The sequence below is a fragment of the Dermacentor andersoni genome, chromosome 9, assembly GCF_023375885.2.
Source record: "Dermacentor andersoni chromosome 9, qqDerAnde1_hic_scaffold, whole genome shotgun sequence".
Classification (NCBI taxonomy): Eukaryota; Metazoa; Arthropoda; class Arachnida; order Ixodida; family Ixodidae; genus Dermacentor; species Dermacentor andersoni.
The window spans coordinates 112,314,456-112,375,403 of NC_092822.1; the positions used below are offsets into that span (position 1 = coordinate 112,314,456).

A 60,948-nucleotide genomic window follows, 5' to 3' on the forward strand; every position below is an offset into this window, starting at 1 on the left:
TCTGTTAACGACTTTACAAACTCAGTTAATTCTTGTATGAGGTCCTCTTGCGAGCGACTGCGTTATATACAGAGAAATTTTTAACATCACCGATGCATCTTCCCTACCCTTCAGTCTGAAACTGACAACCTTTCCAGCTCGTGCAATACTTGATTCTTGAAACAAAACAAATGCAAAGCCATCCCACTTAGGACTATGACTAAACCACCTGAACCATATATCTATTCTCTTGATGGCAGCCTTTTGGACCTTGTTAGCACGTACAAGCACTTCGGTGTGCATATTACCGATACACTTTCCTGGCAGACGTGTATGGATCGCGTTACAAATTATGCTGAAAGAACATGTGGATTTCTTCGTCGTAAGTTTTATCTGACTGCTTCTTAAGACTACTACTTTAAGAGGCTTTGGTGTGCCCTAGTAAGTGTGTCAAGTGTCCGAGACCCGCACACTAACTCCCTTGCGTCCAGAACCACTCTGCTAGGTTTATCGGAGTGTATTACTTCCTGTCTTCAGTCCTCTCACAAATGAAAAAAATTGCGAAACCTTCTTGACCTGTCTCTGCACTGTCGAATTTCTCTGCCATGTGCATTTCATAATATATACTACACCAACGAAACATGTGAAATAATAATTGCAAATCACTCTTAACTCGGTGTCACCACGCGTTGACGAAATACACATAGTTGGTGTTCCAGTATAAGGAACTATCGTGTGTTCTTAATACTTTACTCCCCGTACTAAACAGGGATTGGAGTCACTTTCCCGCCTCCGTCTTCTGTATACAACATTCAACAGTGTTCATGTCCACACTTTGTCATAAGCTGTAATAAACAATTTACTGTTATTGTTTTTGCTGTTGCTTTCTTTTTTTGTTTTTATCATCCACTCTTTTCCTTAACGCCTGAACGGCCAGTGAAGTAAATTATTCAAACGAAATATCTACAGTCTATCATATCGACCCAAACTCGTTTCGCAAGCAGCACTTGCCGAAATACTTGTTGGCACCTGCAAACGAAACATCTACATCCGTTTCCCCTTCGCCTCCCGTTTCCCTGCCCGGTTGCTCGTGGCAGTCCTCACTGCACACTTCCGCCAAGCGTCGTTGTACAGCTTTTAGTTTGTGAGTCATCGAATGCTTGCGTTCTGTAACGCGCCTTTTGCAGAGTCAGGAAGATGTCCATGATTTTGACACTTCTTTCAGGTCTTCGCCACTTTCACAGTCAATACGCACTTTGGTCACAGTCCCGTCTCCCCTGCTGCCGTTTTTTTTTTGTCGCCTTGCTGTATTCGTGTTTGCTTTTTTGAACAACTTTTGAAGAAAGCTGCAGTTGCGCACATCGTTTTAGATTACGGACGATGTCTTCGTTGGCTGTAACATCCGGGTGGATGGATACCAAGATGACAGGGTGACAAGCGTCCGTCACTTTTGTCTATGGCTGCAAAGACGACAGTCGCGATGTAGAATAACAACAACATTGCTGAGGGTGCACCCATGGTCACGGCCATGACTTCTCTGCAATGGTAATGATGAGAAGCAGTAAATCTCACATGTCCTGTCGACACAAAACCATATAGAGGATTATTAAAAAGAGTTGGTTTGCGCAATTCGTAGCGACTTGCTCTGCCAGGAATAGGAACCGTGCGCCAAGCCACATGGATGACAAACAAATGGTCCTGGTTGTACGTGCTCTAACCCTGAAAAGGCTGGTGCGTTTACATTGATGTTGAGCGGGGTCGTTTCGTTTTTGTAACGTGGCTTGTGTCATTGCTCACTAATGAATATTTTATCCCCGTCTCATTTTTTTACAAGCCACATGAGGGGAGACTTTGGTTGCGTCGCATAGTGAGCTGGCAGAGCGAAAAGTCGGCCATCGTGGGTTCGACCCCAAACTCGGTGGCCGCTTTTCGATTGGGGCGAAATGCAAAGGTGCTGGTGTACTTCAAATCTTTTGGACATCAACGACACCCAGGAGGTTAAAATTATTCTGTAGTCCTTACTGCAACGTGCCTCATGTTCAAATTATTCATTTAGAAGCCTAAACTCCAGAACTCATTCACTTTATTGAATGGAACGGATCACATTCCCATAATTCGTCAAATTTAGAAGCATATTATGGGTGTGGTACGGCAAATGTTAAATTTGGGTGACGTAATTACGGCAGTTCTTTAAATTCCGCATTTACACAGTATCGTAATTGCACAAGCTGCTGTTTATTCCGGAGTTCTGGAAGAACTCAACAGTCGAACGCCTTTAAAGAGAAGTGTTCAGGGACTCCGAGATCATTCGTTATTCGGGTCACTTCGTTTTAAACGTTGCGCACTCCACCACTCACAACGGAACCCTCATACGATTCCTCATTCGTTATACAGTTCATTTCTTTGTAGAGAAATTCGACTGCATTGGACACCGAGTTCGCGATTGGTGGAGACGAGAGACATGTTAAGCGTAATGTGTGGCGTAAGTTTAACATTCTTGCCTTCATTAGGAGCTTCGCATACGAGTACTGAACGAATAATTACTGTTGTTTAATTACACCTTTTGTAAAAACATTCCTTTAACAGACTAACTAAGCGTCGACGGTGTTAGATACGAGCAAGTGTACAGACGGGTGAGTCTCACGCAGAGAGCCTGGAATGTTGTTCTTAGTACAACTGCTCGGAATTACGCGGGAAATGGCCATGTGATTTTGCAGTGTAGCCCAGGTCCGCTGTCTTTCTTCCAATAATCTTATCGGCCTCGGGGGATGCGCGCGAACTGGATTCAGCGACCCTCAAAGAGTGCAAGCGCCTGGACACGAGTGATACGAGTCAAATACAACCCGAGTTTGTGGCCATATGTGAGTTCATAAAATGTATCAGATAGGATTTTATGTTCTCCGTGCCAGGATGGACAGCGACATAGAGGATGGCTCCACCAGCATAGTTGAGTCTGTGTCTTGAAAGCCAGTGTGACCCATCGTTCTCGTGGTTACATCTGACTTCCTCCTATAGCAAGTGCCTCTTTACATCTGTGCCGGCATGAAAGATCAATAAACGCTCTAGTTTGACGCCACGCTAGGGATTTACCTCACCCATTATATAAATCAGATGAAAGTGTACTCGTCATTTTGAATTATTCCATTTACGCTCTCTGGTCCCGAAACCCTGGCTGCTTACAACAGTCGACCTCGCAATACCTCACGCATTACTTCTGCAATGCGGAGCTTTATAAAAAAAAAAGTCTGGTTCAACCAGAAAGAAATTAGCGCATTAAACATATTATAATGTTTTAGATATGGTGCAGCGAGTTTTCTGGTCTCGATTGTCCGACGAATGAAATAATTTGTATACTAATTGAATTTTGCTCACACACCCTTTTTTGTAGGAATTTACTCTTCGTAGCAAGAAATGAAAATGAGCAAGTTCCGATTTTCTTTGACGTGGAAGTCTGTCTGGGCATTACATGGTTCAATAATGCCTGCAGCTGCGAGCTGTTCAGTTATGTAACAAACTGTGAAAAATAATTTTTGAGGATAGGAATTGTCTACAAAATCGCAGGTGAATGTGTGACAAAGAATATGTGGAAGTCAGTGGAAACGTGAAGGGGCGGACGTGATTGCTCCCCTTCAATTCTTGTAAGCATGAATAGGTGATTAGTGCGTGCAGTTTGAGGTGAGGAAACCGTCGCGCATGTAAAAGCGAGCGAAAGCGGGAATACTGAGAGTGAGGGACAGAGAGTGTCAATAAGCCAAACTGTGGCCACGAAAGGCATAGACAAGAGGAATAAGCGGAACTCATCCAGATGTGTACACAGGCTATGCTCTTACCTGAAGGCTCACTCAGGCTCACTCCCTCAAATCATCCTCAGGTGAGCTCACTCAACCTCGTGACTAATCAGATATCATCCGGCCGGTTTCATGCGAACTCGTGCTCATCAAGGCCTGGCTCAGCTCAGCTAAGCTTCGGCCTCACAAGAACACATACATACCTAGCCAACCTAGTAGGATCAGAGCCAAGCTAGTTCATGCATATTTGCGTGCTCATATGAAACTACATATGAAAGAAAACTATATGAAAAGCATACACTTCATGAATATTTAGCTAAAACCTACCGTAGAAGAATACCAGACGATAAAGCGGCCTCAGGAGCAGTTTGTTGGGTGGTTGCTTTGCCTGCAAGCGTGGCTCGTGCCCACTATAGTGGAATGACCAAGAATCGGATGAGTTTGTTTGTTTGCCTCTAAGTGTGGCTCAGACCTACTGTCGTAATTGGCCATGAAACGGGTGACTTAGACGAATCTCTTTAGATTCGTTCAAAGAATCGTCTAGATTCGCGAAGCAGTATTGAAAATTTTTGAAAGCTTTTTAGAACAGATGCGTGGTACACACGCATTTCGTCGTCGAGAACGCTAATGATTATGATGATAATGATGATGATTAATATGCTGCTGCTGATGATGACTGTGATGCTAAACCAAGTGGAACCAAACTACACAGTGGGAATGGGCGTAAATCTAGCGAAGAATTGGACCTATCTGGTCGACGATGCCTTCAGTGTATGGTCATTTCATTTTTCGTATTGATTTGTTCTTCCGATGCACGTTATTGTTAAAGGTAATCAGAGAGCGACGGAACTTGCAGAGTTACAGCAGGACGATTTCAGAAAGTACAGCAGTAAGCACTGCCCTACTGCACGTCTATCAATATTGGCTCGGGGCAGGAAAGATATTCTCATGGGCCTGTTTAAGCGGCAAGCCTAAACGACGACATCGTTTGAAAATCTTATAAACCTCTCATAAAAACTGAAATCCCAGTGAAAACAGGCTATTTTTATTGTTCCAGTCATAATAAGTATTCTGTAATAAACAGATGCGATAATTATGCAGATCACAAATATTTTTCTCGTGATTGTGCTGCTGCCCACATTCGTCGCTTAAACTTTGACTCAAGTTTTACGTACGTATGAGTACGACATCATCTTTTTTCTCATTTTTCAAGCATAAACTGCAAAATTTTCAATTATAGATGCCCTTATATTTGCTTGTTGTAAGAATTTTCGAATGAACACCTTACAATTCGCATATCGACCTATACACGAAGCTTCGTGTATCTGTATATTCGCATATACAGATACACGAAGCTTGTGTATCTTGCTCCGCATACAAATCACGGGCACCACGTTACGCAAAATCTTGCAACACGCCTTATTTACGAAGTACGAAGTGAATGACTGTATAGTAGAATGAATTCGGAAGAAGTCATCTGCATTTCCCAGCGATAATTATATATGTGTCGTCGTTTTGTTTATGCACAATGCGCGCCCACGCGTAGATCCAGACTAGGTCTTCCGAGTACGCCTGCTGCGAACAGCGACACCTCGCGACGTCAACGCGAAAAGAGTGCACTCTGCGCCCTCGCACGGCCCACTTCGCGGTGTTCTAGTGCTCCGGAATTCTACAGGCCACAAATATTCCGGCGAAAAGCGGTTGGTTACTCACTGCCACCAATGCAAAAAAAAAAAAAAATTGGAATGACGTTTCATTTTGTGCACGCGAGTGACGCGCGAGCGTATGGGAGTTATAGCGCACACGAAGCTATCGACCCTCGGCGCCCCTAGACGCCTACATTGCATGCATTACATGCTCTGCATCGCAGAACGTATTCACGACGGGAATCGCGCGGACGCGCCATACGCAGCAGCTTCCGGAGTTAGTGCCATCTTTCTGCTCGTCAGGAAGATGGCACCAAGTAACATGAAATGCTCACGAACCGCCATGTTCTGAACACGTGGGCACCTATGGCAGCTTCGCTAGCACTTACCTTCTGCAGCCCACGGTGGGTGCAAAATTTCGGAGAACCAAGATACAAATACAAATACCTTTATTTCAACATCAGGGATGTTAGGGGTGCACCCAAAAAGCCTATGACTGGCTTGACAGAGGGGCGCACCCCCCTACATAAAAACCGGCAGCAACAGAACACGGACAGAACAATAAAAAAAATGACTACAGTGCATAGGTAAACATTATATTCAATAAAAATTAGTGAACATCCTCTTTCGATAACGAATAAATGAAGGCGGCAGAATTAACACGAAAAGCTCAGGAACACTAAAAAATGCAAATGGAAGAATAACAATAAGGAAAGAAAAAGGGACAAAGCAGGCGCAAGATTGCAGTAAAAACAGAAAGCAAGAAGAAAACCGTATCGTTAGGTCCTCGGTGCTCATTGCGCCGATTAAGAAGAGTTGGAATTATATATATGTCGGGGCATTTGACGACCGTAATTAGTACGAAAGGATGGCACATACCAGACGTTGTTGTTACGTGTGGGGTAGTAGTTAGCTTTGGGCCGTATGCTAGCTGTGTGATCAAACACTGCGTCATGATTTTTCCGTTTTCTTTCATATCGTTTACTTAGCAATAAATTATATAGGTCATTAATTGGTGTTACTTTTAATGATGCGAAAAGAGGTTGAGTGTGAGCAGTAAACGGGGCATTCGCAATGATACGAATGACCTTTTTCTGTATTTTCTGTAAGATAGCGGATCGTTCCCTCTGCGCTGTGTTCCCGCGCATCTAGTGCCTGGAAATTGTGTAATCCCAAGTTTGGAAATTCTGTTTCAGCAACAGGCAGCACAAAGCATTAGCTCTTCTCTGCCCCCCCGCTCTTTATTGCGCCAGCGTGGTCAGGGCGAGTGTTTTCGTCAACAGAGTGATATTTTCTTTCACGTTTATATTGTCACGTGGTGGTGACGTTGAAGAACACAGTAGCAATACTGTGAAAGACAAAACTAACTTTTATTGGGCGAACCTGTGCCCACAAAAACAGGCTACACTTAAAGCTCAACGATAGCGGCGAAGACGGTCGGCGATCGTCGAAAATCTGACCAGCGGGTGAAGCGCGTCGGCTTTTATACATCAGTCGTCGAATGTTCCAGAGTAATCACTGGGACCCGCGTGCCTTCCACACAGTTCTGCATTATTCGCGTCGCGCACACATGCGAACAGATTACACAAAGTTCGGTCAGAGACAACGGATAGAAGCATCGATAACATTCCAGAAACTTCCGATACATGCAGGTGCATCCTGCGCTGTGCGATAACATTTGTAGGCGGTAAAACGTGTCGCCCGATAAAGACAAACAAGATCACGTGTCAATATGCGCACACGTGACACAAAGATTGGTATTATAATTAGTAATCGAAGGTTTACTGCAACTTACGTGGCAGATAAAACTACGAAACTTAATTCCCGAATGATGTTGATATCGCTATGAATGCTTTGCATGTCGGGTGGAGTAGCGAGTTCTTGTTTTGCGTGCACATGACTTTTCCAAGGAGCACAATACCTGGCTTATAGCTGCCTGACGCAGAAGATATGGTCAGGGTAATCAAGAGCCTCTACGATTATTATGCCACTTCAACCGTTCAGGTAAAATGTGGCGCCGTAAATATACGGTTGAAGTTAGTCGACGCAACCGGGACTAGTTATCTCTTAGTACACTATTCGTTTTCATCTGCATTTGTGAGGAAGCTTACAATGAATCCTGCCCCTAAAACGTCACCCTACCAAAGCATATAAAAGAAATACTTAAAGCCCATTATTGCCGCCTTTGTTGTAATCATGCAGCCGCATTTCCACATTCCCCTTGCAACCACCATGCATCCTGCAGCCGCTACCCATTCTTGTTCGCTAGCTATCGTGCGTTAAAATGTTTATTTGCTGATTCAATGATTCAATTGGCAACTCGTTCACTGCAAGTCTTTGTTGGTAAAACATGTTAAGAATTTATGATTGACATTTTACGACGACTGTTCTATATACAAAACTGAACACCCTCCTTGCTTAAGCAATTCAACCTTTCTAGATTTATAATAACAAGCCAACAAACACTCCCACCAAAGACAACTTAGGGGAAATTACTTGCGCCTAATAAATGAATAAAGGAAGGATGAAATAATGGAAATGAAAGTGGATGGAAAAACAACTTGCCGCAGGTGAGAAACAATCCCACAACCTTCGCATTTCGCTAGTGATGCTCTATGTTTGTTGGCTTCTTATGACTAATAAAAAAAATCGGGCCCCTCGGTTGACCCCCTTTTCTTCACCTTTCTAGATTGTCGCCGAAGGCCCATTGATTTTACACGCCATGTCCTTCGATCGCGCTGTGGTTTCAGCGGACAGTAACTCGAGCTCACTGCAAGTCGTGGCGGAATTGAGGGATGCATATTATCAAACTTGTCTACGGGATGTTGCCAAACGCATAATTATCAAGCAACATTCTCAATTCAGCAGTTGTATCATTTGCTGCTATTTGAATAGGTATATTATGCAGTTGCTGAAATAAATATTCACTGATCTTGAGGTGCGCGAGAAGCAGCAAGTTATTGAAAAATTTCAAGTGCAGTGTCGTACTATTAGGAATTGAATATCTTCGGTGAAACAGCAGGCTCAATAAGAACATGCGAGTCTGGAAACACTACCTGGTGTCTCGTCTTGAGTGAAGTTTATTAACTTCCAAAGTTTTCAACTCTACTGCCCCGACACACTTGTTGTGGCGGTCAATTCAACAGAACCCTTTTTTTCCACCACGTCTTCGCGTTCATCCTTGATCTTTTTGAGCGCCCATAGTCCGGCGGAAGCGATCACCACCGCAGCCAAAATAAGAGCCAGAACCAAAGGCACTGCAGATGTGGATGTGCCATCATTGCTGTCTTCGGCGCTGTGTCCGCCTGTAGATTCTCCATTGCCTTTGTCAGCTTCCGTGTATCTCGGGGGCTCCTTTCTTGGCGCCTTTGACGTGTACTTTTGGTCGTCGTCAGAGTCTTGAATCGTGGATGTAAACGCCCCATCATTTTCGGCTGTGTTTCCGCCTGTCGATGTGCTCTTTTCAGCTGCTGCTGTTCTTGTAGGCACGCTGAATGTAGCCTCTGATGTGTACTTTTTCTCGTTGTAGTAGTCCAAGTCTGCTACATCTGAAAGCTCTGAAGTCACGTTAAGGGAGTTCGTCGTTCTAGCAGCAAACTTAACTTGCCACCTTGTATATTTTTCTGTAACTTCTGCCCAGTCACGAGAAAGTGATATGGTAACTTCGTTAAGCTCGAATGCTTCACCAGGTTCTAAGGTTCCCTTAACCAAATCGGTTGAATCAATCTTCCCTTGTGACTCGAAGTTTTCCTCGAGACTTGCGGACGTCTTACTCACACGGATATCGATTGATGACGCTGTTAGAAAGAACACATGAAACGAAACAAATGTTAGAGCAAAACCTGAGCGAGTTATTTCTCATGCGAGGTATATCTCGCATTGGTAACAAAACACGCCAGCATGTATTCAATACTACACTGCGCCTGTCCTTATCTTACAGATAGAAAACGTTTAAACGGCTGATATTCTGTGCCCTTGTTTCAGTATCCATTTTTTCTCGTTATGTTGTATCTGTATCACCATACAAATTACATACATTCGGGCTTAGATATCACAGCTATTTTCGATTCGTGGATACATTTTTAATTCTGCCCGCAACAAAGGTGGCGTCACGAAAAGTCACGGATAGGCTTGATTTCAATTTGCATGGATTACGCGTTTGATTTAACAGTCAGAGTATTGCACTTCCACTCAACGCGTGCCGAATTCGTTCCAGGTGACCAGTCCTCCGGGGAATAATTCCAGAACCATGCTTAACACACTCACTTCGTCCTTCGGCGTCCTTATGTGCTAAAGTACTACGCTGCGCTTTCAGAGCTAATCTAATACCAACCTTTTCCAGAATTCAGGTGTGCACCCGCCCAATTCCAGCTCATCTCAACGAGAAGAGTGCCATTGTTTCCTGGTCTCGCACAACAGACTCGAAATTTCCAAGGTTTCAATGGCGGGTACATGCTTTCGGTGATATTGTCGTCGACATAGAAAGATCCTCCGTCGACAACCCTGTACCAAGTGCCGTTGATTGTCTCTTCTCCTTGCCGCTGGCGTTTGTACTTGAAGGTGCCGTTGTAGGAAAGGAAGCACTTTTTCGGATACTTATTGGACAGTTCGCAACACTCTTTGGGGTACTCATCGGACACGTTGCAGGGCCCTGTAGGTGATTCTGCAAATAAAGATATTGTTGTGAGGGTTTCAGACATAACAAACAAACAAAACACGGTTTTGTCCTTGCTGTCAAGAAAGCTCCTTCTGAAGGCTATCATTGGGATGCGTGTTATTTACAGTAGGTGATTTTATGGGAAGAGTTAACAGTTGCATATAAGGAGATCTTAACACCGCTAAGGAAACGAGTCGGTGAAAAGACATTCTGCTGGATACCTCAGTCACTTCTCGCGCACGGACCTGAGAGCTGTTTAAGGAACGTGCCTTTCAAAAGCGGTTTATTATTTCCAGTCACTTCCACACCACTGACTAATTGGTTTGAATATTGCTTCTCAAAGAACGCTAAAATGTAAAATGCTGAAGCTCGAGCCAGTAAATTCGGTGGGGTACTTATATAAAAGATAAATAGTGACACATATGGGTAATGCTCATATGCTACCAAATTTCATGTCGAATAAGATGCCATCTTATTGCTTTGTTTGGCTTAATCTAAATGGCATCCAGTTTTCCGTCAATGATTAGTTAATGTGTTTCGTGATATGAGCGAACTTTGACTCGGCAGGAATCCGGATGTTGGAATGGCGCCAACACGAACCGAGGCCACGCAATCTCGGGCTCGGTTGTTCTCTCCGTTTTTTAACATTGGGCGTTGCGCGTGAATTGACCACTCGCGTTGCTACAACCACAGCAGTTCTAGTGGTGGTGTTCTTTTTAAATAACTCTTGGGCATCAAGACCAACCAAAGAAATATGCACCCCCGTGCACATGCACGCGACCTAACACACGACACGGACACACACAAGAAATAAATGCCATATGACAGCTATGAAAACGTTAATTCGCCTTGTTGCAAACAAAGCACATTATTTATAGGTTCCACAAAACCGGTGATTACGCAGAGTCCCTGAAAAATTTCGGAAACGGAGTGCAGCTCGCAAAGCCAAGACCATTAGTCCCATTAGAGTTGGCCGTGGTGAACGGCAAGTGCCCATCGTCTGTATGTATTCTCGCATATTGATATTCTCAGCTTGTGAGTCATAACAAATAGTCATAACGCGCCAGTTGAAATAGTTGATTCGAAGAATCGCTAACATGTTTAGTAATCGCGTCGCCCCATATGCAAAACCGATGCGCGGCTAGCCGGTAAATATTATTGTTCTATTGTGGTTCCGGTTGAGCTCGGGTGCAGACACGTTCAGAAATATCGGTTTAGGATCACGTTCAGTTCCCACCAAAATTCTGTTTAGGATATGATTTCCTGTTGTCGCCCAGATCAGCGGTGACGATAGCATGATTTTTTCATAAATGACCTGATCACTCTTTTTGTATTAGGGATACCACAAACGCATTCGAGTAATGGCTTAACTCGAAAGGTAGCACACCGAGCGTGCCAAAAACTTGGAAAAACCAACATTGACAAGCGACAAATAGTTACTACATCCTGGTGACTTCTTCAGTGATTTGGTGATTGCGAATTTCACCTACTTCAGGGCTAATTCGTATTATCTTGGTCGACGCAAGCATCCGTCTTGCTTCCTTTCACCAACAGAGGCTTGCAACGGCAGGTAGAGAGACCGACGTGCAGAAATGATTTTTCGTAAAACTATCGGCCACATTCGTAAAATCGTGAATGGTTCAAATTCTTAAACATTACGAAAATTCGGGGTTGGTAGGTATGATTACAGCTTGATTTTTGTTAACGAAAGGCGGCACTCATGTCTCGGTGCCCTCTCACTTCTTTTCTGCACCGCGTTAATGTTTGTCAGCGCGGCAGGCCCGCCCATGCTACTATGAAGGAAAACAATTATGGATTTTTGTTGTGTTGTGACAACGACGATCACGGCAGCAAGGATCACCGAAAAATGTATTTAACTATTGTATTTTAATTACTTCAGACCTACGGGCCGCTTCATTTGCCTTTGTAAGGCCGTCCATAATAAGCACATTTATGCAATTTGTGAAGCGTCGGTATGCATCGCTGAAAAGGCGGGAAAATGTAGCAAAGCTAGGTTCACCTCCAGCAAGCACTACTGCTCATCCCTTACTGAAACTGTGCAGAAAAGAAAGAAGAAAAGAAAGAAGAAGAAAAAGAAGATATCAGATGCGAATAACCTCGGAACTTCGTTGACGAGTCTCCCGATACCGCGAACGTGGAAGCAGGTGCGGCGTGCAGGTAGGCACGGGTGGTCACTGGGGCCTGTGTCGTGTGCCACCCAGAGGCGCCTCTCAGTAAAAAACGTAAGGGTGGGAATTTTTAAAGTAGGCGTCCTGAGAAGTTAGAAATAGGAAGCCCACGCTTATCCGACCCTAGCCAGGAGATTCTATGCCCGATCCCGGCTCGGGTCCCCATTAAAAATATGTCACCAAGCTTACAGTACATCGCTTCCGATCTGCATTACTCTGTTGGGGGAACCTTCATGCCTGTCAGAAATATCGTGGCGGTGTTGACGTCTAGTTCATTTAAAAGACTCATCAAGTATCGCATTACCATTGGGTTAGGATTACGTCATAGATGCCGCAGACACGTTGGTGGGAAATTAGGAAGTGTTGAAGATTGAAAGAAGTCCCTGATACTAACTTCGTCAAAACTGTGGCTTTGAAAGCCAATGAGCGATATTTCTCCTACAGTGTGCCCACAAAATAAAACTGTTGTACCATACATACCTATAGCAACAAATCATTCTATGTTTTTGTAGCACGACAAGCTGTGTGAAAAACCTGGCATGTATAATGTGCAATTGCATGTAGCTGCTCGTGCCTGGCCTAGACAATAGCCGTCTTCTTGGGCCGCCACTGATGGAGGTTATGTAATCAGCTGGTATCTTTTTACCTTAAATTACGGTCCTTCCCAAATTACACCCTATATATCTTTGCGTCTTTGCGGTAGATAACCGTGCAACAGTGCAATGTACACTCTCATAGTTATTTCGGGCTCTGGGCACGGATGACAGGGGCCTCGTGATTATGCGGGCGGAGCTTGTTTTCAATATTTGAAGTGGCCCGGCTATAGGGCAGTGTACCCTTTAAATGCACTTGAATCAAGCAGACCCAATACTCGCAGCATTTTAAGCAGTAGTACCTCTGTGAATGAACTATCAGTTGCATACAACATAAAATAATCTGACGGGACTTTACATGTGGGTTGTCGGTTTGCTTCCCGTCAGTATGTCATCTCATTCACTACGTGACACAGGGTTTGTTTTTTAGTTTTATGCCAGGCAAAAGATTTTCGTGCTCATGGAGGAGGCTGCAACAAAAAGCTGGCATCCTGTTTCTACATTCAGTACGAGTGTTTCATGAAAACGTCTGAATGATCGTACTCACCGATGGTATTCTGCTTCGTAATGAGGGGCTTATTGGAGCTTGCAGAGCATGCCGTCCTGCAGGACGCGTTAACGTTGTGACCGCTCACGTATACCTTCAAGATGTACCTTCCACTTCCAGTAAACTTAGTGTAGTAAATAGAGTACTTCCCGTCATCTGCGTACACATCTGGGTCTGCAAAATTATCATCATCATCATCATAGTCACCATCATAATCATCCTATTTTATGTCCACTGCAGGACGAAGACCTCTCACTGTGATCTCCAATTAGCTCTGTCTTACACCAACTGATTCCTACAAGCGCCAGCGGCTGCAAAATTTGCGCCAGCACCTGTTTATTACTGAAGCTTCAGCCACAACAGAACAATAACATCGTTAAACAATCTCTGCTCCACGTCGTTTTTTGTAGCGCCACGCTACGGGAGTGTGCTGAGTAATCAATTTTCACTGTATTGATAAATTTTAAAGCGTAAGCTTTCTTTCGTGAGCACGCCAGCCACATCATGCGAAATGTGTAACGCCTTGTGTCTGCACAAAAATGCGTCGTAATTTGAAAGTTCAGTCATTTATTCGTTATGAAAGCGTAAATGTAGATGATTGGTAGCTTTCTAAGGCTACAAGAAACAATTTCAAGCTTAAAAATAAAAAAAAAATATTCATAGAGGTACGTAGGGCTCACTAGAAAATGCATGAGGCAAACTATAGTAGGGATGGGCCAACTAAACTTCGAGCGTGGGTCAACTTGAAATTTGCATTTGAGTCAACTAAATATGAACCTGGCAACATTTAACGCTAGAACGTTATCTAGTGAGGCGAGTCTAGCAGTGCTATTGGAGGAATTAGAGGGCAGTAAATGGGATATAATAGGGCTCAGTGAAGTTAGGAGGCCAAAAGAAGCATATACAGTGCTAAAAAGCGGGCACGTCCTGTGCTACCGGGGCTTAGCAGAGAGACGAGAACTAGGAGTCGGATTCCTGATTAATAAGAACATAGCTGGTAACATACAGGAATTCTATAGCATTAACGAGAGGGTGGCACGTCTTGTTGTGAAACTTAATAAGAGGTACAAAATGAAGGTTGTACAGGTCTGCGCCCCTACATCTAGTCATGATGACCAGGAAGTCGAAAGCTTCTATGAAGACGTGGAATCGGCGATGGGTAAAGTCAAAACAAAATACAGTATACTGATGGGTGATTTCAATGCCAGGGTAGGCAAGAAGCAGGCCGGAGACTAGTCAGTGGGGGAATATGGCATAGGCTCTAGGAATAGCAGAGGAGAGTTATTGGTAGAGTTTGCAGAACAGAATAATATGCGGATAATGAATACCTTTTTCCGCAAGCGGGTTAGCCGAAAGTGGACGTGGAGGAGCCCGAATGGTGAGACTAGAAATGAAATCGACTTTATACTCTGCGCGAATCCTGGCATCGTACAAGATGTAGACGTGCTCGGCAAGGTGCGCTGCAGTGACCATAGGATGGTAAGAACTCGAATTAGCCTTGACTTGAGGAGGGAACGGAAGAAACTGGTACATAAGAAACCAATCAATGAGTTAGCGGTAAGAGGGAAACTAGAGGAATTCCGGATCAAGCTACAGAACAGGAATTCGGCTTTAACCCAGGAAGAGGACCATAGTGTTGAAGCAATGAACGACAATCTTATGGGCATCATTAAGGAGTGCACAATAGAAGTCGGTGGTAACGCCGTTAAACAGGAAACCAGTAAGCTATCGCAGGAGACGAAAGATCTGATCAAGAAACGCCAATGTATGAAAGCCTCTAACCCTACAGCTAGAATAGAACTGGCAGAACTTTCGAAGTTAACCAACAAGCGTAAGACAGCGGACATAAGGAACTATAATATGGATAGAATTGAACAGGCTCTCAGGAACGGAGGAAGCCTAAAAGCAGTAAAGAAGAAACTAGGAATAGGCAAGAATCAGATGTGTGCGTTAAGAGACAAAGCCGGTAATATCGCTACTAATATGGATGAGATAGTTCAAGTGGCTGAAGAGTTTTATAGAGATTTATACAGCACCAGTAACACCCACGACGATAAGGTGAGAGAGAATAGTCTAGAGGAACTTGAAATCCCACAAGTAACACCGGAGGAGGTAACGAACGCCTTGGGAGCTATGCAAAGGGGGAAGGAAGCTGGGGAGAATCAGGTAACAGCAGATTTGTTGAAGGATGGTGGGAACACTGTCCTAGAAAGGTTGGCCACCCTATATACACAATGCCTTATGACCTCGAACGTACCGGAATCTTGGAAGAACGCTAACATAATCCTAATCCATAAGAAAGGGGACGCCAAAGACTTGAAAAATTATAGACCGATCAGCTTACTGTCCGTTGCCTACAATGTATTTACTAAGGTAATCGCAAATAGAATCAGGAATACCTTAGACTTCTGTCAACCAAAGGACCAGGCAGGATTCCGTAAAGGCTACTCAACAATAGACGATATTCACACTACCAATCAGGTGATAGAGAAATGTGCGGAATATAACCAACCCTTATATATAGCCTTCATTGATTACGAAAAAGCATTTGATTCAGTCGAAACCTCAGCAGTCATGAAGGCACTACGGAATCAGGGTGTAGATGAGCCATATGTAAAGATACTGGAAGCTATTATAGCGGTTCCACAGCCACCGTAATCCTCCACAAAGAAAGCAACAAAATCCCAATAAAGAAAGGCGTCAGACAGGGAGATACGATATCTCCAATGCTATTCACAGCATGTTTACAGGAGCTATTCAGAGACCTGGATTGGGAAGAATTGGGTATAAAAGTTAATGGAGAATACCTTAGTAACTTGCGATTCGCTGATGATATTGCCTTGCTTAGTAACTCAGGAGACCAATTGCAATGCATGCTCACTGACCTGGAGAGGCAAAGCAGAAGGGTGGGTTTGAAAATTAATCTACAGAAAACTAAAGTAATGTTTAACAGCCTCGGAAGAGAACAGCAGTATACGATAGGCAGCGAGGCACTGGAAGTGGTAAGGGAATACATCTACTTAGGGCAGGTAGTGACCACGGATCCGGATCATGAGACTTAAATAACCAGAAGAATAAGAATGGGCTGGGGTGCGTTTGGCAGGCATTCTCAAATCATGAACAACAGGTTGCCACTAGCCCTCAAGAGGAAAGTGTATAACAGCTGTGTCTTACCAGTACTCACCTACGGGGCAGAAACCTGGAGGCTTACGAAAAGGGTTCTGCTGAAATTGAGGACGACGCAACGAGCCATGGAAAGAAGAATGATAGGTGTAACGTTAAGGGATAAGAAAAGAGCAGATTGGGTGAGGGAACAAACGCGGGTAAATGACATCTTAGTTGAAATCAAGAAAAAGAAATGGGCATGGGCCGGACATGTAATGAGGAGGGAAGATAACCGATGGTCATTAAGGGTTACGGACTGGATTCCAAGGGAAGGGAAGCGTAGTAGGGGGCGGCAGAAAGTTAGGTGGGCGGATGACATTAAGACGTTTGCAGGGACAACATGGCCACAATTAGTACATGACCGGGGTAGTTGGAGAAGTATGGGAGAGGCCTTTGCCCTGCAGTGGGCGTAACTAGGCTGATGACGATGATGATGAGACTTGGAGGTGTGCCCACTAAAATTTTGGAGTGACCAACTTCAAATTTGGTTGTGGAGAAACAAATTTGGGGGTGGGGCAAAATGAAATTTCAACATGGGCCAACTTAAACTTGGGGTGGACTAACTTGAAATTTTTTTCAGGGGAGGGGTTTCAACTTGCATATTTTTGGGGTAAGCCAATTTGAAATTTGGGGGCGAGCCAACTTTAAACTTGGGGATGGGCCTACTTAAGGTTTTAGTGTTGCCCAAAATGCCAAGTGAACGCTGCTGAGCGTCCTTCGATTACTGAACACCTCGCGGGCAAGTGAGCGCGTTGCTATGCTTGGCGCGTTTTCATTGGGCCTTACGAAGACGCAGTCAAAACGCCGGAGAGAGGTTGTGCGGACAAGGAACGCGAACATAACACAAGCTTACGAAAGCTGCCATCACGGCGATGCACTCTTCTCTCACGCGACGCCTCTCGCGCTGCTGCGACAGATGGTGTTCGACCCCGAGACTCTGGAGCACCTTCTCTGTGCTGTTAAGAACGGCCTGCTGAGTTGCAAGTTTTGCCAGCCAGTTGCGACCGCGGCGTGAAAGTGTTTCCTGGAACGCCACCGCAAACCTCTAGCCACGGCGTCACTACGTCGACTGTGCGGGAAGAACAATACGCGCGTCCTCGACTCCGTCCCTGGAGCCAAGATGCGTTCGACGAAGCAGGCTTTGTGCCTGAACACGGCACCGCCTACCCGGTCTGCCGCGAGCGGGGGAGTCCCTGAGGGAACGTAGTTCGAGGTCCATTCCCACGCGCCGTTCAAGACGCAAGACAATGGGCCACTGGCGGCGCGCTGCGGAGGTCAGCTCGGGGAATAAAAGGCGCCTTTCCTGAAGTAAGCCCCGATTTCTACGAAGTCCGTCTGACGTCGGTTGAGGACCGTGAACCTCGCGCAAAGAAGTGTGTGTGTGAGTGTGTGTGTGTGTAATCCCTCGCGCAGAGAGGCGACTTGTTTACAATGACTGGTCGAACGTTTCCCTCACACCTTGCGATCGAGGGAGGACCGAGTGTTTATAAACCGCTGTTGTGCGGCTGCTGAGTACATTCTCTCGCAGTCATAATAGATGAACTGCAACGTCCTTCTGTAGATATTGTAAATAAACACATATTCCTCGTTCGCGAAGAGAAGCAGTCCTTCCCTTCATCAACGTCCTCAGCGTGGATAAGTTGGACGACGGCATGGGCCAGCTACCATCTAATTCATGCCCGACTCCAATCTTAACTGGTTACGATAGGTGGAATTGATCCCCCAATCCTTACAGCTGAATGACAGCGGTGGGATGGACTTTGCGACGTGGTGATGTGTCTGCGGTGAGTGCTTGATTCTTGCTTTGACTCTCTAGGCTTCGTTTTGTGGTTGTTCTGTTTAGAACAGTAGGGAAGCTAGATTGTTGAGTGTTAGCTAGTTTGTGCTCTCCTAGCTAGATTTAGCGAGCAGGACCAAGGCAGTAAAGCAGCAATCATGGAGTTAAGGACACTGCTGAGAGACGAATTGTTGATTGTTGGTGAGGAACTTGGCCTAGACGTACGCAAGGAAATGCTAAAACCGTAATTATTGGAGCTAATTTCCGAAAAGGCCAGTGAGGAAGAAATTGAAATGGGATTGGAACTTCTAAAAAAGAGAGAGAAACGGGAAAGAGAAAGAGAAGAACGGGACAGCGAAGAACCGGACAGAGAGAGAGGAACGCGATACCGATCGCGAGTTAAGAAAAATGCAACTTGAACTTGAAAGCAAACGTTTGGAGTTGTCTCAAGGAAGTGAAGGGGCTCGGGACGATCAAGTGGGGTAGAATCATACCGCATGGACAAGCTATTAAAGCCATTTGAGGTCCGGACCGACATGGGCTTGTTCCTAAGCAATTTTGAACGGACTTGCGAGAAGATGAACTTCGGTCCGAGTACATGGCCACAGCGGTTGCTGTCTATGTTGCCGTGTGAGGCGGCGGAAGCAATCGCCAGACTCAGTGCACAAGATGCATATGATTATGCCAAAGTTAAGGCTAGTCTCGTGAAGAAATACCGCCTTTCAGCCGAAGCTTTTCGGCAAAGGTTTAGGAGTACAGCCAAGAAAGATAGCGAAGAGTCTCCGGAGATTGCATATAGCTTAAAGGCAAACCTAGTCGAGTGGCTGAAAAGCGTGGAAGCGTACGAGAGCAGAGACAGGATCATTGAATGCATGTGTCTAGAGCACTTTTACAAAAGCATGTCAGCATCTGTGAAGCTGTGGGTGCAAGACAGAGGGAATGTAAACACTGTGGGAAGGGCGGCTGAATTAGCCCAAGAGTACGCAACGCGTATAAAGTTGAACGCCAAGGAAGGAAAATGGGACGGTCGAAATGAACCGCGGAAACCAATTCCGTTCAAAAAGGGTTCGCACACTTGACGATCGGAACCTGCAGACGTGGAGGAAATGCCCGCAGAAAAGAGCCAGGAGAAACGTAACGGCGAAACTGTACAAAAAGAGCAGAAAAGAAAATTTGAATCTTTTAGACCGAACCGCTGCTGTAAGTGCCACAAACTGGTACATATCGCCGTGAACTGCGGAAGCCTAGCGTAGTTTTTTTCTACGCAGATGAAAAAGACGAGAATATGGAACTTTTAGGCTCATTATCTTCCCGACCTGCAAGGTAATGCAAACCATGCAGGGTGCTAAGAGACAGTGCCGCCACGATGGACATTGTCCATCCGTCTTATGTGACGGTAGATGACATTACTGGAGAAGTAGCATGTATCAAACAGGTTGTAGAAGAGCACAGCGTGTGTCTGCCCATGGCCAAAGTCAAAATCAGTAGACCATTCGGGGAGCTAGTGACCGAGGCTGCAGTTTTTAAATTTTTGTCACTCAGTACCCTTACATTTTTTCGAATCGTTCTAATCGGTTACTGCGTGAAAACTGGCTTAAACTGGGAGAAGGCATAGTACAGGCATTGACGCGAGGCCACGCTCGTAAAATCGCGTCGCTTAAGGATGAAAATGCACAAGCTGCTCCAGCGGAAGCAGCAAAAGAGATAATTTCAATAACCGAATCCGAGCTAAGTTCGAGGGATGAAAAAACAGTTGAGGAAAGCCTGCCAGATGACCAGCTCAACGAGAGCGTGCCAGGGTGTCAAAGTTCACCCCTGCACGAAGAGCGCGCTGATGCACTCACAAGCGAGACAAGGTCATTATTATCACGAGCCTCAAAGAACTTTGATCAGCTCTTACGTGCGGACAAAGTCACTGGCAGCAGAGCAAAATAATGATGACAGCTTAGCTAAATTCCATCACACAGCAAAAGAAGGCATTGCTAGGCGCAACGTGACGATACATGAGAGAGGAGGATTGTTGTATCGGCACTACAAAGATCGAAAGGGTAGGATTTTAGATCAGTTAGTCGTACCTACTAAGTACAGGGAGGACCTTTTGAGTCTGTCATGGAAATGGGTGGTCTGGCCACCTAGGCATAAACAAATCAAAGGAAAGATTGCTTATGGAATACTACTGGCCTGGCTGTTTCAAAGACATAGAAAACTTTGTAAGATCATGCAACGCCAGCCAGCGTTCGGGTAAACCAGGAGAGACATGGAAAGCTCCACTAAAAGTAGTGCCCTTAATAACAGAACCTTTCAGACGACTTGTGATAGACATGGTAGGGCCTCTACCAAAAACAAAATCGGGCTACAGGTACTTGTTTACTATGCTGTGTCCGGCTACAAAGTTTCCAGAAGCAATCACTCTGAAAGAGCTAAGCTCCACGGAAGTAGTAGACGTGCTTTGTACAGTATTTGCACGAGTTGGGTTTCCAGTCGAAATTCAGGCGGATCAAGGGTCAGTATTCACCAGCGTACTGACTTCCACATTCTTGGTCATTGCCTTTATGTTTCCTTTATGTTTCCTTCTTGTGCCCTATGTGACCTGTATGATTCCTTGTCCTTTGTGTGACCTCCGGGACGCCAACTTTGTGTGTACCGCATGTTTACTCATCCTAACGTATACCCCGAGGAAGTGACCTTTATTATGCCTCTAGGATGTGTCCTTTATGTTTACGGCAGGATGTTAACTGGGTGTGTACTATGTGTTACCTGGGTGTACACTTGAGTGCACATGTAGGTGACATAGAGTGCACATAACAACTGTCTGCACATATATTACAGGCAGATATATCTGTACTGTGTGACAGCCGTTGATACACTGTGTAGAGTCATTGTAAGTACTAAATCTTGACTTATCCTTTCCTTTGCCCCAAGAAAACAACCCTTATTATAACTATTGTAGTGTGTGCCCTTTGTGTTTACGGCGGTATGTTACCTAGGTGTGCACTTTAGTGCACACGTAGGTAACATAGAGCATTAATTTATATGGTGCATGCACTCTTTATATGTTACCTACATGTGAACTTGAGTGCACATGTAGGTAACAGAATGTGCGCAGTGAGCATCTTTTGCGAATAGTACAGTTAGAGCTATCTGCACTGTATGTTAGTCACTGGCAGATTCAGGGAAAAGGCACTGCTTGCCCCCCTCGCACTAGACATGGCGAGCGGCACTAATTGTGGCTATATTGTGGGGAAAATTGAGCATACCATGAAATAGGTTGGTGTATATAATGATTTATGCCATGCATTCTCTTAATATATAAAGTATTTCTTACTTTTTCAACCTGCTATTCTCCAGTAGCAAGTGAGATGCAGAAATTTGCAGTATTTAACCTAATATGCAAGAATTTCATGAAAGTTTTGTGCCAGCTAGGCTATCAAATGTAGTTGATTGAGTGTTTAAGACGGTTCTCATAGCAGGCGTCTTTCAGATGCTCCGCTTCGCCTCCAGTTTGAGAAATAATCTACTTAATTTATATACGTGGCTTATATGTATATATATATATATATATATATATATATATATATACATATAAGCACTATGTTACCTGTGTGGGCACTCTATGTTACCTGGCTGTGTACTCCCTCGAGTACACATCCAGGTAACAGAGTGCGCCCAGTGATTATCCTTATAACATGCTAAAGATAGATCGTCTACCTGAAAGTTTACCTACTGGCGTATCAAAGTAAAAAAAAAAAAGGGGGGGTGCACCTGCCTCCCCCTCCCTATCTATCTTGTTCGTATTGATCACCACGCGCCATCAACAGTACATACGTACATCAAAGCCTCATGCAGCGAATAATCCCTCACGACAAATAACAATTGCGTGACGGCTGGAGACGCGGTGGCACGACGCGCACTGTTCGATGGCTTGCGCTACATGAACCGCAAAAGAGGCGGACGCCTCGCGGCCAATCCGCCGCTTTGCTAGTGAGCGTATATGATTATACAATCATTTAAGTAGCTGTTCGCGGTGTTATATTGGTTTCATGATAGCCTCATTACACATAAATATCTAATACGTACATTACGATTGTCTCTATATTGCGCTCGTAAGATTTCTTCGCAGCCATCAGCGGGAAATGCAAGCGCGCGCTGCCACCTCCAAAGCTGAACTGGAGCTGCCGCTAACTTTCAGAACGCCTAGTTCGAAAGAATGTAGTGAAATTGAATATCTATACCGTTTCTGATGCTCTAAGCTAAAAAAAAAAAAACTCGAACATTAGGAGACGCTGCCACTGCTCCACTACAAAATCGTGGTCTTCGAAGCACATTTTGACATGTTGCTTTTTCTACGCTATCCTTTTTTCAGCCCTCGGCCTTGTCATGATATCTTTTCTCTACTACTCACACAGATTATACACAAATGTTTGGTCACTAAGCAATGCAGAACCGGCGGTTGATGCTAAAAGTGCCTTTCTTTTCAAAACTGCGTGTGATTGCTGTAGCGAGATAGCAAAGTGGGCGAGACGGTTACGATTCATCGTACCTTTAGCAACAGCGCAAAAGCAACGCGGAAACAAGGAACAAACACTCCGAAGAAACAGCGCCGTGTTGTTGTGTTTCTTCCTTTTGTCCGTGTCACTTTCGCGCTGACCACAAGTACGAGTAACTGCTGTGTCGACATTAGCACGCGTAGAAGTAGGGCAGCGCGGATCCCGTAAATGCTTGCTTGGGCGTACAACTGACTAATTTATAATTGTGAGTTGGCTGAGTATGAAAGTTGTGTGCGGAGTATGGCCGTATTTGATTAAGTGAGCATGCAAGCAGTACGCCTGTTTCACTTTGGCCGAAGTTCCGCTGCCGCTGCAAGCCAGCCATTGCCACATATTGTCGCCTTTGTTCCTTACGCTACGAAAAAATATGGTTCCACCTATTCGAGATAAGGCCTGACATTCTCAAAAACACGCCACTGGGCACCATAAGAAGCGTGTATATGTGTGGCGATTCCGAATTTCTGATCGGCGGGTGTCACAGCTATCGCGGCTGCCCGCACACCGTGCGCCATTCCAAGAAGACCGAGCTGCACATGTTGCACGCTGACTGGCTCGTGTCAGCCGGCAAAAGTTCGCGCATAGTTCGTCTAAAATCTCTGCATATACTCTAAAAAAAAAGGCAGCGCACCAAGACACTTTAAACTCAATAATCTGTGTTTAAATACCAGCCTTCCATCCAGCTACGACTTTTTTTTTTGAATCTCGAAGGCCGTGCTTTTTTAAAATGCACGCCCTAAAAGGAAATGTAGATCTCGGAGGCTAAATTCACTTGTTAACCACAGTGCGGCGCTGCCGCAGTGTGACGGTTGACAGCGAGCTGGGCCACGTTGCGTTGCTGTGAGCGGTGAGAGTGCACGTTGAAGTTACACGGTAATTTAATCATATCTTCGAAGTGCCTAAACAAACTGTCATCCGTACCGTGTGCATTAACGATCAGGAAACCTCTGGACTCGTGTAATGCCATTAGTTCGCCTTATGTATCCTGTGATACGCCAGTGTCTTATGTGTACTACAGCGCCCGTCCGACCTGCCTTTGTTCTCGCCTGTCCGCGTTCGCTCGTGGAATACCTGGTACTGTGGCTTCGAATTATGGTGCGTGGAAGAACTTGTTGAAAGTTGTGCTTTCGTGCGCTGGTGTTCATCGGCAATTCGACAGTGTTCGCGCCGGAAAGAGCGTCGTCGCGTGGTGCCTGCGAGACGAAGGAGCCGTTTGCTGACCACATTGAAGGTAAGTAGGTCTGACGCTTGCGCGCATTCTCGCAGCTTTTGGTTCATGTAGTAAGCTTTGTGGAACGACAACAGAACACCTTCTGAACGTATGTTGACCATGCTGCTGTGCACATTTAGCAAAGCGTTTCACGAGGGGAGTTTCCGTGAAATGTATTATTTCGTACCGCTTACTTGCTTTATGGAGTGATGTGCTACCACGGCTGATTGTTGGGACTTAATGGGCAAATACTTACGTAAACGCTGAAAGTTACTGTTCTCTCGGTAGTTTCCCGGCAAGAAATTCTTCCGTAGATATGAATTTCCGCAAGTTACGTGTGTAATGCATGTCGATGTGTCACGGGAATCGCGAGTTGGCACGCGACTGCGATGTTTGACACTTCAACAGATATTAGCTTGTGTGAAGATTACTTTATTGATAGTGTTCAGTTTGAAGTCCAGCTTCGCGAGAACTTGTCTGCATTGTTTGTGTTCTTCGACGTGCTTGCGTATTTGTCTCTTATATTGTAGGGCAAATATAGACCGACATTACAACAGCGCAATTTCTTTTTAATCGAGGCATGTCAATCAAACGCTCGTTTTCATTAATAATTTCATCCGAAGAACAGGATGTCAGTTCCTGCGATTGTTAAAGACAGTGGCTTGTAGCAATGCCTAATAAGGGATGCGATTTTCTAGCGGTGCTTTCCGCTCGATGTTTGCCACTATTATAACCCACCTTCCACGGCTGGCTGTTCTAGTTAATAACGGTAGCGGAATGTCGGTCAGATCAATGAGCAAAAGGAGTAGCATCGGAAAAGGGATCGCTACAATATCGCGGCCTAGGTTTTAGACCCTTCATAATCGCTTGTTCGTTTGATTTACTAGATATTTAAGTTTTGGTGATAATTTCCCAGGTAGTCTGATGTTTGCGGCTGGTTTTATTCCCGCCTGAATTTTACTATATAACAGTGTAACCACTTGAGATATAACTACGAGACATCTGTACAAGTAGGCACACAAAGATTTGTTCGCCAGTTGCCTACTCCTAAAGGTCATGTACTACTTAGCAGCTGCTGCAGAAATGTTTAAAAGAATTTGTGAGCAGTTTAATACCTGATTGGACTGGCAGCTCAGTCTGTTTCAAACAACAATTAGTTAAAAGCTTCTGTGTTGCCCTGATGTTTTTATGAGCTGTTCTTGACTGCTCCACGTTTCTTAGCTGTGTGCATACAGGCCAGGCTCTTCTTGCTTATATGAATATTTTTGAATAAGTGAAAAAGATTGGCTTTTGTTTTGTTTTTCAGGTGCCTTGTGAGCTCTCACCCAAGCACCACATTCCAGAGGTCTGCTGTGAGCAGACGTGGCAAATTGAAGTAACATCCAGATAGTCCAAACAACTGTTCGTAGTTTCAGACAAACCTTTGCAAGGTATAGTCAAAACTTTCTTTTAAAAGTGCAAGCACTGATCCAACCTGATCTTTCTATCCAAACATTACATTTTATATTAGTAACAAAGACGTAACTAGAACAGCAGCACTGCAGTGAGGAACGTAAAGTGGTGCTCCAAGTGTTATACTGAAATAATCTGTGAAGTCTAATTAGTTTGTAATTTTAGAACAAATTGGCATGAATTTCTGTGCCATAGCAGAGTTCCAATCCCAGCGCTGCACCATGTAGGGAACAGTAACCGTACAACGAAAACCAATGCAATGCTTTTTAACTCAGGGAAAGCTTATAAATATAAAATGTGCACACGTAACTCTTCATCTATGCATGTCTAGGTAAAATACAGGATTTAATCACTGCGGCCACATAAAGGATGCATAAAGGTAGGACACACGAAGGAAACATAAAAGCAGTGGCCAAATTTCAACATGGGGGAAACAAATTACGGTAACATAAGGGATACATAAAGGGAGGACACATGAAGGAAACGTAAAAGCAGTGGCCAAATTTCAACATGGAGGAAACATAAAGTACGGTAACATAAGGGATACATAAAGGGAGGACATATGTAGGAAACATAAAAGCAGTGGCCAAATTTCAACATGGATGAAACATAAAGGACATTTCCTCATGTGAACTGCGGGAAACATACAGTAAACATAAAGGGCATAACCATTTTCATAAGGGCCAAAAGTGCGGGGTAAAGTTGATGCACAGTTCCGTCTATCACCCTCAGTCAAACAGTGTAGAGCACAGTAGAGCAGTCAGTGCTTAAGCGAGTTTTGCGTGTGCTCTGTTACGAGCACAAAGAGGACTGGGAGAACTGTCTGCCGGCAACTTTGTTTGCATTGCGAACGGTTCCGCATGAGGCTACAGGGTTCTCGCCAGCAGAACTAGTGTATGGGGGTGTACACACCGTTCTCCACTGAGAATGTTAAGAGATATGTGGGAGCAAAGAGGAGAGAGTCCAATAGTGGTTGAATACGCGCTAAATCTGCTGGAACGGCTAAGCGCAACCCAAGAGCTAGTCGAAAAGGACATGTTAGTGGCACAAAAGAACGCCAAATTCTATTGCGACAAGAATGCCAGGCTTCGTACTTTTAACGCCGGAGACCAGGTAATCATCCTCAAACCTTCAAGAAAGAACAAGCATGAAGTTCACTGGGACGGGCCCGTTAAAGTGTTGCACAAACTTTCAGATACTAACTATGCTCTGAAAATGCCCCGTCGCAGGAAGCAGGTGGGAATATATCACTACAATTTGATGAAGCCGTATGTAGAACTGAGCGGAGTCGTTAACTATGCCATCAAAGAGCAGAATGGCACTAGTACAAAGTTTAAGGAGTATAAGGCGACCTCCACTCTGAAATCGGCATAGAAGAAGTAGTAAAACATTCTGTAAGCTCGCACGCTCTAAGACCCGAGCAGCTAGACGAGCTAAAAGGGGTGTTAGGGGACTATCTCGACAGGTCCAGCGATCGGCCGGGTAGAACCGAACTAATAACGCATGAAATAGAGCTGACATCAACCGAACCCGTAAGATCAAAGCCTTACAGGGTGTCTCCAAGACAGAGAGAGATTATGGAGGCAGACATACAGCGCATGCTAGAGTTGGGAGTTATTGAGTTCGTTGAGAGTGACTACACGTCACCGCTAATACTGGTAGAAACCCCTAACAAGGACCCTCGTCGGTGTGTTGACTACAGGAAGCTAAATGCCATCACTAGGGATCAGCTGTACCCGATACCCAAGATTGACGAACGATTTGAAAGAGTTAGCGCTGCTAAATACATTTGAACTATAGATCTCGTGCGGGGGTACCTGCAAGTTCCCTTTTCAGAAAGTACCAACCGCTATACCGCATTCATCTCACCTGCAGGCACTTTTCGCCCTCTTGCACTCAGCTTCGGGCTGAAGAACGCGCCGTTTAGCTTCTCTAAGTTAATGGATATTGTCCTAAAAGATTTGCAGGAGTTCGCCTTGCCATATCTAGATGATGTAGCAATTTTTTGGACAGCTGGGAACAACACGTATCGCACCTCAAACAGGTGTTCTCACGGTTGAGGGAAGCCGGCTTAACAATGAAAGTGGAAAAGTGTAGATTTGGTTGTTCACAGCTTACTTATGTGGGCCATGTTGCCGGCCAGGGCACGAGACGGCCGGCCGAGCTGAAAATAGCTAAGGTTGGACAATTTTCTCAGCCGCGCACGGAAACAGACTTTCGTTCATTTTTGGGACTTGTGGGGTACTATCAACGGTAGATTCCGAATTACTCGCAAATGGCAAGTCCATTAACGGACGCCCTCCGAAAGGAACCATCGAGTAGCATACACTGGGATAAGGACAAAGAGAACGTTTTCTAAAGTTTGAAAACGCTATTGGTTTCTCGTCCTGTGCTTCGCGTGCCAGACTACACCAAGGAATTCATAGTTCAATGCGACGCAAGCGACAGAGATATGTGCGTGGTACTTAGTCAGGTCGGCGACGATAACGAGGAACATCCTATCCTCTATGGCAGCCGTAAACTAAATGTTAAGAGAGGAAGCCTGCAGCGCTTCAGAGAAGGAATGCGCTTGTTTAGTTTTCGACGCCCAGAGGTTGTAGTGTTACTTGTACGGAGCCAAGTTCATGTTCGAGACCGACCACTGTCGTCTGACGTGGCTCAATCAAATGTCACACAAAAATGGCCGCTTGCTCCGATGAAGCCTCACTCTCCAAGAGTACAATTTCTCCGTTAGATACAAGGGAAAGTTGCATAGCAATGTGGATGGTTTGAGGAGGCTAATTTGAATTCGGCGTTTAAGGGTCCCGCCTAAATTTTAGGGTTATTATTGTTAATTTTGTTCAGCCAAGAAGATCCCCTCTCATTTAGCAGCATTCCCTCCATGATTGCTGAATTTGTCAGCACGAAATTGCTTCAAAAATTGGCATAGCAAAATGCAGCATTTTTTGTTTCTGCTCTTATGTTTTCTTTGAAGCCTAGCGGATCTAAAGTGAGATCCAAAGTACGTCATCTCGACGCAGAGCCGTGTTGTGGGGTTCGTTCTGCAGATGCCTGCCCTTGTTGGATTTTTCGGGTGGTGACATCACTACACAAGTGGTCGCTGCGAGCCAAGGCATCACCCCCTAGCCACCAGCCGTTCTCTTCCTGCCCAGCGGTTGTCAGCAATGGACAGTCGAGATTTTCCGGGCCATGGAGGCGCTGTTAAGAACGGCCTGCTGAGTTGCAAGTTTTGCCAGCCAGTTGCGACAGCGCCATCAAAACTTTTCCTGCAACGCCACCGCAAACCTCTAGCCACGGCGTCACTAAGTCGACTGTGTGCGATGAACAATACGCGCGTCCTCGACTCTCCGTCGCTGGAGCCAAGATACGTTCGACGAAGCAGGCTTTGTGCCTGAGCACGACACCGCCTATCCGGTCTGCCGCGAGCGGGGGAGTCCCCGAGGGAACGTAGTTCGAGGTCCCTTCCCGCGCGCCGTTCAAGACGCAAGACAATGGGCCACTGGCGGCACGCTGCAGAGGTCAGCTCGATGAATAAAAGGCGCCTTTCCTGAAGTAAGCCCAGAGTTCTACGAAGTCCGTCTGACGTCGGTTGAGGAGCGTAAACCTCGCGCAAAAAAGTGTCTGTGTGAGTGTGTGTGTGTGTAATCCCTCGCGCAGAGAGGCGACTTGTTTACGATGACTGGCCGAACGTTTCCCTCACCTTGGGATCGAGGGAGGACCGAGTGTTTATAAACCGCTGTGGTGCGGCTGCTGAGTACTTTCTCTCGCAGTCATGCTAGACTGATGAACTGCAACGTCCTTATGTAGATAACGTAAATAAACCCATATTCCTTGTTCTCAATGAGAAGCAGTCCTTCCCTTCATCAACGTCCTCAGCGTGGATAAGCTGGACGACGGCATGGGCCAGCTACCATCTATATCATGCCCGACTCCAATCTTGACAACTGGTTACGAACGGTGGGATTGAGCCCCTAATCCTAACAGTGCCTGTCTATCCTTGGCGCAGGAACGCTCCATATTGATCAACACTTTGTGACGCCATGGCCTTCCAGGGGCCACAGAGACTGACCTACTGTTCCTGGTGTGTCCCCAGCTCCCGGCGCTGCGATGCCTGGTGGACTTTGTAAATTCCACTTGAATGGGCACCCTGTAAGCGCCCGCTAAACAGCTGGCGACATTACTGAGGACTGCCACATGTCGAGCATAGTGGAGCCTGCTAGGCCACATCGTTCCTATCTCTCTATCACCTTTCACTTCGCACTCCCTCTCCCCTGACGATGCTTCGCCGTGCTCCCTCACGGGTTGCAGAATCAAGCGTCCTTCTTTTCTTTATGGGATCGCTGTCTATCGGGTGCGATCGGAGATGGTTGTTCGGCGCGTTCGTTCGATTACCGGCGCGCGCGATTGGCCTATTCCGTGCCGACGTCGCCAGCCGCATGGCGCAGCCACGTTTTCGGTGACGTCAAAATGACGACACGCTCCTGTCAGTCATCTTCCCATCGAGCATTTCGTCTGCTAGGAGCCGAACCCGGCGGGAGTTGGGAAGTTTGGAGCGATCATCGCTCGTTACGAGACCGACTTCGCATGGCACGTCTGGGGGATTGCATTGGATCCAAACGGTGGGTTCGGCAGTTGATTAGCACGTTCGAATCCAATGCATAGTTTAATTCAAGAAAAATGGCGCTTGCGTTGTGAACTTCGGTGTTTGCGCTGGCATTCCTCAAGGAGGAAGGGCCCAGAGCGGGTGGCATTGCGAAACGGGTTTAAGAAATGGCAGAAAGCGAATTCCGGCGTCACTTTCTTTTCTCGAAATAAATAGTGCGTTGGTTGTACGGCGAAGTCGACCCCATCATCGGTGCGAGCGAGCCACTGGAATCTTATTGCTGCCTCTTGAAAACTGCGCCACTGCTCCCGTCGTTTCTTTTTTCTTTCTTTGTTCTCACTGTGCGCGACACCACCTAGCGCGACTCCACCTAGGGACAACGCAGAGAAACTAATAGTTATAAATTGTAGTATTCACACTTACTACTATTTGAAAACGATTTTAAGCTCCAGAAGACAAAATTTAGATGAAGATTTCATTCATTGGAAGATGAGAAACATTTCGTTTTGTAGTATACTGCCTGCAAGCAGACGACAAGCGAGGGAAGTAAACTCCCGGGGAGTTCACCGCTTGCCGATTGGCTGCACTCTCCGCCCCGTTCTCAGAAATTTTGCATACTGCCACTTGGTGACGTTGCAGCGACCGAATAGAACGCGTATCGAACAAAGACATCTGATCGCGCCCCTGGTGTTCGCTTTCGAACAGTCTGCAGCTCCGTCAAGGCGCGCTTGAGCTCGGCATTCCGGCTCACTTGATACAATTGCATTGAAGGGGTCGGATGCGGCGAGAAAATGTGACAATTGTCTATAAAGCCTAAGCACTCTTTGCCACTGGAAAAACGATCGGTAGACGCGCACAAACTAGGTAAGGGATTTAAGCAGCACTAAGTAAAAACGAAGCCACAGCCCAGCCAAACAATGCTTACGCTTTATTAGACAATTCTCAGAATTTCTGTAGTTCTTTTTTTTCTTGTTCCTTTGAGCAGCTTCAAGGATTCCACACAAACCGTGGTAGTGCGAAAGCAAAACTAATGAAAGGGACGGTGTAAAACAATTGAAGTGCTGCTAATTAGGTTTAAGAATTGAAAACCGACTAGCGCGCCGCGTAGATCACGTGGTGCCAAACACGTGTGCAAAATTATTACTATCTGCGCGACTGTAATTTCAAAGCCGCTGAATGTTTTAAAGTCCGTACGCCGTTCCTCTCGAGGGAGATGCCCTTCAAGCAAGAAATTCAAGGTCACACGTCCAAAGTTACCTGCGTTTGACTCGCATTCGGCAAATTCAATAATGAAGGCACGCCACCTCGTAAACAGCTTAACAAAGAACGCGGAATACCGCTACTGACTGTGCGCCATGCTGCAAAAAGAGGAAAAAAGAAAAAGTGGAAGGCGCTTAAGCTTCGCCTTCAAGAGTCGAACGCGATAGCATTCAAAGATCCCCGACTGCTTCTCACGCTTCCCGGCAAATACAGCTTATGTAACCGAAATGTTTACCGGGAAACGCTGGCGGGAAACTCTATGCACGAAGGCGAGCTTTCTGCTTCTGGTGTTGATGATGTTTTGAAGGAATCGAGTGGGCCACACCTCTCCTACTTTTGGGCAGACCTCGAACTGCTGCACTATCGCGTTAAAAGAAGTTTGAGTTTCCACGTAAAAAGATTAGCTTTTCTCGTATAATGAAATTGCAGTCTGACGCTATTATGTCTGTAGGGAGTGTATAAGTCTTACTTTACAATATTTTTCTGGTGCACTTTACTTTGAGAAATTCAATTAGTTCAGTAGCTCATTTGTGCTACATGTGGGCCCTGCTTGGTTGGGTATGCGTGATTCGGAATGATTTTTCCAGAAACGACGGCCACGCTGGACGCCGGAGGCGAGACGCCGAGGACCGCGCTTTCTGTGACGCGGGGCCCTTAACGCTGTGGCGTTAAAAAGATATCGCAGTTTCGCCATGAGGGCAAAACAACCATTGCAATAGCAATATGCTTGAATATCGCACGAAGTGTTCGTAGCGGCAGCGGCAGTATAAATTGCAATAAACAGATATTGACCAAGGAAAAACGAGCTGTCGTGCTAGGTGTCCTCGGTTTTAGCCTTGCTAACGGAAAATTTCGTTTATGTTTAATTACTGAAGCCAGCATCTTTCTTAGTGACACCTTTCAGTATAGAGCATGTTTTCAACCTCTTTTCTTGGCCGATCCCGAAGGAAGTCTACGGCCACGCCAATCAAACTACATAATTTTGATATTTGAGCTTTGCTATTCCTTCGCGCTTGTAATATTTATATCTGTGAATATTTAAGATTTATAACAAACTAAACTGAGCTCTGCGATAAATAGATCGAGCAAAATTCTCCGCACCTTGGCCATTGTCACGAGGTCTTAGGGTAGTGGTTTCTCCAAGCCAGTCAGTTATCTCGGCAGTAACACTTGCATTCAAGACGATCTTCTTCCCTTTAGTGACGTCGACAATGACGACAGACCGGTAGGGTTGTCTAAACAACACCTTTATCATTCGGGCCCTGGTTATGATGGTTTCCGTAGTGTTGTCAGAAAGTTGTGAGAACACCCTCACGCTGGCCTGGACATCATCGGTACTGTTTCTCTTTAGCTGAAGCATCCAAGTACCCGTCTTGAAGAACAGACATGAACAATACATCAAGCAATCAATAGAAAATGACAAAACACACACAGAGAGAGAGAGAGAGAGATTATTACAGCTGAAAATGGCATTGATGACCGATGTCGGCAGCCTGATTCTTGTGCATAAGCCATTGCGTTCATCATAGTTCATATTCTTGAATACATTTTATGCAAATAGAATCGTGTTAACGTGCAAAAATTAGGAGGAAGGAATGCCTCCCTTTTTATCAAACCTTCAGAAAACGCGCAGATCCTAAGGAAACTTGTATGTTGCCCGGTGTCAACGAAGTGGTCAGGCCCCCCTTACGAAAAGCCGAGCCTCACAAAGATCATTGGTTTCTCGCTCGGGTTTTCCTCAGAAATCCAATATAAAAAGCCACAGTATTGCTAGGAAGTGCTTTTCAAAGCAAAGCCCGGTAAATGATGTGAGAAATGTTCCTGATGAATTTTGGGCTTAATGATTAAAAACTTATCAGTTAAATGCGATTTCTCCAAAACAGTGCTTTAGATGACAAAAGCATTCCCTCCGTACGTAAGAAAATGTTCAGCCTGAAATTTAGCTAAATTCTTCTATTTGTTTGTTACCTAGTGAAGCAAAAAAATCGTGCTATAAATAGAAACGTTAGTTGCAAAATTATCACTATATTGTAATGTCAAGGTTAAAAAAATCTTTTGGAAGCGAATTAAGAAATGAAGCTTATTTAAAAGATCATTTTCTGAACAAATTTTGAGCTGTGAACGCAATAATCGCATCAGCTATTTCCCGAATGTCCCTCAATCAAAGCACAAATATCTATAGATAAAGAGACCTACAATTAAACACTTCTCAATATTTTTGGGCGAACCTAGTGTGCAAGTACGCATAATGAGGAATAATTTAATTAGGCACCTGTTAATTGCTAATGTTATTGCTTACGAAGAACTCGAACAAAATGGAAAAATCTGTGAGGCCCTGTATTGCTACTTTGCTCTAGTGACTGGACACCATCCCTAATACGTATTGAGATTATCGTGCGATGTAAAGATTGTAACTCAGAATGATAGGAGGAAACATAACTTTATACCCGAATAAAGAGTTACATTTGCGTAACATTCGCGTAGGAGTGCGTGAATCATACGGGGAAAACTGATCATAAGGAATGCTCTCGGAAGTTCACCTTACCTTTACGGGCTCCGGTAGGGCTATCCTCGTTGTGTCACCGTAGAGAACACCCTTACAAACAGCGCATTTCTGTCCACTAGGGTCCGTAAGCTCTACCTTCAGTGATCGTTTGGTTGAACCTTCAAGTCTAATGGAGATGATTGTGTTCTTTCCCAAACCGGCATCAATGGTGAAATTCTGCTGCATCCCCATGCTGAAGTTGCTTTCAATTTGCAAAACCTGCATGAGGACAAGGACGCTGCGGTAATTCTGACACTTTACTTCCCAGCGCACTAAGCATTCACAATTCATGTTGGGCTTATTTAAAAGAAGGGAAACATGTATACCAGGCAGCGAAAAAAGGTAGAAAACGCAAATTAGAGAAGCAAAACACCGCCCGTCATTGTGCAAGGCTTCCTACTCCACCCAAGGTGCATATTGAAGAAACCAGACGTTTTCCGCCAGCGTTACCAAAGGCCAGCTCATCAAGCTTGTTCGGAGGGTCTTCTAATAATAATAAGGCTGCTTCACTTTTCATAGTCATAGCATACCCTTATGCACGTATCAATGCGGTTGATGAATAGTTATTTTTAAACAGCAATGAAGCAAGCTTGCGATCGCGTTTTGAAGAGCAGTACAGCCGCTTCGTCCTAGACAATGAAAAACTCATGTGTGCTGGCGTTTTCAGTGCATACGCGATTTTTATACAGCTCAGAAAAAAATATTCAATGATAGAATAAATTTAAGCAAGCACTTATTCTATCACTGACTAAATGAAACGTATAGTAGCATAATCAAACTTTTCTTAAAGCTGTTAGTTTGAAACTTCAGCTGGACCTTATTGGTTTAAAGCGCAAAACTGACAGCGTGAAATATACTCTCATGTTGTAGTTGCAGTGAAAAACGAGAGACTGGCGTAGGATGAGTCACGCAAGCTAGCACTTCATTGGGTGAACATGTGCCAAGAAAAACAAGTACCGGCCCAACGCACTGATAGCAGGGAGCACATTCGCCGGTTATCGAGAATTGATATTCCAGTCAAGCACGTCAGCTACATATAGCTGACTCATCGTACATTCCAGTGTAAGCACTGCTGCTCGCGAAGCGTATATAACGTACACCTCCATTTTCATTGCGCTTGCTATCTAATTGTAAACAAGGTTCTCGTGCTATACAATCAGCTACAAAATTGCGACAATTGAAACGGTGTTTGGTGTTGATAGAGAACACTCAAACAGCGGTTAGTCGGGGAAAAGCAGCACCCCAAAGTATAACCAATCTACACGTATTAATGCACCACTTCTAAAAAAGCATCATCCCGATGCCGCAAACTGAGCATGAAACAGAAAACACACGCGTAATGAAGGAAACTACTTAAATGGGAACAATTACGAGTCAGGATAAAAGACGAATAGTTCAGTAACCTACAGTTTGCAGATGGTATTGTCTTGTTGAGAAGCGACAAGATGAATTCTAAAGATTGACTGAATACCTTAGCCCAGAAAGTGCTTGTGTTTTATATGGCGTGTGTGTCACGTACCAATATGCAGTAGAGAATGGCAATGTACAATGAGATTGAAAGAAAACAAGAATTCACGATTGGTTGTCAGCCTCTAGAATCTTAGAAAGGGAGCACATATATAGAGAAGTCAAAGAGGACCCTGATCTTCAGAAGAAAATTTCGAGGATAAAAATGGCTTGGAGTGCATAGGGCAGGCATTACCCAATCATAAGTGGTAGCTTATACTGGTATACTGGAAAAGAAAACTAAAATAATTGCTATGTAAAGGTTCTAGCATGTGGATCGGAAACTTCAAGGTTAACAAAGAAGCTCGAAAACAAGTTAAGGACCGTGCAGGGAGCGATTGTACGAAAATTTTTAAGCAAAACGTTAAGAGACAGACAGATGGCGGTCGCGATACAAGAGCAAGCAGAGGTGGCCGATATTCTGGGTGACATTAGGAGAAAGAAATGAAGCAGCGCAGGCCTTGTAGTGCGTAAGGCAGATAACCGGCGGTCTATTAGAGCCACTGAATGTGTGCCAAGGGAAGGGAAGCGCAGTCGAGGACGGCAGAGAATTAAGTGCTCTGAAGAAGTGAGAAAATTTGCAGGCACAACTTGAATCAACTAGTGCAAGACGGGCAATCGGAGATAGCTGGGAGAGATCTTGGTCCAGCATAGGACATAATATAGGCTGATGGCGATTATAATGACGACGATTACCTACAAAATGACTGAAATTCGCCTATATTTTGAGGGAGAAACGTGTTATTGATGGTTAGATCAAACCTACGACTTCCAGGACAGAAGCACATTGCTCTATTAGACAAAGATCCCACGTGTGCTTCTCTCGTGCCAAAGCAGCATTTTGAAACGTTTGGCGTGTGTGTCACGTGCCAATTTATTACGTCACGTAGCGTACAGAAAACTCGTTTGGACGCTTTGTTGACTGCAGCACGTTTGGGATCAACTGCTATTTTTTAGATTCCACTGCCTTCGAGATAAACCCACATCTTTTGTCAGATTGTTACATAGTTTCGTACTAAAATAACGAGAGGAAAATCTGGCGCTGCAATTGTTCAACTATCATGGGAATGATGTGAATTAGAGGCTGCGTATTGGTATTCTGTTGATTGGCGAACTAGTCAACCCGTATTTCTTTGGCAGTTTTGGTTTCACTGTAAGTGCAGTTGCTATAACCCGCAGTGGGACAGTGCATTGCAAAGCTCTCTGCCTTTGTTCTGTTGCTCGAAGTGACGATAGCGCGCTGGGCTGGCGGTTGGGCCGATGTTTGTGTCGCGACGTGGTGCCGAAGCCCTGACAGGGAAGCGATGACATCGTAAACGTTGAGGCAACGTGATTTCATTGTTCTGGCCTTGGTTTGATAAGTGTGTTAGTTTGGAGCCATAGTGTTACCTGCTTTGTCAAACTTCAGAAGAACAAAAAGAAGGTTCTACTCATACAAGCACGATACTACGTACGTGTTCTGTGCTTAGAACCTTTATAGCACTTAGAAAACGTGGCGTGCCTACTAATAAGCTTATGTGAGGCTTTCGTTAAATTGCGTCGCGATTCTACATCTAGTTAAGCTTTCTTATGAGAAGACTGATGGGCCTGGAGTACGTTTACCAGTCTGCCGGTTATATACCTTACGCATTAGATGGTCTGCCCAGCTCGATTATGTCCTCTTGATATCAAATACAATATATGTTTTCCCCGTTTGCTCACTGATTACCACTGCTTTCTTCCTGTCTCTCACCGTTCCACGTATCCTATTTTGTTCTGTCGGTCTTGACGTGGTCAGTATATAGATGCAACTTACTGCTTTGCTAGAGCCGTTTGGCTTGTCATACATGTTCATATTTGCGACGCGAGCCTTAGAGCTCTGAAGTTTAGCTGCGCACATGTACTTGGTCTTTGATAAACGGCCAGTGATTTTTTCCTACTGGTTACGCAGAGTGCAACGGGGGACCGCTGACTCTTGCATAACGCATTTCGTTTTCTGCATAGACAATGTGCTTCTTGTCGTTTGACAAATCAAATTGAGGGGTTCATTACGCATTGCTTGTTTATGTGCTCATTGAAATGTGTGTTGCAGGACATTTGAGAACACAGCTTACTGGTGGTAACAAAGGTTGCTGCTTCCTGGCTGTTGTCTGCTGTCGCAAAACGGGTAAGCGCAAAGCCACGCCATAAAAGCTGCCGGTGCGCGCTTCATATCAAGCGGTACGTCAACATAAAATGTAACTAGGTGTACTTGTAGGAGGCCACAAGCATCCCAACTAGCACTGCTGCAGGTGTGCTTTTCGAAAGTGTGCCTTTCAAAAGAGCGAGAGAGTTCGCAAGTGCTTACCTTCTGCGAGAAAAGTCTCGCGTTGGCAGCGAGCAGGCGTCGTAGCAGACGATACGTGTAACATTTTTCTCAGACGCACAACACTTTCTCACTACAAAATTTTTATTACCATAAATATTTGACGAGTAGTTTTATATAAGCACATGCAGGGTTGTTACTGATACACTGGCGCAAAATGGGGAACAGAATTGTAGAACAATGCATACCCTGGTGTGCCCTGATGGTAAATCGTGCTTCGACCTCTAAGTCATACAAACTTTAGGCAATGTATTGTGCACTATATCAAATACTGCAGAAAGGAAATTAGATTGCACGCGAAAATATTTTAACACCACTTGGTTTACTGTACCGTATGCAAACCACACTAGTCTAAAAATCGAAGTCAATCCGAAGCCAGTAACTCCCATCATTCCCCTGTGTGCTGAGGCAACGCTCAGGAGAGCGCCCGTAGACACTAGTGTTACATTTTCCTCTAGGGTATATACTTAAACACTCCATGGATGGTGATGCCGTCAGAGTGAGTGAAGTCAACCCATGATACTATCGCATTAAAATCCCCACAATGAACGTTGTCGCCTGCGAGGAGTAACGGTGTGGGAAGCGGAACCACAGGGTATTTTAATTAATGAAATGTTTTAGCTCCCGTTTTAGCTTGTTTACTCCTTGGTATCAAAGAAAGAAGGAAAACAAAAAAAGAATGGTATCAAAAGCCCAGAATCAATTGTCGCTCGTCGCGACTGAACGCTCTTAGCATGATAAGTCATTTCCAGGCGACGAGCGACTGCGCTTTATCAAGAGCACCGATAACGCCGGTGCGACAAGTATGGTGGCGAAGTTCAATACGCAGGGGTAGCTTATAATTATTTAATTTTTGTTGTGTTAACGTCATCACACGTCACCACGGGAAGTTTGAAAGCTTAAGGTCAGTACGCCACGCTGTGTCACTCATGCGAACTAAACCCTCGTGTCCAGAAAAGCTGGATACGGAAGTGTTAAGGTGTTTCAATTGTCTTTTACTGCTTCGCTTATAGTGGACCCAGACGACGGAAAAAACACGTGTTTTCGATGCCGAACGAAACCTTATCTGATTAAGCGTAACGAATTTCGACTGCCAGCATATTGTCTGCGGCACACGGGCGAAAAATGCTGAGCTTTTTCTCACATTCGAATTCGGGTGTTCAAACAACGTGAATTTAGAATGAATTGCTTTCTACGCCTGATCATAAGCAGCGCAACTTGACTGATCAGACAGTTTTCGAATTAAAAAGACTACTTATTTTCACCCAACAAAATAAAACAAAAACGAAGCCATTGAAGCTGACCACTGGATTCGGCTGCGCAAAATTGAGATCACGGTGCTCTGTATAACTAATAATAACAAGCAAACATTCGTAATCCATCGCCTCTAAACCCTGACAGTGCGACTGGTGAGTACTGGGGCTAAATTTTGGAGACAATATACAAGTGCCCATATTGACAGAGCCTTTCTCGAAACACCTAAAGCGCCAAAAATTGGAGACGGATCTGCGGAATAGCGCCGAATGGTCTGGAACACTTTGCTGATGAAGTGTCATTATAGAAAAATAAAGTATAAGCGTCAGTTGGGAATTAACGAGCAAAACAGTGCATGACGGTAAATGAAAGATTTGAAGCAGATGGCGCCTACTTCGGTGACTCCGTCATGTCTAATATTGTTCATGACTAGTCGTCTGCCCGCCTAGTTCATCTGGAGCCAGACGAGGTTCGGAATTATTGTCCGCAGAACAGCTTTCTGTGGAGCAATCCGTCGTGTGGATCCGCCATAAGAAAGATATGGGAACTAAGCCAATGATTAGTTGCAAAAAAAAAACGAACGGCAAGAAAGGTAGCAGCAAATGTGTCAAAATGGCAACACTTAAACTTACCGTGACGGGCCATTGGGGTTCCATTTCGGACGCACTGGCTGTCACAAACGCCACGCCCATCTTTACGCCGTTGAATGGTTGGCCGTCTGGGAAACAGAACGATTGACCCTTCGTTGCAGCTGCCAACACTTCAAGTTTTTCGTCAGCTTCTCTTCCAATCGCAAATGAGCTCACTTCGATGACGGACTTCACAAGGTTTTCCATGACGCTCGCCACATAAGGCTTCTGGTTCTCTCGGCCGTCGGTTATCAGGAGAATGATGGAGCCATGTGGGGGATCAAACGGTGCATCGAGCAACTGCATGTGAAGGATATCATTCGCTGTACTGAGTAATTGCATGTAATTGATACAACCTCACTAACTCATAATGAGAAGCAACAGTAATGCCAGTGTCGAGCCCTATGTGCAGAGAAAATATGAAGGTATTCAAATAATGGAAAAGGGAAGCCTCTTAGAACTGTGTACACATCTACTCAAACAAATCCGCAATCGTAAGAGATCAACAATGGGATTAAGAAGAAAAATCTCAGTGCGGCACCCAAAGTTTAAGCAAATGCCTTGGTTTTAACGGTAGCTACATTTTGAATTTTTTTTCTCCAGAGAGCTTTCACTCTCTTGTAAAGGAAAAAAAGTGCTGAGTCCTATGATGAAACCCTTTCTACAAGCGGGTATTTCTTCAAATGAAGTTTCACAGTCTACTTGTTCTACTCAACATAGCAACGTAAACTGCGGCGCTCAACCTTATCATTCGTGCATATATGGGTCGCTATGATTTGAAGCTGTTGCAATCTGATTGCATTTTTCGTCATTAGTGCTCAACGATTGGTAAAAAAGATATATCTGTAAAGTTGCAGTTTTGGCCGAGAGGCAAAGCATCGATTACGATAGCAAATTAGTGGAAAGTTGTACGAAGTGATGAAAGTAGTTTTATCGGGCGTATATACTTGTAAACATAGGCATACTAACTAAACTAACGAACATGGTGTCACGCACCAAACAAGCAAGCATGAACAAGCGCGGCAGCAGTTTTGGGCAAGTTGATATTCGTGGTGCCTCTACCGTCAACGCCAACTAAGACGAGAAAACACAGCGGGTGGCGGACTCTGCCCTCGTCGCAGATGGCTTTCAAGATACAGCATCCTGGGCCGCCAGGAGTAGAAAGCGCCACGCCCTCCGCCACCTCCGTACCCTCCGCGCGGGGCGGTGCGCAGACCGGAATACGGCGCGCTTCCTCCCCGCTTTCTTCGCTTACGTCCGCATGTTTCAGCCGTGATCGCCAGCTGGCCCTCGAATGCTTTCACTAGCACATAAAGTGTATGGCGTGCGTCGACGATTTTGTCACCCTTGGAATTTATACGGAACGTCACGGCGACGGCGACGGCAAAAGGGGCTTGGAGTGTCCATATAACTGCTATCGCAATGAAACAAAAAATTAGGCCGCGTTAACTTCGCCTGTATTTAAGGAGAGATCTCAAATTTCGCGAAACACTCGCCGCGGTGGTTTAGCGGCTATGGTATTGCACTGCTAAGCACGAGGTCGCGGGATGAAATGCCGGCCGCGGCGGCGTCATCTGGATTGGGGGTGAAATGAAAAGAGCCCGTATCCCGTGCATTGGGAGCACATGAAAGATCCCCTGGTGGTAAAAACTAATCCGGTAGTAAACTAATTGACACCTGCAGACAAAGAAAAGTATGTTTGACATCCGCCAACTAGGCGGCGAGAGGCGCTGTCTAAACTAACAGCGCGTAACCTTGACTTCGAACACGCGCACTTTAGCCTATTTGGCAAAGCATGGTTTGCGTAAACGGGAGGGCTCCCTCTTGCGGCCCATGTAAGCTTGCGTCAACTTTAATTTCACTTCACCTGTTGGATTCCAGACTTCAATCAAACACAAGTAATTTCCCCTACATCACCTCTGGTTTTGTCGTCTTGCTCCCTCACAGTTATACATTTATTCTTAGACACTTCGTCTGTTGACTGTTGATCTCATGTATGCAAGCGTATCAATTATTTGCGCTTATTGAGGCAAGCTAACAATCTTCAAACCAATAAGAAATGCTCATAGCGTTTTGTTTTTCATTTGAAATGCTTCATAGCGTTTACAACTTCGTCAGTAACACAACACTAACCCCACTCCTAGAGAATATTATTTACGTTGGCTTCAACAAAGCTGATTTGTATAAGCTGGTTCCGTGCCGTAGATGTAAAATGCTCGTTGCTTTTACACCTTAGCGTTAGAATAGGTCTCGAGCAGGAGCTCCCTCGTTCTGTCTGATATAAACGCGAAGCGAGCATCCTGAAATATTGACCAGACTTAGTCAGAAAGCCCGCACCTGTGTTGGAACTTTCCAGGAAAGCAGGACCAGCGCGAAGCATAGGCGACCGGCTCAGCTATCGTTCGTATCGCAATCTGCCGTGTGTATCTCGGTCTTGGCCAGAGAGACTGAAGCGAGCGCAGATAAACACTGCCGCCTCAAGCTCAGAATGCCATACCAAGCAAATGAGGAGGAAAAGACATACCTCCAGTGCCAGTTCAAGTCCGCACCCAATACACGTCTGATTGTCAGGTTTTAGAGCATTCACTTTGTTGATAAACCCTTGCCGAGTGGTCGAATTGACGGTGACCATATTGTGGGCAACTGTGGCATTTGTGGAGAATGTTACAATAGCCAGTCTCCTCAGGCCATCAGGTATAGCTTCTATGTAGTGCCTGGCAGCTTCTTTCAAGAAATCAAGGCGATTCCATTCCTGCGATATGAAAACATCATCATCATTACCATGATCACGAGTAGCAGAAGCCGGCTAATTTAATGTCTACTACAGAACGAAGGCCTCTTCTAACGATCCCCAGTTTACCCTCTCTGTAGAAACTATGCCTTATACACTTTTTTAGTCTCGGCCAACTCTTAGCACTGAAGAAATCATGCAACATAGTTATTTTCAGTTCGGTGATAATGGGCTATATTTTTTGCCAGGAAAGCTTTTGAGCTAGCACTGGAATCCATCCACTTAGAATAATCACTGTCTGCAAGTCGGATCGGATTGGGTTGGCAGGACGCCAACGTTAAGGTTACGTCTTCGGAATTCCAGTGCACCCTAAGGCATCCAATCCCGTGTGCTCTTCAACGGCTCCTTGCATCTTTACTAATAACGGCCGTTAACATTTCATCTCCTCGGGTTTCTTCTATTTCGATACCCCACCCACTGCGTATTCTTTGCATATACCCTCTATAGACAACGACGGCCGGACAGACTCGTCAGGATGAGTTCAGTACAGCCGGCTCTGCACAATGTATGCGGCTCATACGCAAGCGAGAAAAATCATTCTAAGCCGTGCGATTTCCGGCGTCAACTTTCTGAAAGCTAGCAGAGCAGAAAGCAGAAAGGGAGAGAAACCGCTGTTCGAAGAACAGAGAACCGGAAAATGAGGACACAAGGCCTTCAACTGCGGCTATTGGTTCGTAACGCACGCACACTTTAGCGCATTGTAAACACTTGCGCTGTGAATGCTGCATAGCGAAGGAGCAAAATAAACAGAAATATAAGAGGTTGTGCTATTACGTTAAAACACCCAGGAAGCGGCACGCTTGTTCTGAAAGTGTGCGAAGAATCGAAGAAAAGCAGGCGTCCTTATGATTGTCGGATTTTCCTTGCTTGTTAGTTGCATTTGTAACGGACAACGCTGGTTGTCGCCAGGGTTAAGTGAGCGGCAACAATTTCTACATTGTGCATGGCGTTGACGGGTCTTTCTCTGCCCAATATGAGCCTTATCGAAGACCAAAGCCATAAAATTAACTGTCCACTGAGTAAGAAAGAAAATGCATATATATTTAATTTTTATTGGATAGCTAAATATTTCCTTATTAGCCTTGAAAAACATTTCTCTGAATGCGTTCAAGTTGTATAATGCTGCGTTTACTACGTGTGTTCCATGAAATTGCTGCCTATTCAGGTTTCACTGCCATGCAAGCCTTCCACGCTAGAAGTTTTATACTGGACGGCAGGTTATTACAATTTTTAGAAGAAATCGATAATTTCGTAGATCCATCGAAAAAACGCAGATATGGGTCTTCATTTATGCAGTTTATTCTGCATGGAGACACAAAAGTAATAGATACAATCGACCTGAAATATACCACTGATTTCCCGTGGATAGGTACGTCCTTTACGAATGTTTTCTTATATTTGACCGGAAACATTTTTCGGTATTTGCATTATATTCTTATGTGTACATCGATTACCAGCGCTCTTTATTTACAATTGCCATCTACGCATCAACAGAAGCAGCGACTTGTTTAAGAAGAACGCGAATGATTCGCCAGTAGCCGGATGTTTACGCCACAATGAACAGATCACAAAGTACGTGAGGCGCTCGGTGTTCCCGCCTACACTTCCACCAACCGCTGTGGCGTCTGCACTGCTGAAAGGAGCAATGCTTAGTCCTGTTTCTCACATGATAGCCGGCGTGCCACAAAGGGACTGAGTGGAGAGGTGGCCATGGCGAGCGGCAGAGTTGGTTTGGTAGTCTTGGTCCCATGGGTGTGCACGTGTAGTGAGCCGGGGTTCTCGGTTGAGGGCGTATCCACCATCGCCTGCGGGAGGGATGAACCAGCGGCCCGACGCTTCTTGGGATGGAACTTTCGACTCACACTATGCCCACGTCGTTCCAGCTGCTCTCAAACTCCTACCGGAGCTTTTAAGCATGAAAAACGTTCAGCTCCCGTTATCAAAGCCACTGCCGTTATCCGGGCACTCGACCAAAAACATCAGGGCATCTTTGCGAGCACAAAACGGGGTCATCCAGGCAAACAATGCAAACTTGTGAAAATGCTGTCGCTGGCCCCCGACCCTTTGTACAGGGCCTATCACATAGGCTACTTACTTCCCAAGCAATTACGATTAAACGTTGCTTTCGAGCTCTTCCTCATGTTTGTTCACAGTATCACTCAAGCAGAAACTTCTAGTGCGGTGAAGCTTTATTTGTCATTTCCAATAGCGGCGTCCAAAAGGTGATACATGGCACTTGATTGTCATCTTTAGGCGCGCAGACGCGAGAGCTTGTGCTGCTTTAACACCAACATTCCGTGAGTTCCGCGGCACGGGTTTTGCGCCGCTTCGAGAGATGGCACCATGCCGTGTGGCCCCTCCTTCAGTTGCTTTTCTTCTTCTAGCTGGGCAGAGTTCTCTGTCTCCATGACGTCTTTAGCTGCTTGTCGTGCCGCTTTCAGCCAGTTTTCTTCTAGCTGGGCAGAACCCATATGGACCAGTGCACAGTGTGGCGTGGTTCGGTACGGTGCGGTGTGGTGTTGTGGCGTGTGCCATTGTGAACATGCACTACACCCATGTTAAGTTTGTGTTTAGTATCATGACCAACCAATCTGCTTTGCCTGTAGCCATTTCATGCTTACATCACATCTACTTTCAATTTCGGGAGACCCAGCCGCTTTTAAAATCGTTCAATCGCGAGTTTAAGGCAAGTCTTGCGTATTGTTTTTTTCTGCATTCTGCAAGCGTAGCGTTTCTCGCACGTATTGCCATTTGTAATTTCTTTGCACACTCGTTTATTTTTCTTTTACGAGCAAGCGTACATGCTTCCGCAATTAATTTAAGCTTAACAAGGCGCTGCGCTGCACTGTACAGTGAAAATAACTTCATTATCATACACAAAGAATCAGTTTTAGACCCAACATAAATACTTTCACTAGAAAAACTATGCCAAGATCTAATACCACGTCTAGTGTGTGGTTGCAAGAAGCATTTCAAGAATAAATGGCTGCTTTATATCTATAGCCTTCCAAACCTGGTAAATAACAGATTGCTGAAAAAAATATTGGAGTTTGGGCAAGAGAAAGGAAAAGTTGCCGAAGTATTTTTTTGTTTCGCAAGCTCGTATACACGGGACGCTGCTGTAACAATAACACTGCTTGTAGTGTAAAAGACTTACATGAGTACACATTCATAAAAACTAAATAAGAGACTACGAGCAAAATTCACGGTTGTCACGTACACTTCTGCCGCAAAGTTGAGAACAATAGTTGTCGTACCCATTTTGCATATGCATTGCTTCGTGAATTTTTGTGGTTGTTTCACTTCTGACAACTTGCGGTACTTTGTTTAGTAGAGAAAGAACTGTAGTGAGTGTTAGCAGTAAGTTCTGGCGAAATATTTGGTTAGATTGAAGTATTGTAGTCAGGGGTGATATGCGAAAACACCCGTGAACGTTGATTTAGGCGCACGTTAAAAAACCCGGGGTGCTCCGATTTATTCCTCAGTCGCCCACTATAGGCGCGCCTTATAATCAGATCATGGTTTTGGCACGTAAAACCCTACAATTTACGTATTCTAGTCGCGTGACAATATTGGCGTCCACCCATAAAAGATACAAACGAAAGGCTCATGGGAAATCGGCCCTCACCGCCTGATACGGAAGCGTTAATTTCTAGCCGCTGAGTGCATGGCGTGTATGGGAGAGCGTAGACCGGAGAAGTATACCGGCAGGCACCAGCCGAATGCCGAGCTCCTCGGCCCTAGCACAGACCTGGTCAAACCATACCCATCCAGCTAGAGCGCTGCGCATGAGCCTGGCTGGACCTGGGCATTCGGGTAAGCCCGAGCCCGTTCAGTGCTCTAGCCGGAAATACATATTGACTCTAGCTATTGAGATTAAGCTCAAATACTTTATGAAACATAGAACCTTTAGGGACACTGAAGGAAAATACTACATCAGTTCAATCGGAAAGAACTTGGTTTGAAAACTGTTTTCATTATTGTCGTAATGAAAGTTCGATTAGAGTAGAAGGTCAAGAAGAAAGGACGCCATAGCGACGTCACGTATTTCAAAGTGAATTTTCGTGCTTACGCCACGTTGGTTCAGCAAAAGTTCCTGAAAGTCAACATGGCGGATTGTTGGCGTTCTCAGAACACAATGTAGTCGATCTTTATCGCGAAGGTATTACGTGGGCCCTAGAAAACGGCGTCAAAATCCATGACATTACAGCGAGCTGGTGCGGGAAATACAAGGAGGCGTCACCAGGCGCTTTTTCTGATTGCTCATTTTCTGGTTTACTAAGCGTGTTATCGTGGTAGGGGTGACGTTTTTGATAATCTGAAATGGTAATTTACTCATGCAAAAGAAATTTTTCTGTGCAGTGTTCCCGTTAACTAACACTCTACACAGTTACATTTTCACTGGCTACGCAGTAAGGTAACCTAATTACTTTATTCACTAACATGCACACGTCTGTTTTCATGCTTGCTGTTGTTTTTGAGAGGTTCGTACACGTCTTGCCGTAAGCAGTGCGTCCACATGCCTTCCTCGCACACCCCGCTCTGACGTCACGGTTGAGTCTGCAGGAGATGCAGGAGATGCTGCGCCGACAATACAGCCTCGCAAACGCCCTCACTGCACCGTTCTAGGAAGCGCAAGCTGTGGAGTCTTTGTGCGTCTAGCACATTTCTGAACGGGATATGTAGTGTCAGCATGCGGCAGTGTGCGCTCATTCGTGCGCGCTTCGTACATCGGCCATTGTCGTTTCACTGCCACTCTTTGCTACGAGCAAGCAAACGGCGCAAACAATGCATATCGAAAGTCTCTACTTACCCCCATACTACCCGACACATCCAAAGTCAGAACAATTTTTTGAGGTCTGTCTGCCCTTTCTTGCCATACTTTAAAGCTGACCTCAATGTGCTGGAGTGGGTTCGGGCTTTTTAAGCTGGAAGCAAGGTTTGAAAGAACATATATCAGCTTCTGCCAGAAAGAACGCAAAACTTGAGATAACAGAGCGGCTTGGAAGCGTTACAACAGCAGTTAACGTAGTGCTCGGGACCTCAAAAATGAATCGTTATGCAGGTCATTGCGTTGTAGAGGTCACGTGTCGTGCCGCTCACAGCAGCGCAGGCTACGCACAGTCAAGAATATTTTTTTATTTAATGCGCATTCAAGAGCGCCTTAGCGAAATGGATCTCTACTTTATTGTGCCTCCTTTGTCTGACAGAATTTGTTGCACTGAAATTCATGGCATGCTCCCGGTCGAAACGGAGTGCTACGGGATGTGATGTTGCACATCGTCGACCGCTACTATCGCCTCCCTTGTGGTTAAAATTTCTTGGTTCGCTCACAGCATCCTAATCACTGTGGCCTTCGCCGACATTTTCGTCCTTTCCGTCTTAGATGGTTTTCAAGACGTCGTCGATCGTCACTTACGTTTACATCATCACGACATCATCTACTGTCACAGATTTGTCAGCCGTCACACAGTTAATTCGCTACACGAACAGCGCATGAGTTGAGTGATTTTTGGAGTAGTGCAGCAGTACTACTCCGGATAGTGCCACGGTCGTCAAGGGCGGTGCCCTCAACGCTAACTCAGAGCGCACCTTGGGGACCTCTTCTGAGGGTAGTGGCGGCACCGCTATGTCGCAGTCATTGCAAAGCAACAAATCGTGTCGGCGGGATTGCCTAAATTTCTTCCTCTCAAAGGCAAATTTGTTGCAGTTGTGTAAGTTACTTAGGCGTTGGCAATTCATACAAAGGTTAAGAATTCACCCGGGACACAGTGAATCGTTTCTCTTATACTGTATGCAGGTACTTTGTCTTTTACTGTAGAGGCATTTGTTCTATAGGCGTTCAACTATATACCGGCCGCATCGTCAAAGTAGTTGGGCATGCATTGGTCTGGAGAACTGGTGCTTACATTTGCCGACACTTAGGTGCACATTCTGCCCTCGGAAAACGAGCACGATGCAGCGCTTCTGTATTTGCGTAAAGTGTCCCAGATAAAGCGCGCCAAGCTACTTGAAACAGAGAAAGAGGGGGGGGGGGGGGGGCTGTAGTTTGAGATAGGACAATGGATCAACGATTGTTTTGTTAGTAGTTGCCTCGCGCACATTGGTGATCTTTCCAGTGTCGTTTAGCTAACTAGTCGAAAATTATATTTTTCTTGCATAATTCCATGAGCTCGAAAGTTATTTTTGCGTAGTATTCGAAAACGTCATGTTTACGGTTGGATACATTGTTGTCAGTGTATTTCTTGCGACTTTCAAAGTTGTGGTGCAGAACCTAGTGAGCCATTGAGCAGTGTTGATTCATTCAAATAGCTTTTGGAGAGCGCTCCAGTCGCGGGCGCGAAACGCGTGGGCACGCCATCACTTCCCATTGTTTTTCGCGTTTTGTGTAAAAACATTCTAACACAAAAAAAAATGATAACTAGGGAGACTATAGCGAGTTGGAAAGCCACTGAACATGACATTTTGGATTGGGAGCACAAATGTCTAGGACTCAATAACATTCACTGCCCAAAGGTCAGAGCCACAGAAAACTGCCTCACACACGTGTCCTTGTTGTCTTTCGTGTAATATGCCCCGATAGTTTCCCGCGCTGGTTCATCTGCGTGTCTAGAAAGAATCCTGGCTTCGTCCAACCTTGGAGAAGCAGCCACACTCTCGATAACGGCGAAGCAAACAGGAAGTATGCGTACCTTACAGTAAAATCAGAATTTCACAGTTACCGCTAAGTGTCGGACATGCGGCAATAATGAAGCAAAGCTTTATTTACCTCTTCCTTTCGACCTTCGTGCCAACATAGACATGCCGTAGGTTTTATATTACAAAAAAATACAGACACCAAAGATGTAAAGCAGAACACATCCCTTATATCGGTTACATTAAGCGAAGTGCTAGAGAACAGGACATTGAAATGCAGCCCATGGTATGTAAAACGTGTCTACGCTTACGGGTAATTTATTTTTTTTTCTTGTTCCGCAGCTGTCGGGATCTTGCGAGGGGGGCACAATTCATAAATGGCAATGTCTTATTTAAAAACAAGAAAGGGGCTGACAGATGGAATAGCACACTGTCGTATAAAGTTTGTAAACAGGGATGAACTGCCTCAGACAGGCTGGCCAACGTTTCGATAGGAGGACGTATCTTCGTCAAAGGCGGCCTCGTCATCCTCGGCGTGTTAGTTTTAAAGGGTTAGTGCAGTGACGTCACGTGCGGGCGTAGTCGCTGGTGGCTGGTTTTAAAGAGAGAGATTACAAGAGGAAACAAGCGCTGTCGTCCGACGTCTGTGAGCTTCATTCTCAAGACGAGGGGACAAGAGCGTGAGAGTGGGCACGCGAGGAGAAAAGAAATAGAAGCTGAAAAAAAGGAAAAAAAAAAGAACAAAAAAATTTCCGTTCCCCTCGCGAAAGGAAGTATACGGAATCATACCTCATACACAAGTTTAATTGCCTACACCCGACAGGAATTAATTTCGCACGCGGCAACTTAGAATCTTTAAAAGCTGTAACTTAAATCTGAAACTCTCATATCATCAACCAATACACAAAACACATTAGGCCACCAGCCAACTTTAATTCTTAACCTCACCTACTCTTCCATTTCGAAAAAATTTTTTCCTGCCTACTACTCAATTTAATGTCCTCTTTCAGGTTTTTACGCCTATACCAACTGTACGATCCCCTTCTGGGCTCAGTCCTGGTTAACCTCCCTACCTTTCCTTTATCATTTGCTCTCTCCCCCTTCTTCCATGTACACTTGCCCCCTTCTGGGCGTGTCACCCTCCTGTTTGTTATACCGGTTTCGGCCCCCCTCCCCCTCTCCCTTCCCTCCCCCCTTTTATTTTAATCTTTTTTTTTTCTTAAATTCCCTCGACAACACATTCCGAAGTCAATATGCCTTTTTCGGTGCCTCAACCCAGAGTATCGCCATCTCTGGATGCCGCCGTAACGACACCTACGTTAAGCGCGTGGGGCAGTGCCCCTTGAAAGACCATGCCGCTGCCTTTCAGACACCCCATACATTGCACCGCAGACTCCTCGTCGCCACCTTAACTATTTCAAAATTACTCGACGTATTACTACTATGCTACTCAAGTCACTTTCAACTCATGTTTTTGTGTGTGTGTGTGTCTGGGTTTTCTCCTTTTTCCTTTTTTTTGTCTTTTGTGTTACTCGCGCGCTGACCGCTTGACCGGCCGTTTTAATGCCTCAAAAACATGCCGCCAACGACTCCCCCTGAATACCTCCTAACCTTTCGCATCCCCAACACGCTCCCAAGCCCCCGTATTTCTTAAAGATTTCACTTTTCTCTTTCTTTTTCTTTCACTCCCCCCTTTTCTGTCTGTCTTGGTGCCGCCCTGGCTTTCCCCCCCCCTTTTTTTCTTTTTTTTTCCTTTTTTTCAGCTTCTATTTCTTTTCTCCCCGCGTGCCCACTCTCACGCTCTTGTCCCCTCGTCTTGAGAATGAAGCTCACAGACGTCGGACGACAGCGCTTGTTTCCTCTTGTAATCTCTCTCTTTAAAACCAGCCGCCAGCGACTACACCCGCACGTGACGTCACCGCACTAACCCTTTAAAACTATCACGCCGAGGATGACGAGGCCGCCTTTGACGAAGATAGGTCCTCCTATCGAAACGTTGGCCAGCCTGTCTGAGGCACTTCATCCCTGTTTACAAACTTTATACCACAATGTCTTATTTAGCCACTTTTATGTAGACGCACAATGAAGTTATTTGACGTGGTGTTAATGGTCCTTTGTTATAGGTTAGTAGTTCACAATATATTTTTCTAGTAGTTTGGTAAACGTAACTTTCTTTACTACAGCTGCGAAACTCAATGCTGATGACATCCGCGCGTATGAATTGCCTATTTCTATGCGAATGCGTCCTAAGTCAAGTAAGAGATGTAACAGCAAATCCAGCATCTAACAGCCTCAAACGCTACTTTCGATCGGGGCCTATCAGATATTTGTGAGACTTAAAGGGTGCCGTATCTATTGTCCGCGATGCGCTCAAAAGCAATACCATAGTGCTTAGAAACGGGCACTGAAGCGCAGGAAAATGGCCCAGAAAGAATTGCCTCATTTTAAGTCGAAAGCCTTGTACATCTCATTGGAAGGTGTCCTTGAAGGGCCTTGTGGCCTGGAACTGTTCATCCACGACAGTGCAAAAAATCTGCAGGACGCTTAAGCTTCGCCTTTAGTGCGATAGTATTCAAAGATCCCCGACTGCTTCTCACGCTTCCCGTCAACTGCACCTTATGCAAGCGCAATGCTCATCGGGAAACGCTAGTGGCGAACGCTGAGCACGAAGGCGATCTTTGTGGTTGCTTTTAACGCGACAGCGTTAAAGAGCTCTTGCCACCGAAAACCTAGTGCTGGCTTCTGACGTCTGAGTAGAATATTTTCTAACCACACAAACCTAGGCGCTCCATCGGACGCAAGCTAGTTCCTTAACAAATTGAATTTCTCAAGCTAAAATTCCTGAAAAAATCGTTAACTACGACATACACACAACCTACAGAAAGGATAACTCTTGAATTGTAGTTTGGCTTCACGAGCAAACGTAATTCTATTACGCGAAAGCTCAAAGAAACCCCTTTTATTGCGCTTACACAATTCACAGACCGGCCGTGGCGTCCGCCATTTGCGCGCGCCGGAATGCAGGCGTCTCGGGGGCCACCGAGTGGCGCGCCCGGTTCCTTGTAATACCTCCAGCTGGCGTTTGCCTCCACCGCACCATTTTTTTGTTTCTTTCTCTATGACCGCACCGCGGCCCACCCAAGACGCTGCGTTTCTAAGACAAAGCCCGCCTTCGTGCATAACATTCGCAGCCCGCGTTACCCAGTACACATTACGGTTTCGTACGCACCAGTTGCCGGGAAGCGTCAGAAGCAGTCAGGGATCTTTGAATGCTATCGCGTTCCACTCTTAAAGGCGAAGCTTAAGCTTCCTCCGGATTTCTCTGATGGTGTGCAAGGAAGCGATCACGCCGCGCCGCTCCGACAAGTACAGGCCTCAAACGGCAGCTGGAATACGCTATCGCGGTAAAAGGCGTTTGTGTTTGAGTTTCCGCGTAATAGAATTATGTTTTTCGTATATTCAAATTACAAACCGACGCTATAATGTGTGTAGGTTGTGTGTGAGTCGTACGTTATGATGTTTCTCCGTATTTTAATTGAGAAATTAAATTATTTCGGTAATTTCCTTGCGCCACATGTGCCCATGGAGGGCCTGCGTAGTTGGGTATGCGTGGTTCGAAGTTCTTTTCGCCGAAGCGACGTCCGATGTCAGACGTCTTCAGTACGCCAGACATTCTGCGACACGTGACCCTTACCACTTTCGCGTTTAAGTATCACGTTGTCACAGAGATTTGCCCGCGCCTCGGCTCGCGCGTTCGACGGCGTCTTCTTCCACAGCTGTCTTTCGCCTTCGCGTCTCCTAGGTGGTAGCTAACGACACCCAGGAATATTTTCTGCGAGATCTATGCCTGTGTCAGAACCAAGAGAGCATTAAGCTTTCGAAGTGTTTGCGTGGACGTTGCTGACTGACGCTGATTATTGTCGTTTTTTTCTTTTTTTTTCTTTTTTTTGCTGCAAAGCGCTGACGCTCCAGTTCGGCTTTTCGCTTCTACGCTTCTTCGGAAGTCTGCGTAACAACCTCTGGCGGTCTCGACAACAGTCCAATTGATGCGGCAAATTTGATCGTAAGTACTTCAATGAAAGCGCGCTGCTTGGCATGTTTGATGTAATAATGCTTTAGGCTGTTTTGTTTGACCTGGCCTTTTGCATTATTCGTGCGCCCCATGCTCGAGAGACGTCAGACTTCCGTTTGAGGGCGTAGCTTGTGGTAACTGGTTCGTTCATGCGTTTATGTCTTCTATGCATGTGTTGTGGGCGCTGTGTGCGTGCAACATTTGAGCGCGTCGAGCTGCGCTGTAGATGCGCCACACAACCACCAAGAAACCCGGTGGAGATGTAGTAGTACTCATGGTGCTCAAAATCTGAAGGTGCCTTTAAGTTACATTTTTCATCTGCTAGTCAGGGCTTTATCTCTAACGTAAGGCTAATAGCAGCCTACATCAATGTTTATTGCATCTTAGCAGTGTTGCCGTTATTGAGCAGATTTCACGAAACCCACCACGATTCCTCATGGTGAAAGAAGCGTACCAATACCAAGCGCTAACTCTGTCAAAAGTTCCAAAAGGCACGCACTCTTTAAAGTCATCGCTCTTTAAGATGACGTCAAGGACAGACGCACCGCCGCACATATTGTTTTCCTTTGTCGAGGCAGCACTGTTGTGCAGACGTCGCTTTTGATTTGTTGATTCACAAAAATAGGAAAGCTGTAAGGGAAAAAAAAAACAAGACAGTATAGGGACTATTGTACGGTCATCAAAGGAATAAAAAATTTAAAAAGAATTTGTCGCCGATATTTCGGACTGCAGTGACACCTATCGCACCAAGAGTGGCTGAAACAAACTCTTTCTGAGCAGAAATGATCGAAGTGTAATCTTAATGAATATTTCTTAAATCGCCGCACCTAACAGAGTGCTCTGAAGGCTCCGGCGAAACCGGATGTAGCGTCACACTTACCTGCCTGATTGTTTCCAGCCAATTGCTAGCAATCGCAAAGCCTCGAGGTGTCATTCAAAAGGCAGCGCCTCAACCCTGACGCTGTGCAGTCTGTTTTCTCGCGGAAGCGCAAGCAATAAAACCTCAGATATGCGTTTGAAAAGAGGAGAATATGCGTGACTCTGTTATCGCAAATACGAGAGACCAGCGGAGCAGGGCGAAGGCCAGTAAAGTATTACCAAACCGAACGCAGGACACACGAACGCAGGCAACGTGTCCCTACGGCGTCCGCAAAAGGCGTCTAACAACGGCGTGCGCAATTCGCGTGGACAATGCCGTAGTAGACGCCGTGGTTGTCTCCATTTGTACGGAGCGGCGGGAAAGAAGGACATTGATGTAGCGTTGCAACCGCCCATTTATTCAATATGTGAGAAAACCAAGGACCTTTTTTCTATGATCTTTACAGAAAGAATGCTGAGCAGAGTTGTGAGCAGTTTCTGCCAGAAGGTGCTGCACTAAGTGCCCGGTAACGTAAATGAGCTTGCAGGAGAGCGGCTGGAGAAGACGGATACGAAAGCGTCAGATGACCCATTGAGCGAAAAAGCCTGCGTGTGCCGTCCGTAGCGGTGAACCGACTGGTAAATTTCCATTGGTTTCGACACCATGTCTCGAGCGCGTCTAGACGGAGCAGTGCGGTCGAAAGGGAACACTTAAAGGGAACACGGGTAGAGTTCAGGAGGACCGCTCAGCGGTGTTCAAATGGAAATGAATGCTTCCGTATTCAGGACCGGTATAACGTAAAACTATTCCAATCTGTTTTTATTAAAATCGGCCATTAGCCCTCATTGATAGGTTGAAATATCTCGGGCTCTGTCCATATGGCTGCAACGTCCACTCATATGGGCTGGACCCTAACCATTCCGACATATCAGTGAGGGCTAATGGCCGATTTGGAATAAAAACAGCTTGGAATAGATTTACGTTGTAGGGTTATGCTCGTAACGAAGTGCTTAGGTGTGCTCAGATTTTTAAAGCGTAGGCATCCTTTGGCGCATATTCCAGATTCGTCACGCGAAGATCCGCGAGAAAACTGATACCTTGTGTCTGCGCAAAAGTACATAATTTGGGAATATATTTAAGCATGAAAGTACGAGTATGGATGATTTGTATTTTACAAGCGATAAGGCGATAATTTAAGAAAGTAATGAGCAATAATTCAAATCAACAAAAATAATATTGTTCAGTGAGAATACCCATCGGATACAGAGGGCTCCATAGAAAATGTATGGGGAAGGTTATGGTAGGGGTGGTCCTCCCAAATTTTGGGGATGGGCTAACTAAACTGAGGCTGGGCAAACTTGAAACTTTGGGGTGGGTCAACTTAAATTTAGGTCTTGGCCCGCTTGAAATCTGGGCGTGGGTGACTTGAAATTTGGGAATGGGGAAACTTTAAATTGGGAGATAGGCCGACTTAAATTTAAAGATGGGCCAACTTGAAAGTTGAGGTCGGTGGTGGGGCAACTGAATTTTGGGGGTAGGCCAAGCTAAATTTAGGGGTGAGCCAACTAAATACGTGTGAGGTTGGGCCAACTTGAAATCTGGGTGTGTGCCAAGATAAATTTGCGGGCGGGCCAAACTAAACATTGGGGGTGGGCCGAACGGAAATTTCGAGCGGGCCAACCTAAATTTGGTGGTGGGCCAAACTGAAATTTGTTAGGGGCCAACTTGAAATTTCGGGTGGGCTAACTTCAAATTTAGGAATGGGTTCAACTTGAAGTTGTACATTGGCTGACTTGACATTCGGGGATGGGCCTACTTCAACTTTGGGGGTAGGCGAACTTAATGTGTGGACGTAGGCCAACCTAATTTAGGCGGGCCAGCTTGAAATTTGGGTTGACAATTTAAGGTTAGGGGTTGGCAAAGGAATGTGAGGGTGGGCCAACTTAAATTGGCCAACTTAAATTTGTTCCTGGGCCAGCCTACCTTTGGGGATGGGCCAACTTGAACTTTTGGCGTGTACTGAAGTTGGCTTTCCCTGGGTGGGCTCAAGGTTATTTCACTTGGCCCAACTTGAGTTGGGCCAAGTGAATTTTGAATTTGCGGATGGATCAGCTTGAATTTTGGGGATGGCCAACTTATGGGGAAAGGTGTCTCGCTTTGAGAAGTGTAAGGAACTCAGGTCTTCTGAGTTCACTATAAGCCGTGAAACTTTTCACGAAAATGAGCGTTCGGGGTTGCCGCGTGCGTCCCTGACTGACCACAGGAGCATCTCAAATTTCGTGCTGCGATGGGACAAATATCTGAGTCTGTGTGGGGGCTATGTAGAAAAATAGTGTGAGGTATTTAGAATAGTACGTATATTTCTAATTACCTGTATGCACTTATTTTTGGCTAATAAAAAGTTGGGGCAAAAGCTTTCTGATTCTTTCTGATTCGGACGCAGGGCGCAGCGCGGCATGAAATCCGCGAGGAGAAAAGTGGAGAGAAGGCCGCAGCAGAACAAATCGGGCGGAAAGCGGAGGAGCAGGGCACAGCGGAAGCGTGCGAAGAAAAGCGCAGCGTGGCGCCAAATGGCTACCACATGGCGCCAGATTAGCGCACATCGTCTTGGAGGTCTGTTGGAGGGGTTTCGGTAAATCGCGCCCACGCGTCACCCACGAGGCGGCTCTCGCGATCTCGAAATAAGCGAGGCTGTCGGGCCAAACTTCGCTCCGTTTGCAACGTGCCGCGCTCGACAGATTCTCCGCGCCAGGCAATATATCGCGAAAATAAAGCGCGTACAGAGCTGCGCTCAAATTTTCGATAGGGAGTATCGTAATCGTCGGTGATATTTTTTTTTTGTTTTAGATCAGCGCATCATATCCTAAGCAAATACAAAAGTTCTTACGTTTTTCACGTACGGCATGAACATAATGGAGCTTTCTGCAAGGGTTTTAGGGTCAATATAGGGCTTCACAATGCAGTCTTCTCCCAAGTGGCATTTTTCATCAGCCAGGCAACGTGAGCCATTCTTTGGTTTGGCGGTAAAAGATATATTTTCTGAACATGCACTCAGCTGTACCTGTAAAATAAACGGACAGAAAATTAAAATGGCACTTAGTTGGAAAAAAAGGTGCACAAAAGAATTTTGCACGAGAAAAAGCAGTACTGCATTTTTCTGTTGATTGTCAAAGTATGATGTAGAGCTAGCTGGGGTGGAAAAGCTTCAATGTTCGTGATGCTGTAAGAAAGTAAACAGAATAGACCCTAATTCCTTTTAAGTGACTCGGAAGTGACAGCAGTTGGTTCAGCAACTTCATGCTACGTGCTGTGTTTGGTGTCTAGCTAAAATAGATTATATCTAGCTGAACAGGGGATAGTGCTCTTCTTGACCCCGCTAGGGGCATTTTAGAAGGCTGCCGAGCATTTCGCCTGATTATTTATTTTTGTACGCTGATATTCAGAGCAACATATTCGTTGTGCTATAGATATCTTTCAGTATTTTTACATATGGCTCCTGTACAACCTGATTCCGTAACGTCTCCATTACTGCTGAGGTTTCGGCTCAACCAAACGCTTTCTCGTAATGAATGAAAGCTATATATAAGGGCTGGTTATATTCCACACATTTCTCTATCAGCTGATTGATAGTGTGCATATGGCCCATTGTTGAGTAGCCTTTTCGGAATCCTGACTGGTCCTTTGGCTGACGGGTCTAAGGTATTACTGATTCTATTTGCAATTAGCTTAGTAAATGCTTTGTAGGCAATGGAAAGTAAGCTGATCGGTCTATAATTTTTCAAGTCTTTGGCATCCTTTTTCTTATGGATTAGGAATATGTTAGCGTTCTACCAAGATTCCGGTACGCTCGAAGTCATGAGGCATTGCGAATACAGAGTGGCCAGTTTTTTCTAGAACAATCTGCCCCCCTCCCCGTCCTTCAACAAATGTACTGTTACCTGATCCTCCCTAGCTGCCTTGCCGCTTTGCATAGCTCCCAAGGCATTCCTTACTTCGTCCGGCGTTTATTGTTGGATTTCAAATTCCTCTAGACTATTCTGTCTTCCATTATATTCGTGGGTGCCACTGGTACTGTATAAATCTCTGTAGAACTCCTCAGCCACTTGAACGTTCTCATGCGTATTAGTAATGATATTGCCGGCTTTGTCTCATAACGCATACATCTGATTCTTGCCTATTCCAAGTTTCTTCTTCACTGCTTTTAGGCTTCCTCCGTTCCTGAGAGCATGCTCAATTCTATCCATATTATACTTCCTTATGTCAGCTGTCTTACGCTTGTTCAATAACTTCGAAAGTTCTGCCAATTCTATTCTGGCTGTAGGGTGAGAGGCTTTCATACATTGGCTTTTCTTGATGAGATCTTTCGTCTCCTGCGATAGCTTACTGGCATCCTGTCTAACGGAGTTACCACCGACATCTATTGCACACTCCTTAATAATACCCATAAGATTGTCGTTCATAACTTCAACACTAAGGTCCTCTTCCTGAGGCCGAATACCTCTTGTGTAGCTTGATCCGGAATTCCACTATTTTCCCTCTTACCGCTAACTCATTGACCGGCTTCTTATGTACAAGTTTCTTGCATTCCCTCCTCAAGTATAGGCTAATTCGAGTCCTTACCATCCTATGGGCACTGCAGCGCACCTTGCCGAGCACGTCCACATCTTGTATGATGCCAGGGGTAGCACAGATTATAAAGTATTTTATTTCTAGTCTCGCCATTCGGGCTCCTCAACGTCCGCTTTCGGCTATACCGCTTGCGGAAGAAGGTATTCATTATCCACATATTATTCTGTTTTGCAAACTCTACTAATAACTCTCCCCTGCTATTCCTAGAACCTATGCCATATTCCCCCACTGACTTGACTCCAGCCTACTTCTTGCCTACCCTGGCATTGAAGTCGCCCGTCAGTATAGCGTATTTTGTTTTGACTGCCTATCACCGATTCCACGTCTTCATAGAAGCTTTTGACTTCCTGGTCATCATGACTGGATATAGGGGCCTAGAGCTGTACGACCTTCAATTTGTACCTCTTATTAACTTTGACAACAAGACCTGCCACCCTCTCGTTAATGCTATAGAATTCCTGTATGTTACCAGCTATATCCTTATTAATCCGACTCCTAGTTCTTGTCTCTCCGCTAAGCCTCGGTAGCACAGGATGCGCCCAGTTTTTAGCACAGCATATGGTTCTTTCGTCCTCCTAACTTCACTGAACCCTATTATATCCCATTTACTGCCCTCTCATTATTCCAATAGCACTGCTAGACTCGCCTCACTAGATAACGTTCTAGCGTCAAACGTTGCCAGGTTCAGATTCCAATGGCGGCCTGCCCGGAACCAGGGATTCTTACGACCCTCTGCTGCGTCGCAGTCCTGACCGCCGCCGTGGTCATATTCGCAGTCGCTGGGGACTGACGGCCGGGGTTTGATTGTTGTGTTCATATGGGAGGTAGTGCCAGGGTAGACAATCCTGGTCCGGTGCGGGAGTTCGCTACCGGTTCTGGTCATCGGCATCTGGCCACACTCCAGGCCTGTTTATGCAATTGTACCAACAGGCAGATCCTTTTTAATCAGGTGGAAAATTGCGCGACACCGAGATTCGAACCAGGGTCCTCTCGCACGCGAGGCTGATGTTCTACCTCTATGCCACCGCTGCACCCTCGCTACATTTTTAATATCCCTTCCCGAAAGGCATGAGCACAACGCCCTATCAGGAAAAATTTTAATAGTGATCGCGATCATATACGAATGTTTACAGTATATTCGTAGAAGCTAAACGAAACAATTAAACCAAACAGAGTAAACTCTAATTGGTAAAATGACAATTTAAGATCAGTTTATTGAGCACTTTACAACTTAAAACTGACTAGAGCGCCTGAAATTGCTGCTGCTTGCTGGCTGCTTTGTGCTAAGCTTTTGGCGTTGTAGTAATTGTATGGAGCTAATAGACACAATGAGGCAGCAGCCATCCTTAGAGCTTCGTATGGTTAAATAATAATTTGAGTTTCTAAAGCATCAATTTGTTTATGGAAGCCATCTAGCTCGCCGGAACGGTTGGTTAAAAATCCTATAGGGGCCCTATGCTGAGGCATCGGATGATAATCGAGATGCTCCTCTAGTCATACGTGCATTGGCAGCACCATGTAGAGGATGGCCGACACTTCAGCGGAGATGGCTATAATGTTACAGCACGGAACATTTTTAACAGTCCCCAATAACGTGTCGTTATGTAGTGGCATGGGAGGTTTTTCGCTATTTCGTGCTACAGTGACTAAGAAGCTCATGCTACTTCCACCTTTGAGCGTGGCTTTGCAGCCCTAGGCTGCGCATGTTTATTTGGTTACTATCAGTGCCGTTGAGGCGTTCCAGTAGGACCGTTGACATGATGACAGATTTTGTTGGCATTACACTTACGTCGAACTACGCGTCGAGTTTCAAAGCGGCATCAGGCATGCTAGTTTTCCGACCAGGGGCTTGTTTGAGTTCACAATTAATTGGCCGAATACGGAAAGCGATACAAGTTTGAAGTTTCCTATTTGAACAGAATACAAGTATTCGAGCACCATGACTTTCGAATACGTAATTCAATGCACAGCATATGAATATAATGATGATGTACAGTGTTTCGAGGTGCAGGGGTACGTATGGCCAAAGAGCCCTAAGAAATGGTGTTCAGTGCTTGATGGTTGAACACCGTTGAGCAGATATAATGTGGCTGTATACAGGCCCAAAATTGATTGCTGTATAACGGCGTTGAAGTATATAATTGCAATAAAAATATGGCAGTGAGTACAGTGAGGTGTACCATTTAATTGATGCCATAAACATTTAAAACATTAAACTAATAATACTTTTCAAAGCAGCAATCCTGTCCCACCAGGACGCTTGAACTGGAGGG

The 60,948-nt window shown here is 45.3% G+C and overlaps 1 protein-coding gene and 1 long non-coding RNA gene across 2 annotated transcripts; one reads left to right on the plus strand and one right to left on the minus strand.

The window, feature by feature from the left end:
- Window positions 1–13,355: 13,355 nt before the first annotated feature.
- LOC129384508 (calcium-activated chloride channel regulator 4-like) lies at window positions 13,356–47,357 on the minus strand. Its single transcript, XM_055070040.2, has 6 exons — window positions 47,293–47,357; window positions 42,213–42,440; window positions 39,692–39,988; window positions 33,956–34,174; window positions 32,512–32,782; window positions 13,356–13,573 (listed from the first exon to the last, which is right to left on the minus strand). The coding sequence occupies exons 1-6, from the start codon at window positions 47,296–47,298 to the stop codon at window positions 13,356–13,358; spliced, it is 1,239 nt and encodes a 412-aa protein (XP_054926015.2). The 5' UTR covers window positions 47,299–47,357.
- On the plus strand, window positions 23,917–25,515 carry LOC129384424 (uncharacterized). The gene is made up of 2 exons (XR_008612145.2): window positions 23,917–24,116; window positions 25,402–25,515. It is a non-coding gene; the product is annotated as an uncharacterized lncRNA (long non-coding RNA).
- Window positions 47,358–60,948: the final 13,591 nt, after the last annotated feature.

What these genes read in the sequence shown, in the direction of transcription:
- LOC129384508 (XM_055070040.2), bottom strand. An exon ending in AACCCCAATGGCCCGTCACG is followed by an intron (nt 34,175 to 39,691) that starts GTAAGTTTAAGT and finishes GTCCTCATGCAG; the next exon opens with GTTTTGCAAATTGAAAGCAA. An exon ending in CCCTACCGGAGCCCGTAAAG is followed by an intron (nt 32,783 to 33,955) that starts GTAAGGTGAACT and finishes CTGTTCTTCAAG; the next exon opens with ACGGGTACTTGGATGCTTCA.